This window comes from Humulus lupulus, chromosome 3, assembly GCF_963169125.1.
Source record: "Humulus lupulus chromosome 3, drHumLupu1.1, whole genome shotgun sequence".
NCBI lineage: Eukaryota > Viridiplantae > Streptophyta > Magnoliopsida > Rosales > Cannabaceae > Humulus > Humulus lupulus.
In genome coordinates this window covers 257,788,862-257,860,950 of record NC_084795.1, presented here as the reverse complement: position 1 = coordinate 257,860,950, position 72,089 = coordinate 257,788,862, and the positions used below count along the sequence as shown (strand labels likewise).

Here is a 72,089-nt window from a genome sequence, read left to right as displayed (position 1 = left end):
AGGAAAGCGCCTCAGGCAAAGAAGGCTCGCAATGCAGGCCCCCCGGAGGACGGGCCCTCAGTCAACACAACTCTGCCCTCTCCTCGCGAGCAGCAAACCCCCTCTGTTCTAGCCGGATCGACTCCAACTCCAGCGGCTCCAACCGACCAGACTCAGCAGGCCGGTCCTGCTTCGACTGGGGGCAACATAACTGGTTGCGCCTTTAAATTTGTCAAGGACAGGGTTGCAAAGATTGTAAAGCACGACCACTGCCGAGAGGCGATGGCCGCGACCGAAGCAATGGAGGTCGACCTGATCTTAAACCGTGCCCTGAACGAGTTTACCAGTGTAAGTCATCTTTTCCTGCGGAGATAACTCTTCTAGGCTTTACAGTTAACCTAACTTCTGCTCTATCCGCAGGCAATGCTGACCCTTACTGTCAGCCGCCTTCACTCGGGTGCTATTTCTGAGGAGGCCAAATCTTTGGAGCAAAGGCATGCTGATGAACTTAAAGCTGCCGAAGAAAAATATACCGACCAGCTTGCAGTGGTGCTTAAGGAGAAGAATAAGCTGGCGTAGGAGTTGAAGTAGAAGAAAAAGTCTCTGGACAAGGCCATTGCTCAAAAGGACCAGTATAAGGAGTCTAACTGCTTCAATTTTCGCGTGGCCCAACAGCTCGAGGGGGAACTGGTTGTGAGTAGACAGGAGAATGCTACCCAGGAGGGCCGGATCGAGGAACTCAAGAAAGCCAATGCCAGCAACTTGGAAAGGTATAAGAATGCCACTCTCTGATGCTTCTATGATTTCTGGAAGCACAACTAGGGTGCCGACTTCAATTACCTTCCTGAGAATGCAAGAACTGCTCAGCTTGCTCACTGTGCCGCTCGACTGGCAGAAGAAGAAAGGGCGAGGATTCCTGCTTCCCCTGAGATCTCACTGGCCGCTGGGATGGATGGGGCAGATAATGAGGCTGCAGACGTCGTCGATCAAGGCCCTCCTCAAGATCCTCCGGCTCCTCAAGATCCTCCGTCTCTTTAAGCTTTTTCTACTTATATTTTATCTTTTTAACTACACGACCTACGGGTCGTGATGCAAAGACAATATATATTTTTTATTGCTGCATGGGCAGCTTTTACTTTTATTTGAACAATTACATCCGAGCAGCGACTGCTCGCGATGTAAAAGGATACATTTTGATATTATAATATATTTGCATATTATTATAACATCTGTTTGCATGACCGAACTTAGCATATCACTTTGGTTTGATTTCACAAAATAACAAAATTTTGAAAAATACTCTAAGTGCCCTAGCATGCTTTCACTTATTTTGCTCATGTGTTTACATACCTTTTAATGATATGCTTTGCTTACTGGAACCTTATATACCCCCCCAAGTGATCGAGGAGCTTTAGGTCCTTGGTCACTTGCCTTGACCAGAACCTGTTCGAACATTACTGCTCGTAGCAATATGATTAGCATTATAATACAGTAAAACAACACACGTAATGAGTAAATACTTGTAATAAATACAATAGTTGGCAAGAAATGACTGGCTACGCACAGTCCCTTTTATTTCTCGTAATAACTGGACTAAACATGTCTGTACGAGTGATCAATAAGATCTTACACTTTTTCAAAACTTGTAAAAAGTAAAATTAATCCAAGCCAATTCTTTAAGAAGAATTGTTTATTGGTAATACTTGCGCAGGTGTTCTCCATTCCATTAGCGAGGAACGAGATCTCCATTTAAGCGTGCAAGTTTAAAAGTTCCTGGGTGAAGGACCTCATCAATCTGGTATGGCCCTTCACAATTAGGCCCGAGTAATCCAGCAGCTTGGTCGCGGGTGTTTAGAAAAACTCTTTGGAGTACAAGGTCTCCAACACTGAATTTTCTTTCTCGCACTTTAGAGTTGAAATACCAAGCGACCTTTTGCTGGTACGCAGCTACTCGGAGCTGAGCTTGTTCACGCTTCTCATCAATTGAGTCCAGGGATTCCATCAATAGCTGGCTGTTAGAGCCTTGGCCGTATGTTAATCTACGGTGCGAGGGTTGATCTAACTCGACAGGCAACATAGCTTCATACCCGTACACCAAGGAAAACGGGGTATGACCTATTGCTGTTCGGTGGGAAGTTCTGTACGACCAAAGAACTTCAGGCAATTGCTCTCGCCATGCTCCCTTAGCTTCTTCAAGTCTTTTCTTCAGGGTATCCTTCAGTGTTTTGTTAACTACTTCGACTTGCCCATTTGCTTGGGGATGAGCGACTGAAGAAAAGCTTTTGATGATATCATGTCGTTTGCAAAAGTCCGTGAATAGATCACTGTCAAACTGGGTGTCGTTATCCGAGACTATCTTCCTTGGTAATCCATAGCGACAAATGATGTTCTTGACTACAAAGTCAAGAACTTTCTTGGTCGTTATGGTCACGAGTGGCTCAGCCTTGGCCCACTTGGTGAAGTAGTCGACGGCAACCACTGCATGCTTTACACCACCTTTTCCTGTAGGCAAAGATCTGATTGGATCTATCCCCCAAACTGTGAAGGGCCATGGACTCTGTATCTGCTTTAACTCGTTGGGAGCTGCTTGTGGGATTTTAGAAAATCTCTGACACTTGTCACATCTCCGCACGAACTCCATTGAGTCTTCATTCATGCTTGGCTAGAAATAGCCCTGCCTTAGGATCTTTTTTGACAAACTTTGCCCCCCAGCGTGGTCCCCGCAAAAACCTTCGTGCACCTCTTTCATCAACTCTTTGGCTTTCTCCTTGGTAATACATCTAAGGAGTGGCAGTGAGTATCCCCTTCTGTACAGGATCCCATCGACCAGGATATACCTAGCAGCCTGCCGCTGAAGGGTCCTGGCTTTGTTTCTGTCCGTTGGTAGCACACCGCTTGACAGATACTCTACATACGATGCCATCCACGTATCCTCCATCTAGTTTACCAGAGTGGTTTCTCCTGCTTGGATGCATGGTACTGATAGTCGTTCGACTGGCAATATGTTCAGAGTATCAGCATCCTTCGCACTTGCCAACTTTGCCAAAGCATCCGCATTGGAATTCTGATTGCGAGGTACTGGCTGGAGACTGTATTTTTCGAACTGGGCTAACAAATCCTTTGCTTTATTCAGATAGGCGACCATATTCAAACCTCGCACCTGGTACTCTCCCAAGACTTGATTCACCACCAGCTGAGAATCACTATAGAACTTAAGAACTTTTATGTTCATATCCTTGGCTAACTGCAATCCAGCGAGTAATGCTTCATATTCAGCCTCGTTGTTAGAAGGAGTGAAGTCAAATCTAATTGCACAGTGAAATCAATGCCCTTCTGACGTTATCAATATCACTCCTGCTCCTGCGTGGGATTCGTTAGATGAACCGTCTGTAAACAATTTCCACGAGGGTACTTGGATTTGACACTCAGGCTCGCTGTGCTCTTCAGTCTGCTCGCCACCCGCAAGCTCTGTGAATTCGGTGATGAAGTCAGCCAAAGCTTGTCCTTTAATCACTGCTCGCGACAAGAAAGATATGTCGAACTGCCCGAGTTCGACTGCCCACTTTAGCAATCTACCTGCAGCCTATGGATTTTACAAGACTTGTCGAAGAGGCTGGTCGGTTAAGACCGTAATTGGATGAGCTTGGACGTAAGGTCATAGCTTCCTAGAGGCCAAAACTAAACAATATGCTAACCTTTCGATGGGGGGATACCTCAACTCTGCTCCGATCAGCCTTTTGCTTACATAATAGATAGCCTTCTGCACACCCTCTTCATCTCTTACTAGAACAACACTAGCAGCGTAATCCGTGATTGCTAGGTAGATGAACAAAGTCTCTTTATCGATCGGCTTTGACAGGATGGGTGGGTACGCCATATGTGTTTTTAGTGCTTGAAAGGCCTGTTTGCACTCTTCTGTCCATTCAAATTTCTTATTGCCTCTTAGTAGATTAAAAAATGGGACGCACTTGTCTGTCGATTTCGAAATGAATCTACTGAGAGCAGCAATCCTACCGGTCAGGCTTTGGACATCCTTAATCTTTACTGGTGACTTCATCTCGATCAGGGCTTTTATTTTCTTGGGATTAGCTTCAATTCTTCTCGATTTAACTATGAATCCCAAGAACATCCCTGATCCTACTCCAAAGGAGCATTTAAGGGGATTTAACTTCATTCGATATTTATTCAGGATGTTGAAGCATTCCTACAAATCCCTTACATGCCCTTCTTCTTTCTTCGACTTAACCAGCATGTCGTCGGCGTAAACCTTTATCTTTGGGCCGATCAGTTCCTTGAACATATGGTTGACGAGTCTCTAGTAAGTTGCACCTGCGTTTTTCAAACCGAAGGGCATCACCTTGTAACAGTAGAGCCCTGTATCAGTTCGAAAGCTAGTGTGATCCTCATCAGGGGGATGCATACTGATTTGATTATACCCAGAGTATGCATCCATAAATGAGAGGATCTCATGCCTTCCAGTGGCATCGACCAGCTGGTCGATCCTCGGGAGTGGGAAACAGTCTTTGGGGCAGGCTTTATTTAGGTCTGTAAAATACACGCACGTACGCCACTTGCCATTCGGCTTGGGCACTAGTACGAGATTAGAGACCCAAGATGGATAAAACGCCACCCTGATGAACCCATTCTCCCTCAGCTTCTTGACTTCTTCCTTCAAGGCCTTTGATCGGTTTTTGTCGAGCAGCCTTCTTTTTTGCTGCACTGCTGGAAAGCTTTTGTCGATGTTCAGAACATGTCTGATGACTGCAGGGTCTATCCCAACCATGTCTTTGTGTGACCAGGAAAAGACATCCTGGTTCTTCCCTATGAACTCCACCAGTGCTTTTTTTGTTGTCGTTCTAAGTTTTTATCGACTTTCACAACTCTGGTCGGATTTTCCTCATCAAGTTAGACCTCTTCAAGGTCCTCGATGGGTCCCACTTCTTCTTCAAAATCCCCAAAGCGAGGATCTAAGTCCCTATCGTCACTATGGGCAATGCCCTATTTGGTGAGATTATCACCTGAGCGGGCCTGAACATCAGTTGCCATTTGCAACTCCTTTCCGGTGGCATCTCTCGATACACCCTTCTTTGCCTTGGTGATCAAGGCGTTGTAGCACTCCCTCGCTTCCCTCTGGTTTCCCAACACACATCTTATCCCTGCGTCTGTCGGGAATTTCATAGCGAGGTGCCATATGGAGGTGATGGCTCGCAGATCGACCAAAATTGGCCTCCCTATCACAGCGTTGTACGCCGAAGGACAATCAACTACTATAAAAGTAGTGAGTAATGTCCTGTTAGCAGGTGCAGTGCCTGCTGTGACCGGGAGTCCAATCGTCCCTACTGGGGAGAGCCCTTCTCCGGAAAAACCATAAATGGTTTGGTTGCATGGCTCCAGGTCTTTCACAGACAACTTCATCCTTTCCAGCGAGGACTTATATAGGATGCTGACCAAACTTCCTATATCGACCAACACCCTTTTCACCATCATGTTCGCGATCTGTACGTCCACGACCAGCGGATCGCAGTGTGGGAATCGCACGTGCTGGGCGTCGTTGTCAGAGAAGGTGATGAGTTCCTCCTCTGTTCGAGCCTTTTTTGGTGCTCAATCATCAACACTCATCATCTCGATGTCCTGGTCGTGGCACAATGTTCGAGCATATCGTTCCGTCGCTTTCTCACTATCTCCTACAAGATGTGGGCCTCCGCAAATGGTGAGTAGGGTACCTGTCATGGGAGTTGGCTGTAAAGGTGGTGAGCGTTGGCGTGCAGGCACCGACTCATTGCCACCTTGAGCCTCTCGCTGAGAACCTCCTGTGACTCGCACATATCTTCTTAAATGTCCCTGTCTTATCAAGAACTCAATTTCGTCCTTCACCTGGTTACACTCATTAGTGTCGTGCCCGTAGTCGTTATGAAAATGACAAAACTTTGTTGATTCTCTCTTGGAGATATCTTTTCTTATGGGTGTGGGTCGTTTGTAGGGCACGCTTGAGATAGTCGCCTGGTAGTGCTCGGCTCGGCTTTCAACAAGGGAAGTGTAATTGGTGAATCTCGGTTCATACCAATTACCTTTGGGGTGCTTACTCTCGGAGGTCGAGGGTTCGTTGCTCACCCGTTTTCCACCATTCTTACCATTGCCATTCATGTTGCCTTTGTTGTTGCCATTGGGCTTCGACCCATTGGCAGCTTTGGTGGGATCTTCCTTGGGCCCTTTGTTTTTTGCTGGCGATTTCCCTTCATTGGCAATCGCGTCCTCGAGCTTGATGTACCGATCAGCTCAATCTAAAAACTCCTGTGTACTTTTAACCCCATGCTTTCTGAGGCTACTCCAGAGGGGAGAAGGGCACCTAACCCCAACAGTTAGGGCCATCATCTTGCCTTCATCGCCCACAGTCTTGGCTCCAGCTGTAGCTCGCATGAAGTGCTGAACGTATTCCTTCAAGGGCTCCCCCTCTTTCTGGCATATCTCGACCAGTTGGTTCGCCTCGGTGGGGTGCACACGACCCGCATAGAACTGTCCGTAAAAATCCTTCACGAACATCTCCCAGGATACTATACTCGCAGGAGGGAACTTAAAGAACAACTCCTGGGAGGCATCAGAAAGTGTCACTGGGAAGATCCTGCAAGGAGCATCTTCAGAGACTTTCTGAATGTCCATTTGTATCTCAAACTTGTTGACATGAGATACTGGGTCTCCATACCCGTCAAAATTTGGCAGTGTTGGCATCTTAAACTTACTGGGGGTTTCTGCCAGAGTAATCCTCTATACAAAAGGGGTGCCTTTCCTCCGATCATACTCAATGTGTGATATTCGCCCCCCAACCAGCTACTGTACAGCCTGGTTCAGGGCATCGATTTGAGCCTGAACAGCTTTTGGGATTGTTGGTGCCTCTGGTGCTGGGGGAATGTACTCATCGTGCCTTTCTCGGCGATCGTTGAGTACATCCCTCAAATCATTGTCTATTTTCCGCTCCTCACTGGCTCTGAGCCGACTAAAGACGTTATTCTGCATGGGCTGCCCCTAGCGTTATGACCTGCTGGTCGGTCTTCTCTAGGTGGGGGGCTCCTGCCTCCACCTCTCTCTTCGTTCCTCCGACCAGCATTTCCTCTACCTGAGTCAACTTCATTGTAGCCGTGGCCATCTCTGAACCATGGCTGGCTATGGTGCGACTAACTATTCCCTCTGTTGCCTCCTTGGGCTGGAATTTCCTAAGCGTTAGAGGGAGGCTTGCGCTGGTCGGTGGGTCCCTGTGCATTGTCATGCCGTGGGGGGCTCCTGACCGCAAACCCTAACTCTGAGTCCTCTTGTTGGCAGAAGGATGTTGCCCCCTGCTCGGTGGATGTGGCTTTTCACCCCCTGGGCATCTAGGGTTGTTGCCCGACCCTATTCTGCCTCGGGCGCGGGGGATTGCCTCGACCAGCCTTAGACGGAGGCTGCGTCTCAGGATCCCTAGGTGGGACATCATCCTGAGGCATAGGTGACTGCTCCGACCTTTAAGGGCTTATTGGCTGGAACGGAGGACTAGGATTGGGACCCCTTTGAGGTGGCCCGTTTGGTGGCTGAACTGGCTGGGAGGCTAGCGCAGCCTGATTCCTAGCCAGCTGGATGGCTGCTTCAAGGGCTACAATGGCATCCCTCTGTCGACGGTCCATCTCTGCCTGCCACTCGCTCAGCTCCTGGCACTGGCGTTCTATCTCCCTTTGCTGCGATGCCATTATCTCAGCAGCATTCTCTTGATTGGCCCTCAAATTGACCAACTCATCTTGTAACACCCCCAGTGTTGCCTTCAGGGACTCAGAATCCAACTCCTCCTCATCAAACTCCAGATGAGGTTCGTCTTCAGTCACATTTAGGGAGGCGGCTGGGATGGTGCAGCAGCAGCCTATCTAGTCTTCTTGGTAGTTTTTGCCATTAGACTCTTTGTCAAGCTCTCAATGAAAGCACTAGAATGTTGACCCTCATTTTGGTCAATGACATGGAGTCAAATAAACAATAGGAGATTAGTACGATGCTTGAGAAAATAATCTAATGGAAAGTAAAGGACACAAGGAATTATAGTGGTTCGGCCCCAGTGATTGGTAATGACCTACGTCCACTTGATACTATTATTAATATTGAGCTTCAACGGTGTGATCAAAGAACTAGGGTTCCTGAGTTTCACAGACCTTAGAAGGAGAAGACAACACAAACGATGGATAATAGTAATGTAATTCGGAAAAAGATCAAAAAGAGATCCCCCCCTTGAGCTATTTCTTGTATATTTATAGGCTCAAGGAGGGTTACAGGAGTCAATTAATTATATCTTTCCTTAATAAACGGATATTCAGGTTATAAGGAAGAGATATTCTTGGATATCATTACAACTGTACAGGTTTATTCATAAATATACAGAGTATACGACCAGGTTGGTCGTATATAAAACTTGAACTTCGCATATGGAAATATCTCTTGTCGATAGGCGAGCAGCAGCTCTGCCACGTGCCGAAGATTCTTGCCACGTCATCAACAGCTGTTTTTTGGATAAACAGTAATTTTGAAGGTTAGTTATTTTTTATTTTATTTTTTATTTATATTACTACAAGATTTATGTATAAAGATAAGGTTAATTAAAACATCCATATTGGATTTAGTGAAAGTTATGTTTGAAAATTAGTGAAGTAGGCTCTGGGAAATTTGCGTGTTGTGGTGATATAAGAATGGATTCATTTATGATTGATTATTGTGTTTGTTTGTATTGTTTTTATAGGAAATTATGAAATTGCGGTATGCTATAGAAACAGAGGATACTCTGCTGAATTTTTAAAAAAATTTATAAGACTAGAACCTAATAATGATGGATTCATCTATGCTTGATTATTGTGTTTGTTTGTATTGATTTTATAGGTAATTATGAAATTACGATATGCTATAGAAACAGAGGAAACTTTGCCAATTTTTTTTTAAAAAAAATTATAAGAGCAGAACCTAATAATGATGGATTCATCTATACTTGACTGTGTTTGTTTGTATTGGTTTTATAGGTAATTATGAAATTACGGTATGCTATAGAAACAGAGGAAACATTGCCGATTTTTTTTTTTTAATTTTATAAGACTAGAGCCTAATAACATGCCTAGATTTATCGTGCATAGAGTATAACTCTTTACATGATTGAATTATTTTTTAAACTTATATAAGTTTTTTTCTAATTTATTAGGAATTTAATATTGTTATTAGTATGGATAAATCATGGATGCTTGAGAGGAGAGAAACACCACAATTTCAAGATGGATTCAACAATTTTCTAGAGTTTTGCCCAAAGAATTGTAGTGATCCACAAAGAATTCGTTGTCCTTGTATCGATTATGTTAATGGAGTAAAGGGGAATATTACCATGATAAAGGATCATGTATTTTGTCAGGGATTTGATATAAATTATACTAGATGGTATTGGCATGGAGAATTATTAAATGACGACCCATATCCATTAGGTAGGCAAAGTGTAGATGATTTTGAGAGTAATGATTTTGATGATCATCCTATAGAATTGCTTGATGAAGCACAAGAAGAGTTTGTTCATAATCTAGAAAAATTATATAGTGTGGTTAGAGATGCAGATAGACAATTGTTCATTGGTTGCAATAAACTAAGATTACCAACATTGGTTAAATTATATAACATAAAAGCAGAAAATAGAGTTAGTGATAAGTGTTTTAGTCAATTTTTAGATGCTTTCAAGGAGATTTTGTCGCTAGAAAATTGTTTTCCAGAGTCTACATATGAAGTAAAGAAAACATTAAGTTTGATAGGGTTGAAGTATGAGAAGATTCATGCATGTCCGAATGATTGTGTTTTATATCATAAGGAGTATGCAAACATGGACACTTGCCCAGAATGTGGTTTACCACAGTACACTTGCTATGGTACTTACCTTTGATTTCGCGGCTGAAGCGATTATATCGAAGCGCAGAACACTCTAAGAACTTAAAATGGCACGAGACTGGACGAGTGAAAGATGGTAAACTCCGACATCCTGCTGATTCACAGGCTTGGAAGAAGGTAAATTATATCAATCTAGAATTCAAAAATGAACCAAGACATCTTTGTCTCGGTTTAGCTGCTGATGGAGTAAACCCGCATAGATCTCTGAGTAGTAGGCATAGTTCATGGCCTGTCTTCCTAGTTATGTACAATCTTCCTCCTTGGTTGGTCATGCAAAGGAAGTTTATGATGCTTTCATTAATGATTTCAGGCCCAAAACAACCAGGACACGATATCGATGTTTATTTGGCACCATTAATTTATGATTTGAAAGAGTTGTATGAAAATGGTGTTGAGACATATGATGGTTTTAAAAAAGAAGTATTTAATTTGAAAGCAGTGTTGTTATGGACTGTTAATTATTTTCCAGCATATGGTAACCTATCATGGTTGAGCACAAAAGGTTACCAAGCTTGTCCAATTTGTTGCACCAACACAAAGGCTCGTCGCTTGTCAAATGGACACAAAATGTGTTATATGATACATAGACAATATTTGCATTTAAGTCATCCTGACAGAAATAAAGAAAAAGCATTTGACGGTACTGTGGAACGAGACCTTGCTCCTTTGTCATTGTCAGGAGAGAAAATTCTTAAGGAAGTAGAAAAAGTTGACTTTAGGTATGGGAAGAAGAATAAAAACAAAAAACTCAATGGATGTTTTCAAAGAAAATCAATTTTCTTTCAACTTCCTTACTGGAAAGATTTACTCATTAGACATTGCTTGGATATCATGCACATAGAAAAAAATGTGTGTGAAAGTATAATCGGTACATTACTTGATATCCCAGGTAAAACCAAAGATGGTTTGTCTAGTCATTTAGATCTTGTTGAGATGGGTATAAGACAATGCTTGGACTTGAAGAAAAGGAAAACGCACATATTTGCCTCCTGCTTAATTTACATTGTCTAAAGAAGAGAAGCAAGCCATATGTAAATCATTGGCAGAGATGAAAGTGCCTGATGGTTATTCATCGAATGTTCGAAACTTGATGTCTATACAAGATTTGAAGTTAATTGGAATGAAATCACATGATTGTCATATATTAATGCAACAATTACTTCCAATTTCCATTCGGTCAGTTTTACCAAAAAGAGTTCAAGATAGTGTGACAAGTGTGTGCATCTTCTTCAATCAATTATGCAGAAAAGAATTGGAAATGAAGAAGTTGAATGCATTGCATGATGAAATAGTTGAAACTTTATGCAAGCTTGAAAAATATTTTCCACCATATTTTTTTGACATCATGATACATTTGATGGTCCATTTAGTAAGAGAAGCTAAGTTGTGTGGGCCAGTTTGGGCGAGATGGATGTATCCATTTGAAAGGAATATGAAGGTGTTGAAAGGATATGTACATAATCACCATAGCCCTGAAGCTTGTATGGTTGAGTGTTATTTAGCAGAAGAAATTGTGGAATTTTGTTCAGAGTACATGGTTGGAGTCAACACAATCAGAATTAGCAAACCACGAAATAACTCGGATGGAGTTGATAGAGGATTACGAGGGGAAATGAACAGTAGTGACCATATCTCGTGTAGAATTAGATCAAGCTCATTTAGTTGTGTTGGAAACAATCCTGAGGTTCAACCATATATAACGTAAGTTATAAATTTAATAAATATTATGCTCATTCTTATGTATAATTAAAATTTTATTGTTGTACTTTGTATTTGCAGTGAGCACATGGAGTTATTACAATCAATGATTCCAAACAAGGTTAAAAATAAACAGAAATGGATTATAGATGAGCATCATAAAACATTTAATCGATGGTTGAAAAATACTATTCTAGCAAGGTTGGGAGAAGAAAACCATGGAGTGTCGACAGAGTTAAATCGCATATCATTTGGAGCAGGTGTTCATGTAATAAAGCACCATGCTTACATTGTTGGAGGAAAAAGATTTCACACAAAGTCAAGAGATGATGCTCGAATGGTACAAAATAGTGGAGTAAGTATTATTGTAGAAGCAATGCATTTCGCTATTACAAAAGACAATAATCCAGTAGCTGATACTATGACATATTATGGGGTTGTTGAAGAAATATGGGAGCTTGATTATTCCTTATATCAAATTCTCCTTCTCAGGTGTTCTTGAGTGGATAATAATGTTGGGGTTAGAATTGATGAACTTGGTTTCACTTTGGTTGATTTAAGTAAGAAAGGTCACAACAATGATCCTATCATCATGGCTACCCAAGCAAAGCAAGTGTTTTACATAACTGATCCTGCTGATGATAAATGGTCAGTTGTTTTACGAACCCTGGAGAGGCAGTTTATAGAAGATGAAAATGACGAAGAAAATGAAGATTTGTTTTATGATAATTTTATTTTTTGACAACCAATACATGAGCAAGTTGAGCAAATCCATGATTTCAATGAAGATGATGATGATGGGGAAGACATTAGAAATAATTTTAGAGATGGAATATGGGTAGATTGTGAATCAACCAAGAAAAGAAAAAGGAAAAGAAAATGTGTCCAGTGAGTAATGTATTAATTTTTATGTTAAATATGTATTTATTTATGTCATAATTGTAGTGTTAATTCTTGTTTATGTGTAGATGACAAATTCTAAAGAGGAGAATACACTAATAGGCGAGGCCCGACAAAGAAGTACAATAAAAATAATCAAAAGGCTAAGGAAATAAGGAGAAATATTACGTTTAATGATAAGGGTCAACCTATAGGGAAAGCATATTGCGAGATGCAGTCGTACCTTAGAGTTAAAACTAGGAGAACAGACTCTCTCAATTATAAGGATTGGAGACAAGTCCCACAAGAATTCAAGAATAAAATATGGGAGGATGTATATGTAAGAAAATATTTTAATAATTTTAATATATTGATCATTTTCATGAATTACTTTGTATTTCATTGATCATTTTCTTTCTATTTCAGGGTGGCTTTAACATTCCAGAAAGTTGGAAACCATAATTAATTAAATGTGCGGGAAGAATGATGAGAGATTTTAAGACCAACATCACTAGTGACTACATCTACCCTTTGGCAAAAGCGGGTCTGATACATGAACTCCAATTCCTTCCTAAGAAATATCCAGAACTTGACCTAGAAGATTGGAGGACCTTTGTTAGCCACTGTTTATCTCTTGAGTTTATGGTACTATTACGTATATGATTTATTAGTTTTGAAGTATTAATAATTGCTTAAAAACTTACCTTTACTTATTTTATGTAGGCTTTGTGGGAAGGACAACGTGAAAGAGCTCTCAAATATATTTTGAGGCATCGCACATCTCGTAGAGGGCTTGCCAATGTTAGAGAGGACTTGGTAAGTAATTCACATCACTATTTTACAACTGTCAACCTGTTATGAAGAATATTGGACTCACCAACTTTAATTAACTAGGTGTATGTTGTAGAAAAATGAACTAGGTGTGGAAGATGTAGAACGGTACCAAGTTTGGATAAGAGCACGAGAAAAGAAGGAGGTTCTTGTCACAGATTTGGACAAACAAATTGAAGCGAGAATTGTAAGTGTTTTAAAGTAATGTAAGAATGGTAAAGTTCTTATAAGTTACTAATATAATTGATCACTAGTTTGTTTCACAGAATGAGCTGAAAGAAAAAGTTAGTAGTGGATAAATCATTGCAAAGGGTCAGAATAACATATTAACACAAGCTTTAGGGACACCTGAGCACCCAGGCCATGTTAGAGCAGTTGGGTATGATATTGTTCTTTATTTGTTGTATTTAACTTTATTCTTCAATATTTTAGTTTTTAAAGAATTGGGTTGATTATTATAGGTCATTTGCAAAGATTTCTTCCGTCTTTGCAAGAAAACCAAAAATAGCAAAAGAAATTACTGATGTTGTTAGTAAGAAAGATGCAGAAATTGCGAGGCTCGGAGCAGAAATTAAAGCATTGGAGAAGGAAAGAGCTAAACAAGCAGGTGGGATAGATGATATGGAAGAACACGACAATGATGATGAGCAGAATGACAAAGAATATCACACATCGTGCATGCAGGATGACGTGCCTCCATAATTTACAACTGATGTGTTACTTTGTTCAGATAATATTCATAATGTGGTGGCAAAGGGTGTTATCATTGATGGGATGGGTCCACTGACTATTCATGGTGTTCAACTAACAAACGAATACATGAGGGTGCGAGTCACCAAAATGTTACAAGAGGATGTTGAAATCCCATGTTCTGTTGGGGAGATACGCTATGTTCGGGATACCTATGATTGTTCATTCCTTGGCCAAAATAATTAATTATGACTGATCAGGTATAAAAGAATTCTTTAATTTGTTACCTATTAAAATAGTTGTTGGACCGTTATTTTAATATTCATTTTACTTGATGTTATGTAGGGTCCTTTAAAAAAGTGACCTCCTATGTCAACAAGCCCATCCAAGGATAAGACGAACTGTAATTCCACATCCAGCCCACATCGGTCATCAGTTGGATCTCACGTCAATCCAGAAAACACTCTGATAGAAGGCCAACCCTTTCCCAATCACTTCATGAATTGCATCCATGTTAGTCTTCAGTTTATGGTGAGAGAATTTTGTAGAGTTAAGGGAACAAACAAAGTAGTCTTAGTTCCAGTGGACCCATCATTCATGAATCATGAGTCAATCTTTATAACTTCATAGGATGTAGAACAAGTTGCTACTTTGCATATGATTGGAGGCTCAGCAATGATATTCAGACTAAGGTATCCCTTCAACTAATTCTTTGGAATGATATGAAATTTAGAATGGTTATGAGTATTGCTCTATGATCTGTTGCATATTTTCATAGTAAATTGAATGTTTACAGGTTTGGATAGTCATATTTATAGGGGAAACTCTGTCAAAAAATTTCAAAAATATTTAACACTTAAGAAAATTTTGCAAATGCATTTGGGAGTCCCTATTTCCAAATCAGCGTGTCTTTTACAAGTTTTTTGACACTGAGCGTCTTAGCATTAATAATGCTAAAGATGTAGAACGATCAACCATTGACTTGGAAAATTGGTTGATGACCATGAATAGAGTTGGTCAACCATACTTTATACCTTGGAACATACGGTAAGAAATACTATAAACTTTTCTTATTTGATTATTCATATTAAAAATTTAATTATTTTATTTAACATGCTTATTATTTTAGGGAACATTGGATGTTGGTGATTGCTACGACAAAAGGAAAAATCGTGTTCTTAGATCCACTAAAAGCACACAAACGTCCTGAAGAAATTGATTCAATGATAATGAGGTAATAAGTTTTAAAAATTTTAAAATATTTCTTAATATGCAACAACTATTGCATGTTACTACATTTTAATAACTTTTGTAATTTTTCTTTTTATATAGTGCATATTATAAGGCTTCTTCCAATGAATTACTCGACAATCCTACAAAGATATTCAATGTTGCATGTACAAAACCAACCACAAAGTCATGACACTACAACAAAATAGGCATTTAATGGCTATATGGGGGAGACATTGTAGACATTTAATGTCTCCCCCTAGGGGAGACGTTGTTGCAGGAGCCATCTAAAGTGGCACTATGACGTCTTCCATGGGGAGACGTTTGATGTCTACAAAGTCTCCCCATGGGAGACGTTGTAGGTACCTATGACGTCTCCCATAAGGAGACTTTGTAGACATTCAATGACTCATATAATGAGTCATCATTGGTTTTTGTATTTTTTTTTTAAATTAAATAATTATTTTCAGTATATTAATTAATAGAATTAAATATATTAATTTTTTTGAAATAGAATTAAATATATTAATTAAAAAATCTAAATTATATGCAAATTTAAATTTTGAATTTTCATTAATAAAACCGAAATGTGTATATCTAATATGTTTTTGCTAGCTAAATATACAAAATTGTAATATTTCTTGTTAAACATACAAAATTAACAAATATTACACTAGCTAGCTAGACATATAGTAAGAAAGAAAAAGAAAAAGTAAAAGTAAAAAAAAAAACCTAATATGTGGGACGATGACTTTGAATTATCGGTAGCATATGGTTCGCCCAGTGTTGTCGCATTTCATTAATCTGTGCTGGTGCATATGGCGTAGTGTTTAGCTATAAAAAATACAAAGTAAAATATATTAGTTAATCATTATTTGATTATATATACTTTAATAATAAATAAATTGTTAACTTTGTATAAATTTATATACATACCTCTTTCTTCAAGTAACGTCCAGGTCGTGAATGTTCAATGTAATCCTTGAACATTCTCATCACATAATATCCACATGCCACATTGTCTGGTTGGTGCGGACACTAATATTTAAATAAAATATCAAGCAATTAATATAAAAAATATTAGTAAAATTCAAGTATAAATTTTCAAAATAATTAAAGTCGTAGTTACTTACTTTCGGTTGCACAATTTCTATATTATTTGGAATCTCGGGAGGTTTTGGTAGACTGGTCAGAAAAAGGTTGAAAGCATTGACTATTACTGCCACAATTTCTTCATGGTTTTCCAGTTCTAAGTTCACCGGGTCACAACAACAAACGTAATATGCATATGGGGCCAATATAATCAACATCCAATGACCACTGCACAAGAAAAACAATACTTGGTATAAGTCTCCAACGCAAATGTTATAAGGACTAAGTACCTGGCAGTAAAAAAATTTTGAACTTACCCATGGTTCCAGGGGACAATCATAAGTTGCTCACTTGATCTTAATTGACGACAGCACTTGAACAGACCTTGAACACGCTCTTCAAATGAACTTCCTTTAGTGGCTACAACATTAGGATTGACAAATAAAAACTTATTTTGGCGCCCTTGTTCTACCAAAAAATTGTATAACAACCTATTAAAAAAAGAGTAGTACTCAAAAATATAATTTAGGAAATTTGTTGTTAAAATAAATCAAATAAGAAAGGTTAAGTAAAAAACTTGTGAGATACCTCATGTAGCAAACGACAACTCCTTGTCCAATATTTTCCATTCGAATAAATTGAAGTATGTCCTCTTTGCATATGTAAAGACTTGAAATATCCTGACCGAATACATCCTCATCTATGCCTGGATTGACACAGTCATCGTCATTCCAACGAGATATAATATTGTATATCTGTTCCAAAGGACTTGTGTCTTGTGTCAGAGGATCACTCAAACGTTGTATTCTTTCTCAGAGTCGTTGTGTTGAAGGAGCAATTGGTCGTTCTGATATGTTATTACTTCTAGAACAAGTCTGTAAAATAATATTAATAATTAGAAAATTTACAAACAAATTGAAATATATAATAACAAATATGATTATATAAACATGATACATCACCTATTCATGTATATCATCAGATACGATGACCAATTCCTTAGGCCATGATATAGGATGCCCAATAGCCTGAATGACTATGTACATATGCTGATCAGGTTTTGCATAAGGAAGAGGTGTCGCCGGCTTAATAGCGTCAGTAATCACCACTTGGTAGTTGTTACCCGACTCTTTGTCAATGAGCTTGCCTGATGCAACAATATTGGATAGCGAACCAATGGCTAACTGACAACTAGGTACCTGCACATTATAATAAGTAGCATTATGTATATATGTGTGTATGCATGTACATACATAGTCATTTTCAACTATCGAATTGAAATTACCTCAGTCACAAATGGTACTGGTGGTTCAGGCTGATAGTAAGATGGTGCTGGTGGGTCGGGCACATAGCAAGATGGCCCTGGAGGGTTGGACACATAGTAAGATGGTGCTTGTGGGTCGGGCAGATAGTAAGATGGTCCCGGTGGGGTTGGAACTACTGGTGGGACTCCAATATTGGATCCTGAACCACTCTGTTGGACCATGAAAGATCTCAACATTTCCTCTTGTTTACGAAAACGTTCTTCTAGACGCGCTTCTTGTTAACGATGTTGTTCTTCTTGTTGACGAAATATTTCCTCAAACTCATTTCTCATAGCACTAGCCGAACCAATATCTTTCGATTTCTCTTTCATTTTGGTAGGTTTCGGAATATCCCAAAACAATGCGAGGGACACACCGTGACCTTTAGCCCGAACACGCCCTCGTGGCTCAGGGGTGCTCAATGCCCTCGCCAACACATCATCAGGGCCTTGGGGTTCCCATTGACCCTCCTCAATGAGTTTTCGATAATGAGCCTGTAAAATAAAAGTAATTTATTTAAGTTAGTTATATTAAAATAAATAGATTATATAAGTTCAATATATATAAAAAAAACTTACAATGTTTTTTCGAACCTCAGCTGCCTCTCCAATAAGTTCTCCTTCTTTATTCTTCGATCGACCCATCGTCCATAAATCATCTCTATCAATATCAGATAATTGTTGCCCAGTCTGTTGTTGAAGAATCTCTTCCACACGCACGTAACCTCCTCTATATAGGTTGTGGTTGTATTTGTTCATTCTTCAATATTCTTGCATTTGTAATCTCTTATCTTTCCACTCTGGTGTTAATCTTGAGTTGAGAAATTCTAACCATTGCTCATCTGTAATGATCTCCTCAAATCCAAATGGTTTCCTAGGGGGAAACTCATCTGGTCTTTTCTCTAAAGCATTAAAGATGTGCTTCCTTGTCGTGTCAGTCTTCCATTGTCTGAACATCTTTGCTGCGTCTTTCATTGTCTGCTTTTTGGAGCTATATTCCAACTGAAAAGTTTTCTGCAAGTTTGAAATAATAATCATATTAAATCACATATTTTAAAATCTTTAAGTAAAATAGAAGTAATTAAATCATACCTTCATTAAATCACATATATGAGTTTTGGTCTCCGCTGGAACTTCGTTCCAAGAGTTACATGTAATGGGCACAATAGTTCTCACTATAGTTACCAACGCTGAAGATCCATTACTTCTTGCGGTACCTATTACTTGACCATACTCATTGAACTTTATAGGTATAATATTTCCTTCACTTCTATTCTTAATCAATTTATTCATCCATGTGCGTCCTCGCACATTTTTTTCATCTGTAATCTCTGGCTCAATATCAGGATTTTGTTGAGGATTTTCCTCATCATCACTATCACCAAAAGGATCTGACATCTGTGAAACATAAAAATCAATATGATAAGTTATATATGTAGAAAAAAAATGACAAACAAAAACATATCATAAACAAACCAAAATCATTTTTGCAAGTATGACAAACATAATTATATTATACCTCACATCAGGTTATCAATCCATAAACCTTCACCATTATCACGTAAACAAACACCATCATCATTAATTTCATCATTACATATTGGTGAAGTAAATATGATTGATTCTTCTTCAATAGGTATATCATGCAAATCACCATCTTTGGTATTCCATTCTTTTGTTGGCGTTGTAAGCACAATTGACCATTGGTTGTTTGAAGAATCATTCACATAAAACACTTGTTTTTCTTGTGCAGCCATTATAAATCTGTCAGATTTGTGCCCTAGTCAATTTAGGTTTACTAATGTGAAACCAAAATCTTCATATATTATGCCACAGTCACTCTTCACCCAATCACAAAAGAAAACAGGTATTCGAGTTGTGATATAATCTAACTCCCAAATTTCTTTAATTACTCCATAGAAAGTCATATCACTTTGAACAAGATTTTTTTCTTTCACACTGGATATTTGCGTAGTTCTAGCGACAAGACTAACACCACTATTTTGTGTGGTTCTATTGGTATCACGCTCCCTAGTATTGAATTGTGTACCATCGATTACATATGATGAAAACTTGATGACTCTATAAGAAGGGCCTCGAGAGATCCACTTAACAATTTCTGACACATTATTTGATGTATTTTTCAATTCATTGACAACCTATTAAAAATAAAACTAGTCAAACAACATACATTACTATATAATAAAAATAAAATCAAAAAATCAACATAATATACCTTATTTTCTATCCAACTATTAAATGTACGATAATGTTCGTCTTGAAACCATTTGGAGTTCCTTGACTTTGATGGAAATTTTGTCTTGATCCAGTTAAAATGTTCCCTTCAAAATTACATATGCTGTTAGTGAACTAATTGTGAAAGTTATCACATATTTACATTGCATATGCATTATATCTATGAAGATAAACTTACTCGATATAAGGCTGAATTTCATTAATATTTTGCAATACTAGACGATGTGCTTCATCTAGTTCATCCTGACTCACTGCTCAAACAACACTACCCCGACGACTCTGAATCTCAGCATTATTAACTTCATTTACCCCAATCCTCTGTACACTAGCCATGTATTCGGAACAAAATTCAACTGCCTCTTCAGCAATATAACATTCCACAATGCACCCTTCTGGGCGACTTCTATTTCTGACATACCCCTTAAGAATCTTCATATATCGTTCAAATGGATACATCCATCTTAAATAAACGGGACCACAAAATCTCAATTCTCTAACCAAGTGAACTGTAAGATGAATCATTATATCAAAAAAGGAAGGTGGGAAGTATTTCTCCAGCTCACACAAGACCTCAGCAATTTCATCATGTAACTTGGGTAACTTAATAGGATCAATCACCTTACAACACAATGACTTGAAAAATAAACATAACCTTGTGATAATCTCTCAAACTTTTTGAGGTAAGACCGAATGAATTGCCACTAGTAGCAAGTGTTGCATTAGAATATGACAATCATGAGATTTCATACCACTCAGAGTACAACTTTTCATGTTTATCAATGATCTTATATTTGATGAATAGCCATCTGGAACTGGAACTTTGACATTAAATAAACAGGAACAAACGTCCTTCCTTTCATCTTTAGTGAGGGTGTAAGCAGCAGGAGGCAAGTATGTTCGTTTCTTATCTATTTTCGGAGTTAATCCTTCACGTATACCCATTGCAGCCAAGTCTTGTCTAGCCTTAATTCCGTCCTTAGTTTTCCCAGGAATATTCAACAAAGTTCCAATCAAACTATCACATACATTTTTCTCCATGTGCATAACATCTAAATTATGGCGTACAAGTAAGAATTTTCAATATTCAAGCTCGAAAAAAATAGATTTCTTTTTATAACAACTTTTGGGCTCTTCCACAACCTTAGCCTTCCCACGACCCTTCCGCTTTGTAGGTGTACGAACTTTAGGCTTACCTAACTTAAACATGATTTTAGACATCTTCTCAAGTACTTCACTCCCATTTAAAGGTTGAGGAGCCTCCTCAAACTCTTGTTTGTCGTTGAATGCCTTTTTCCAAGTTTGATATTTATGCGTACTAATCAAGAACTTCCTATGACCCATATAACATACTTTTTAGGAGTGTTTTAAGTATTCAAAACATGTTTTTTCTTCACAAATGGGACAAGCCTTATATCCTTTCACACTAAACCGGATAAATTTCCATAAGCAGGAAAGTCATTGATAGTCCACAACAATACAGCTCTGAGATTAAATTCTTCTTGCCTATACGCATCATAAACCTTAACCCCTTCTTCCCACAAAGTTTTCAAATCATCAAGAGGCGACAAATATACGTCGATGTCATTACCAGGTTGTTTAGGTCCCGATATCAACAATGTCAACAAGGTATATTTTCTCTTCATGCACAACCATGGGGATAGATTGTAAATGACAAGCATAACAGGTCAACAACTATACTTACTACTAAGAGAAGTGTGTGGATTAATCCCGTTAGTCGAAAGACCTAGACAAATATTACGAGATTCATTTTCAAAACAAGGCCACTTCAAATCAACCCTCCTCCAAGCTAGGGTGTCAGCTGGATGCCTTAATTTACCATCATTTATTCTCTCATTAGCATGCCACGATAAATTTTTAGCATGTTCGGCATTTCTAAACAACCGGATGAAACGAGGAATAGGAGGAAGGTACCACAAGACCTTGGCGAGTACTCCTTCCTTGACATCCTCACCATTTCTTTTCTTTTGCCATCGTGACTCACCACAAGTAGGACACATTTTTTTCATCTGCAAAATCATTCCGATATAACATGCAATCATTAGGACATGCATGAATTTTTTCATATTGCATGCCCAATGAGCATAATGTTTTCTTTGCTTCATAAAATGAAGTTGGCATTTCATTACACTCCGGCAACAAATCATTCAAAAAAAAAAGTAGATCAGTCATCCCTATATCACTCCAACCGCGTTTAGCTTTCAAATTGTACAACCTAAGGAGTGCGGATAACTTTGTAAATTTTTTACAACCGGGGTAAATCGGTTTCTCAGCATCACTAAGTAGTGTCTCAAACTTATCTGGGTCTACTCCGAATCCATAATGTGCGTCATCAATCATATCATCTAATGCATCACAATTCTCCTCTACTATATTCCTCCTTACTTCATTGGGTCTATTGGTGGAGTTGGCGTGACATGCATTCTCTCCCCATGCATATACCAAACCGTGTAACTTTTGTCGATTCCATTGAAAAATAAGTGTTGTTTGATCTTACTAAGATCCATTTTCCTTACATTTCCACACTTAATACATGGGCAACAAGTAAATTTTAGGTCTTTCACATTTTCCGAACAAAATCTTAAGAATAAATCGACCCTGTTTTTATATTCCACGGATAACCTATTCGCTGACATCCATTTTCTATCCATATCTTCTCCTATGTCTATAAAAAATTAAACAATAAAAACTACATAAGCATACGGCCGAGCATATGAAAAATTGGGCAGCATTTCTTCTATATTAGTAACCTAGCCATCAGTCAATCTTATCAAATCCAATCAAATAAGCACAACATAATTCAAATATAATAATAGAATACATAATTCTAGACAAAATTGGACAGCATTTCCCCTATAATAGTGATCTAACCATCTGTTAACAACAAGTCAAACAATTCAAACATCACACAATAAGTTTCTTCCTTATAGCTCCATAGCACACAAACAAATTTTCCAGAACCTACTTCACTAAAACACACAGTTCTCAACCTTCCATTATCACCACAACACACAATTTTAATCTCAGAACCTACTTCACTATGGATGAATATTTAAGATATTCAAACTTCTCTAACAAAAATTTAATAATACTAAAACGAGAGATAAGATAATGTACGTACCTCTTGCAATTAATAGTCCTAGCTAGAAAATTTACTTCACTTTGCAATGCACTTTGCTATTAAATTCACAACCAACAAAATTGAATTAATTAATAAATAAGAAATTACTAAATAAATAAATAAAACATAATATATATAATCAACCTACTTCAATGTTAATAAAATAATTAAAATATAAATACAAATACAAATATACAATTTTTGAATAAGATAATAATATAAATAAAAAAAATCATAAACATATATACTTGAATTACTTATTTCTATACATGCTGTAACGCCCTGGCTACCCCAGAACAGTTACGGTGAACGGTGGACCGGAAATTTGACTCGTTACCCGAGTCCTTTGGTCAAAAACGTGCTCTAAGTGTAATTAACAGGTTAAGGTATAAAACCAATAAGAAGGAAATGGAGATTTTATTACAAACTGCTCTGCAGAGCTAAACAAAACATTTACAAGTGGTTCTCAGTTCAAAATGGTTATTATAGTTTTAAATTTACAATCCCGCCGACCTAAGCGGCAAAAATAGGGCAAACCCCCTAGTTCCTCTGAGAACACCATGACCGTGGCGGTCAAGCGGCCGCATATGTACACACCACCACATCAGCTCTCCACTCAAGGCTAGGTGAGCTTTTCTTTCCCTTTACCTGCATCACATAGCACCCATGAGCCAAGGCCCAGCAAGAAAACATAAAACTTTTCAATAACATTATCAAATGATTATCATTATAATCATACTGAACATAAAGCTTTCAACAAGCAAATGAACATCACATGATTTTAGCGGGAGAGTGGCTGTTAAGTAAGCCACTAGCCTCCAAGCTCTGTTTGTTCATCGACCCTCAGGGTCGGTCAGGCATTAATGCTCCTTGAGTCATTCAATGCTAATAATCGATTAGATCTAATCTCTATTGGCTTGCGTGAACCACGCTAAGTCCATCCTTGACTAATAAGTCAGCGCTGAGTGACCAGTGTCCAGTATCACCGCCGAACCTGACTAATAAGTCACAGCTGACACTAACACCTTTGCCAATTCTGACTGACAAGTCAGTGCAACGTGACCAGTGCCCAGTACCACTGCCGAACCTGACTAATCAGTCACAGCTTCACAGTTGATACTAGCACCTTTGCCAAACCTGACTAATTAGTCAGTGCTATGCACAAGCGAACAACATACGCTAAGCATCCATATTCAATCCGTGTCCATATTACACAATCAGCATGCCTTACAAATATCCATGCATGTCACACTTGGGGTGCAGTTTTCTTACCTCCGGTTCGAGCAAGAACAAATAAAAGAGTGACCCTGAGAACGATCAACTTTTTGGTCCTTTAGCGGTTACCTGGTCATAACCAAATTATGGGATTCCATCAATAAAATGAATAATACAAGGTTCCCAAACCAAAACCTAACCTCCGGGACCTCAAACACTACCCAAACGGGTAGTAGGTTCAACCCCGAGGCCTTAAACTTGAATCCCCATGCTAAAAACTCCTCTTTGGCCAAAAATGCCTTAAGGGCCGCGGCCCTCCTTGGCCATGCCGCGGCCCACCCCTCAGACAGAGGCGCCTAAACCCAGCAGCCCCCAAGGGCCGCGGCTCACCCCTGCCATGCCGCGGCGCAACACCCAGTTCAGCCAAAAACCCTGTTTTTCTTCCTCTACGATTTCTCTTGGAACCAACCCTTCAAACCCAACTTAAACACCACCCAATCCTCTTTCAAACACCCATTTAAACCCCTAAACAACACTCAAAACTCTCCCTCATCATAACCCAAGACAACCCCCTAAAACCTCCATCAATTCCAACAATCCTCCATAAAAACTCAAGCTGAAACTTATCATTAAAACAGGGCAAAACCAGAAAAACAATTGATAAAACTCACCTCAAACCTGGAATTGAACCCTCTCCAATGGCTGAACCAAGTCTATAGCTTAAGCCCCTTGATTTCCTAGCTTAATTCCACCCCTTGAGCTCAAAATCTCCAAAGGAGAAGCAAAGAAAATGAAGAGAAGGGAAGGTACGGGAAGGATGAAGCAAACTCTGTTTTGGGTTCTGTTTTACAGCCTTCCATACATCATATATATCCATATACCAAAAGACCATAATACCCCTAGGTCTTTAAAAGTCTCTAAAGTCAACTCAAGGGCAATTTTGACATTTTCCACCTACACCGTTAATGATAATTAACGCTTCCCAATTCCCGCTAATCTCAATATTCTCAAACACCAATATTTCACATCCCGTTACCTTTTAATACCCGGTAACACTCTAAACATTAAAAGCACCCCGAGACTCACGCCGAGCCCCGAGCTTAAGCCCGTTATGACCAAACCGATAATTAACATTCCTTGACCGTCTCATGCCAAATGGCTTGAACAAACCCACATCATAATGTGGTCTCAAATTATATCACCAACATGTGAACAAATAATCAATTTACCCTCAACGGGTCAAATTACCATCACACCCCTATATAAAGAAATATGGACACATATGCATGCATTTCACATCATATCATAATATAATTAACATATACATGCATTTAATCAATTAATAACATAATTAAGCAAGTACGGCCCTCCCGGCCTACTGTTCACGCCGTTAAATACATCGAAGAATTCGGGGCATTACACATGCAATTTAGTATGTAAATTAAAATTAAATTATTTTCCTTATTTTAGACACACATATATATATACTTAATCAACCTAAAAATTTAATTAAAAAATCTACAATTTTCGAATTAAATAGTAAAAAAAATAAAAAAAATAGTAAATAACGTGGTATAACTATTAAATCCCAATTGTGTATCTCAAATCTTCATTAAAATCATTTTTCAAACTTTAAAAAAATATTTATAATAAACTCACAAATCATAAAAAAAAATGCAGAAAAATAATTATTTCTATCATTCTAACTATAATGCATTGTTTTAATAATGAAATCATATCTCAAATCTTCTTCAAATCAAGCAAATATTACCCAAAACCGCAACCCACAATACCCTAAAATCTCAATATTAACCCATTATAATTCAAGAAAATAAATAAAAATATATTATCATAACTATTATACATTAATTAAAATGAACAAACATACCTAAAATTAGTTTTTGGAGGAGAAAATCGGCCAAAATCGGTATCAATTTCGCCCATAATCACCCACAATACCCAAAACCGCAACCCACAAAATACCATAAAATCCCAATATTAACCCATTATAGTTAAAGAAAATAAATAATAAAACATTATCCTAACTATTAAACATGAATTAAACTTAAAAACTTACCTGAAATTAATTTTCGGAGGAGGAAATCGGATGAAATATTGCCCAAAATCGCCAAGAAAATGCCCAGAAATCGCCTCTGGTTCGTCTGGTTCGTGAATGGCTTGGGGAAGAGAAGATATATAGGGGAGGCCTCTAACTTCTTTCCTGGGAAGACGTGTACACATCCAACGTCTCCCCTAGGAAGACGTGTACACTTCCAACGTCTCCCCTGGGAAGACGTCCGATGTGTACACGTCTTCCCAAGGGAGACATTGGATGTGTACACGTCTACCCAAGGGAGACGTTAGAGGGCTCCCATTGTCAGATTTAATTATTTTTTTTTCTACTTTTTAATTTATAACAAATAATGTCTCCCACTACTTTTAATGACTTACCCACTTAGTCATAAACAATAACTTTTAATGACTTGCCCCCTTAGACTTGAAATATCCCTAAATACTTTTAATGTCTTACACCATTGGTGTAAGTCATTATAGAGTGTCATTAAATGTCAATTTTGTTGTAGTGTGAATGTGGTTTTTATGTGTTGAAGTACATTAGAGATCTTGTACGGGCATCAAATGCAATAGAAACCCTAAAAGAAAAAGTAAGTTTATTTTTTATAACTTATTTTGTTATCGATAACCTATAAAATAATCAATATTGTTATTAATTAATTTATATTTATTAATTTTACAATTTGATGGGAAGAAGGAACATAGTGAGATTGCAGACCTCTTGTCAATCCAACACAAATAGTTAGGTCAATTGATGACATACATTTATTAGTAAGCCTATTTTGTTTATGAGTTCGTTTAGTTTTATGTAAATGTATTAATGTTAAGGCTAGCTATCTTACTTAAGTACTTGTGTTTTATTCTTATGTATGACATTTCAAATTAATGAAAGTTAGCATATTTTCATTAAAAAAAAATTCATAACTAATTCCAATTGTAAAAATATATATAACTACAAATTTATATAATTAGACCATTTAAAAAAATTAGGGTAAAATATATATATAAAAATAGAATTGGGCCATTTTAAAATAATTAGAAATAATTATTCCAAAAGAAGGGGGGGGGGGGGGGGGGGGGGGGCTTTCTACTTCAGCTATTATGTAAAAATCGAAGTAGCTAAGGAGGTTGTATGGCTTAGGAAGTTTTTGGGTGATCTGGAAATTGTTCCAAATATGGATAAACCAATCATACTCTACTTTGACAATAATGGAGCGGTTTCCAACTCAAAAGAACAAAGAAGCCATAAGAAAGTCAAGCATATAGAGCGTAAGTACCACCTCAGAAGAGAGATAGTACACAGAGGGGATGTAATCGTTCAGAAGATTGAATCAGCAAACAACCATGTTGATCCCTTTATGAAGACGTTGCCTGCTACGAGTTTTGATAGTAATTTCTTAGATTTAGGATTGCACGACATGTCTCATCTGCTTTAGGGCAAGTGGGAGACTTTTGGGATTTGTGCCCTTAAAGTGTATTTCTGTGTAAACGATTACTGTTAATTAAATAAAGTTAATATTTTGCACTCATATTTTTATTTAATTATACCCGCCATTTATCATGAAGAGCAAATATTATTGATGTAGTCTTGAGTTAAGTGTATGTATAATGATATATATACAAGAGGATTTAATTCAAGATAATAATATAAAAATTATCTGTAATCACTAAATAAAGTGGGAGCTTTATTTAATAAAGATTATTAGTACGGTCTATCTTCTGTTTAAGATGGAACAGTTTATCCAGACTATTAAGTTTAGCGACACAAAGAGATACATGTATCGTATACAATATAGATTGTATTGGACTGGGACACGATGAAAGAAAGAACTTTTGATAATCTCCATTAAAATATAGAAGTTCAACATTCATCGATTGATGGTTGTTTGAGACTAAACCTAAATCCTGAAGTGAGTAATGAACTCATATTTGTGCTTTTATGACTTTTGACTTATCGGGTAAGGTTCAATATTCCTACGACAGAATTTCTGAAATCTTGGAGTCATAGAACTACATGTGGATGGGAACATACTTCACATATATGGAATCTGCTCCTTACTTATATGAAAGAAGATTAGTTGTTCCTTTGAGTGTTGATTCAGGGCTTGAACCTAGAACGCTCAATTTCTGTTTGAGAACATAAATTTCATTCTATCATCAAATTTATAGAATAATGTTCATTAGAGGATCAATGGAACTAATTGATAAATACATAATTAAAGAGGTTAATGGACATCAAGACCTAGTTTTAATTATGAACAACTAGCAGAGGGTCGTAACTCATGCAATGACTAAATCAATGGATGAATTTATAGTTATAACTACTAATAATATAAGACTCTAGTTTTGAGAGTTTAACTATGAATTTCTAGTGGAATAATTCGTAGTTAATATATTGATTAATGGAACTAAGAGTTAGTGAAATTAATCAAACTATTGGAGCTTAGAACTACGAGTCCATACTGTCCCCATACTAGCTTGATAACATAGAGGTGGGATTTTGGTATTAAAAGGAAAAAATTAATAATAATAAAGTATTATTTTTAATCTCACAAATTAATATTATTTGTGAAATAATATTTAAAAGATAATTTTTATTGAAATTAATTTAATCATATTTAATTTTTAGGTATAATTGTATGCTACATAAAATAATATGATAAATGCCCAATAAATAGCTTTTTATACATATAAAATACCACAGGGCCCAAAGCCTTGTAGTTGGCGCCAACCACAATCCAAAATTATTGTGGTCCACGCAGAGGCATAATGTGATTAGAGCTAGGTCTTCTATTGATTGTTATATTAATATAACATAACATCATGAGAAAGAGATATCAGATGCAAATAACGTTATTTTCCAAGAGAGAAAAATAGAGAACTTTGTTCTCTCTGTAATGTAAGAAGAACCATCTCTCATGTGTTTGTTGGGGTTTTATGCCCTAATTAAAACTCAATTTCTTTGTAATCTCATTTGATTATCAATAAAAGAATAGAAATTATTTTTTGACTTAGTCAATCACTTTGCTCACATGTTTTATTTTCATGATTATTTGTTTAATATAAACTTCTATTAAATCCCGAGCATATAGCTAATCGTATTTATAGTGACTTAATCAAAGTGGAATATAAATATGATTATATGTTCAAAATAAGTTAGTCCTAAGATTAGTCAGTGCACAGGATTTACACTGACTTGCCAATTTACGATATGATCTACTTACACATCACAGTGTTATGTTCTTTCCAAAACATTAGCAAAGTAGATAAGATCGGATGTATTTGTTACATCAGACTGGACCGATATTGACAGTTGATAAGATAAGTAAACATACCGTTATTATCTATTCTAGTCATATCATATAGTTGACCATAGGTCAATTCAATCTCAATTCTGAGTGGTTAGCATTCTAACTGATTGTATTATTTGAGTTCTTTGACTTATTCGTTACCAGCTTACCCTACAGACTATCCCATACTTACATCTTGGGAACTCGGTAGTATAATTGAATGGGAGTGTTAATCATAGATATGAACATCTATAGCTTCTGATGAAGAAGTGAAACGATGGTTTCCTTTTAGTTTGGTTCAAGGTGCTAAATGATAGAGATCTCATTTCAGTAATTAATATTAGTTTACTGGTATATCATTTACAAGGAACTAAGTGTTTTAAGGATAAAATACAATGATGGGTAAAACGGTATTTTAGTCCTATCTCATTGTAGATCATCTATAGAGGATTGAGTGACAATTATGGTTGTAACAATGGATAATTAATAGCGTATCTATATTTGTTATAGAGCGTTCTATGAATTCAAGAGTGCAATTTCGAGTTTTTAGTAGAGTCACGAGGAATTAATGAGTTAGTAAATTTATTTGTTAGATTTATGATAACTTATTGGAGCTTGATTTCATAGGCCCATGGTCTCAATTGTACCTTGGATAAAATCATCTAGATAGCCTCAATTAATTGATTTAATTATTAATTAGAATTATCAAAGTTGACCAGGACAATTTTGGATAGTTTTACAGAGTTATGCAATTTTGAGAAAAAAAGAGAAATTATCGCAGATTTATTAATTAAAATAAATTGGTATCCAAATTAATAAATAAGTTTAAATCAATGTTCAAATTATAAATAATTAATTTCATAAATGATTTAAATAATTATTTAATTAATTAAATCAATAGAAAATAATACATGTCTTGATTTTAAGTCCAATGGGCTTATAATCAAATGGAAAATTTCATGGGCCTAAAGCCCATGATAATTTCGACCCAAGACTGTTAATTGGATATTATTGTATTGATTTTTTTAATTAAATTAAATGACCTAATTGAGTCTATAAAATGAGTGCTTAGAGAGAAGTCAAAAAGGTTATGATAAGTTCACAAGTCACAAGTTAGATTTTCTGATAGTTTTTAGATTTTCTCTAAACACAAGTTCTTTTCTAAGCCTCTTTATTCTTTTCTCTTCTTCTCTCTGTATCTATCTCATGTGTTGATAATTTCCCACTCTAGTCTAGGTAATTCTAAGGATACTTTGGAAGACTGAAGAAAACTGAAGATCGGTTGAATTTATTGATAATACTCTACAACAGAAATGATACAAGGGTTAGAGAAACTGAATGAATGACTCATTCATTCCGCTGCGTATATTGTAAGTATTCTTATCATTGTTTCTCTTTGAATTTAATTTTAGAAACATGTTCTAGGTTATTAAATCTAAATAAAAATAAATATAGATCCTATATAAAAGTTTCCTAACAGTGTTGAGATTCAAAAGTGTGTTCTTGTGTATCCTACTAAATAGCATAGACATCCACCTGTCTCCTTCTTTTTGTGTGAGCCATATTATGGAAGATGGTGGGTTAGGAGGCTAAGACGCTATTTGATCTATACGTGTTCTACATCTACAAAAGGTATTTGTAAGTTTCTATTTTATTCAGATTCATGCACATGAAAAGATCTCATTCTAGTTATGGTTCCTAGAGTGATTTGTTCTTATACTTTAATAATTGTTATTATTGCATTAAAATACAATCTCATACTTCCGTTGCACTGTCAATCACATGATCAAAAACCAACAAGGTGGACATAAGTACTTTATTACCTTTATTGATGGTTGTTGTAGATTCACATATGTGTACTTGCACTACTACAAAAACAGGTTTTCCCGACAGTTTTTAACTGTCGCTATTGAGCAATGACGATAGTCGACTAACTGTCGTATTTTCCTATGCCGGCGTAGAGGTAGCTATGTCGACAGTTAATAAGTGTTTTCGTTACTAGCTACGCCGACAGTTAATAAGTGTCGTCGTTGCTGGCAGCGCCGACAGTTAATAGGTATCGTCGTAACATTAAATTTATATATATAAATAATAATTTTTTTAATATATATTTTTTAAAACTTTTAATTATATTTTTAACAATTGAAGTTTAATATAAATTTAAATAAAAAAAATGCTCACATAATTAATTATTATTGCCATAACTTGTAAAAAAAAAATTATATTTATCATAATAAAAATTAATATACATACAAAATCTATTCATTCAATTGAAATGTAAATAATACATTAAATCCTCATGAGACTAAATAATTCTCAATAAAAAATCATTATTATCAATGTAAATAATACATCAAATCCTCACTGTACATAATTCTTACAAGCAAGAAAGAAAATAATACCCAACAACTTGAAGAATTTCTTGTTGCCTTGATTCTCTTATATAATTGTCTTGGTTCTCTTAAATATCCAAGTAGAGTTTTAGCCTACAATACAGAATAAACACCATTAAAGTCAAACCAAAACTAAAATAAATAGAGAACTTAAGGTTGCATTAGAAATAAAAAGGATGACTGGTTTTTAGTCACAAAAATGATTTATATAAAAGTTGTATTTTTCTTATCAAACAAGATAGCCTCATGGCTTAAGTAGTTAGTCTTAGTTCTTTAAGTAAGTAATATGCATCAGATTCTAAGTCCATAGTACTTAGCAAGAAAAGAAAAGAAAATATAGTTATAAATAAGAGCACCGAGAACATAAATATAATAGAACATTAATATGTAACACAAGGATACTAGATAACATTTGTTAAAGTTGTTAAAGTAACACAACGAGCATACCAGACAAAGTTGTTAAAGTAACACAACGAGTTGTGAATAAGCCTAATCCAAATTTATAAATCTAATTCACATTTGAAAGTCTACGCAAAATAGAAAATCATAATTCAGCTTGCAAAACAATTTTTTTTTTTTTGCATATGATATATAATTTAGTATACAATTAAATATGCTAAGTCGATTAGGAAAAGCATGCAACAGAGTTGCAAAGTAACTACACAAGAGTCCGTAAATTTCTAGAAAAATGAGTAGCACAACGACTGCAAATCAGAGATCTCCAGATTTTAAAAACTTACAAACAAGGCATATGACAGTCGCAGAGCAGTCTAATAAAATCACAGCTCAACTCATTATACTAATTAACTCTCGATATACTATGAACATACACAATTACATTTTAGTTTCTTAACTCGCAAATAATTTCAAAACTCAAAATAATTAAAATTTGAGATAGGAATTTATACCATAGCGCTCAGGATAGTGCAATGGGCTCGGGATAGGAATTTATACCATAGCGCTCGAGATAGTGCAACACAGCACATGCTGATGGAGACTGCTCTGGTGCACCTTGCATACCTGAAAAACCAAATTCAGGTCAAGAACAGGAGCAACAAAAATAGTTCACAATAGAATGTTGAAATTGGAGAACAAAAAATGAAAATGAATAGTATTTCCGTGTAGCAGAGATTGTTCGTGAGAACTTGCAAGGCATCAGCATTGAACTTGTTCTCATCAAACAAGACATGGTAATGTGTGGGGCGGCTGGTTCCCTATAAAGGTTTATAAGAAAGAACTTTCATTAATATTTCCTATTAATAAACAAAGACAAGTTTCCGACCGTTGGTTGAAACAAAAGATAAAGCAAAGCATAGACAGAGGCAAGCATGCCCATTATTTTGATTGAAACAAATAACAGTGCAACAAAAACATCTCAAGTCTTCAAACCAAGATAATAATGTTAATTCTGAAAGAAGAGACGAATCGCCGACCATTCATCAACACATCCTAAACCTATTCATCATTTACACACCAATCAGAAACAGTTTATAAAATCCAACATATCTAAGAATATCAATATAAGTTCTTAGTTCTTAACTACCCCATCAGTGGCGAGAACCATGAATTGGTCTTTGGGAGTGAGACGATGGTAGGTGACATCAGGGACAGCAATGATATATGTGCTCTCCCCTCATCAATGTGCGCCTTTATTTCTCCAACGATAACGATCTGATCTGACTACCTTGTTACTTTTTCTATACCATTTATTTTCTATATACAAGAACCAGATAGATTGATAGATACATCGTTCACCAAAAAGGAATATTACCCAATAAAAATTGGATACTTTAATTATGATGAGTGATCATACACCAGAATATACTAGCTTCCTACATACATATATTTAATATATATATATAGATGATACTTCTACCGTCCATAGTTAAAAGAAGTATCTGCTAATTTGTGCTGGTGTAGAGAAACAAAATCAAACCACGCCTAAAATATTTGTGATTGTGATGTAGTGCAATTCATTTTTGCAGTTAAGACTATAGACATTAAAAGAAGGTTTGGCAGGTTGGGCATTAGATTAGAGTAAACAAATTTGGCTTATTGAAATTTGTGTATAAAGCTTAATAATTATTTTTGAGAAGGTACATTAACTTACCTTAATGTCATCCATCAATCCAGCAAAATCTAACCCCTTAGATTCTGGGTGATAGTAATGGAAAGTCCTCTGAGGAACCTGGACATCTCTCCAAATGTTATGATGGCTGTAAAATATTGGAATCATATAATCAGAAATAAATCCAAAGATACAAATGTTATTTAAAGTTTTGAGCATCAGTAGTGATTTTTAAATACAACTCACTTTGACCATGTTGGAATTGGTATATAGATTTGGGAATCAGGATGAAAACGTTTCTGGAAGTCTGCAAAAATCCTACTTGCACACACATACACACACATATATATATACATACACACATCCAGTTCTTAGTTCACAAAACAACCATTGAATCCCCCAAATTCGCTATGATGCGATCTTCCCCTTGTTTCTATTTCATCGTCAATACACACACACATATATATATATATATACATACACACATCTAGTTTGAAATTTGAAGCTTTGTTTACCTGTCTAATGATGACAACGGCGGTGGTTCCACTACAAGCTTCGGACCTCCATGGATTCCGACTAATACCCTTTATTTTTCCGACCACTAGTAAGGCCGATCCTTGGGTGGGTTTTGAAGCTTAGACCATGAGGAGTATGGTGGTGATGCTGGTTAAACTTGGGGAGGCTCGGGGTAGTCAAAATCTTGCCGGAAAGTGCAGGAGGCGGACGGCTTCGGACTGTTGGTTGACAGCCCTGGGTGGCGCGTACTGTGGTGAGCTCGCGGGGGTCAACGTTTCGAGGGCTAGTGGTTCGAATTGGTTGGCGCGTGTACGGCTCTGGCGATGGGACGACGACCGTTTGGGCCTGGCTGAAGCAACATAGTAGTGAGAGAGAGAGAGATTCGGGGAAGAGAGGGAAAAGAGGGAAAGATTTTTCTTTTTATTTAAACTTTTCTTATTTATTTAATTACAAAAAAATCAGATTTTAATATGTAAATTCATTTTTAATTAATACAATTTTTTTTATTCAAATTAAAAGCATCTTGATATTTATTTCCAATAATAATATACTAATAGGTGATCAAAATTTCTTTTATTTTGATTCTCATTATTTAAAATATAAATCTTTAATTCTTGATAAATCTCATCATTTATAAAATTTAAAGATTTCCTATTAATTATTTCTCAATAAATAATAATACAATTTAACAAAAGTAAAACTTTTTAAATTCAATCTATTCTCCATTTCTAAATTTTGATGTCATTTATTAATTATTCCAAGAAATAATACATAATTTGAGACATAAATAAATCTATTATCTCATTATATACTTAAATTTAAATTTTAATGTAAAAATTATTATAAATACAAAAGTAAAAAATATGAAAAATTTAGGAAAAAAATTAGTTTAAAAAGTTTTTAATAAATATATATAATTTTCATAAATATATATTTAAAAAAATTTAGTTTATTTTTAAAATTAAATTATTTATTAATTATATTTTTAGATTTTTTCTATTTGAATTTCGACGACATTTTATAACTGTCGTTATTGGAATTCTATTAACTATCGGCGTTGAAGTCAATAACGACAATTTTTAACTGTCGGCATTCGTATTGAATAAACTGTCGGCGTTGGGGTCAATAGCGACACATTTTAACTGTCGGCATTGGCCTCGAATTAACTATCAGCGTTGGGGTCAATAGCGACATATTTTAACTGTCCGCACATTTATCTCGAATTAACTGTCGGCGTTGGGGTCAATAGCGATAGTCAAAAGCAACAGTGACAGTTATTAGCTATCGTCGTTGGTCTCTATGCCTACATTTTTTAACTGTCGGCGTAGAGTCCCGCTAAGTAATTACGACAGTCAACAGAGTTGAATATCGTGGTTGGGTGTCGGGAAAGCCCATTTTCTAGTAGTGTTGCTTAAGAATAAGGATGAGGCCTTTAGCATGTTTAAAATCTATAAAGTCGAAGTTGAAAATCAATTGGAAAAGAAAATTAAAGTGATTAGAAGTAATAGGGGCGGTGAATACTTTTCCAATGAATTCACTTTATTTTTGTGAAATGCATGGTATAATACATGAATGTACAACGTTGTACATATGTTGAAATGATACAGCGGAATGAAAGAATAGAACATATGTTGAAATGATAAATGTTGTGCTATTACATGCAAATTTGAGTTTTGCATTATAGGGAGAAGCCTTGTTATTTGCTTGTCATATTCTAAACCGGATTCCTCTAAAGAAAAATTAAATTTCACCATATAAGATATGGAAAGGAAAGAGACCTAACCCAGGGTTTCTCAAAGTGTGGGGATGCCTTGCCTATTACAAGGGCACGAAGCCTAAAAGGACCAAGTTGGGTCCAAGGGCAATTAAATCTGTATTTGTAGGCTATGTCTCAAATCACAAGGCCTTAGGATATTAGACTTGGCGTTTAATGTGATAAATGAATCAAGAGAAGTTGAGTTCTTTGAAAATTTATTGTATAGTGACAATAAGCCTCAAGAACAGATCTCAATAGAAGGAACTCAAGAGGAGTTACCTTCAAGGGTTTTAGAGCAAACAAAATTGCCTAGAAGACGTCAAAGGCTTAAAGAGATCGGATCAAAAGACAAAATCTCTCAAGTGGAGACCCTTCACCTAGTACAGGGAAATCACAAGGGAGAGACTTGGAAGTTATCCAATGATGCTTCAAGTAAAGGATGATCCTAAAAAATTCCAAGAAGCCATGTCCTCAAGGGACTCTACTTTTTGGAATGAGGCAACAAATGATGGGATGAATTCAATTATTCTAACCACACTTGTGAGATTGTTGATTTACGACAAGGATCAAAGCCAATAGATTGGAAGTTAGTATTTAGAAGAAAATACAACACTAATGGGACTATTCAAGCTTATAAGGCAAGGTTGGTAGCCAAAGGGTTTAGACAAAAGGAAGGCATAGACTATTTTGATAGCTATGCATCGGTAGCAAAGAAAACTTCAATAAGATTGTTGTTTGCCTTATCATCAATACACAATCTATATATGTTCATCAAATGGATGTCAAAACGGCAATCCTAAATGGTAATCTTGAAGATGAGGTTTACATGAAACAACTGGAAGGGTTTGTTCTAAAGGGAAATAAACATAAGGAGTGTAGACTTGTTAAATAATTATATGGTTTAAAACAAGCATCTAAATATTGCCACGAGAAGTTTGATGAAGCCAATGTTTCGGAAGGGTTTAATGACAATAGTGCAAACAAGTGCTTGTATTGTAAGAATTGTGATGACTATGTCATCTTAAATAATATTAAGTGGTAAATTTAACTATAGTAAATAATATTACTTATACATTCATTATTTAATATATATTTTAATTATAGTTAATCAATATATTATGCTTTTTTAATATACTTTATATTTAATTGTATTTATGTTGATGTTAGGTACATGACAAAATAACTTTACCAATGAACGAAATAACTAGACCCAAAAAAAAAAATTATTGACTTCACTCTTTTATATATGTTATAGATATCAAGCCCACTTTGTACATACATGTATAAGCAAACAACAATAATCGATTATATAATAATGTGTAACTAAAGGTACTAAAACAAATATAAAAGTTCTATTAAGCCATGGTCCGATTTACAAGAAATAGAAAGTAATACAACATAAGTACCATAACCCAACAACCAAATGAACATACATAACCCTAGTTAGACAGTTGTACATATTTGTATTAATTACCACATATACACATGCTTATTTAATGGATACGATTAAAAGCCTTCATGAAAGTAGGATTAACAACACTAAACCCACCATCGACCACAAGATTAAGTCCGCTGACGTAATGTGCCTCGTCACTAGCCAAGTAAAGGGCAGCCTTGGCCACGTCATCAGCCTTAAGCACATGCCCCTTGAGGTTGCCCATTTGACTCAACTGCTCTTCGAATTTCTCCTTATAACAAACATATTCACTACGTTCATAGTCAATGCTTGTCATCTGAGTCACTACTCCATAGGGTGAGATGCAATTCACCCTAATACCAAACTCACAAACTTCGGCTGCCAAGTTCTTGGCGAACCCCCCAAAACGGCATACTTTGACGCCGTATAAGGGTGAGTTCCCAACCCCGCGATTGACGTGCAAGCACTTGTAGTGAAGAGTATGCATCCTCTCTTTTGTGGTATCATAACCCTAGCTGCATGCTTGGCTCCCAAGAATCCCCCCACCCAGTTAACTCCGATGACTTTGTCAAAGTCTGACTTGGTAGCGTCCAAAATGCTGTCGAAGGGCTTGTCGCCGGCGTTGTTATACATCACGTCGAGCTTCCCATGCTCGGCCACCACGGTGTCGATTAGGTTAACGATGCCATCTTCGATTTGAACGTCGCAATGGATGAAGGAGACGTTTTCTCCGAGGGTGTCAGCTATAGCTTGGCCTTCGTCGTCTTGGAAATCGGCGATGATGACTTTTGCTCCGTTTTCGCGGAATATTTTGACTGCACTTTCTCCTATACCTCTTGCTCCCCCAGTTATGATTGCCACTTTGCCTTGTAACCTAAATCGTTTTTGTGTGTTATGGAATCAGCAAAATATTTCACAATATTTATATTTTGAGTCATGTAAAGAATATAATTTAATATATATATAGATAGATATAAGAATATATTTCACTTATGAACTTTAATCTAGTTAATGGATAAACAAATTGACTATATTGTAACTTCTCTATTTTTATACTATCCAATCTAAGAGACTAATATATAATACTATTATAATATATATATATAATTATACAACCATTTATATATATAGATAGATTAATTCGAAGTTATAAATAAATTAATGATCACATAATAAGAAGGCTTGTTCTGGAAAAGAAAAATACTATTATTTTTAGGACATTACATATAAATATAGAAAGAGAGAATATGAGAATTTGAATCTAAAATTGTTCACATTAAAATTTATATACAGTAATAGAACTCGCTTTTAAGTTTACTCTACAACGTAAATATATTTGATTATACCAGCTTTATACATATTACAAATAAAGTTCTGTATTCAAACTTTTAAATTCTCTTCCAGCTATATCATTACAAAAGATAGTGATTGTATCGAGGGCACCCTATGATGACTCCCAGGGGAAGACGTTGAATGTCTACAAAGTCTCCCCCTGGAATCATCGTAGGATACCTTTAGATGGCTCCTCCAACAACGTCTCTCCTGGGGGGAGACATTAAATGTCTACAATGTCTTTCCTGTATAGCATTTAAATGTTTATTTTCTTGTAATGGCTACAAAAAAGATAGTTAATTAATTACTTTTAAGTTTTCATTTCTTATTTACGTTTAAATAATCTTTTTTTTTAAAAAAAAATATGTACGTGACAATGCAATTTAAAGACTGGACAACTATTGAGCCGATCCCGGATAGCTGGATGGATACTCACCATAAAGCAGGCACATGGTGAGTGACAAAAACAGCCAAACAAACATGGGTATGTTAAGTTTTTTTTTTTAACATTTATCAAATTTTTTATTTTTTATTTGCAGTACATAATTACATTATATATTGTAATGCCCCAAAATCCCTAATGAGGTTTAATGGTCGGATTAGTAGGCCGGGAGGGCCATAATTGATTTATTATGCCATTAAATGATTATATTCATGCTTATGTGAATTATATTATTATATCATGATAAATGCATGCATATGGGGTCCACATTTCTTGATAGGGGCATTTTGGTAATTTGGCCCGTTGAAGGCATAATTGTGTATTTACATGCATGTTGGTGAACTATTGACGAGACCACATTATAATGTGGATTTGTTCGAGTTTTTCAGCATGAGAAGATCTTTTAATGTAGGTTAGCGGTGAGTCTTGGGGTAATTTGAGGATTAGAACATTACCGGGAATAAAAAGGTAATGGGATATGACTTATTAGTATTTGAGAATATTGGAAATAATGGAATTGGAGAGCGTTATTTATAATTAACGAAATAGGCAGGAAAGGACGGTTTTGCCCTTGATGGTTGTTAAGGGTTTTATTTAAAGTTAGGGGCAATATGGTCTTTTTACCTTAAGATATATATCAGCCATTTGAAGGCTGTAAAACTTGCAAAAATAGAGTATCTAGTTCTTCTTCTCTAGATAGTTTTTTCGCCTTCTTTTTCCTTTGGATTTTTTGAGCTTTATTTGAGGAACAAAGCTAGGGAAATGAGTCTTGAGGGCATAGGGTTGTGTTCCATCATTGAAGAGGGTTCTATACTGAGGTTGAGGTAAGTTTTTAACCATTAAAACTCTAGCCTTTTGCCCTGTTTTCCTTTTGGTTTTTAGCTGAATTTTTAAGGTTGATAGATGAGAATTGATGGGAGTTTTGGCAAGGGTTGCTTAGGTTATGATGCCTAGGACATGTAGAGTAGATATTTCGGTTCATTTGGGGATTTGGATGGAGTTTGGGAGCATGTTGTTTAAGGTTGGAAATGGAAGAATCGAAGGAGGGAAAAACCAGGGCAGTTTTGCCTAGTCCTAGCGCTACAACACCCAAAGGAGGGCGCTACAGCGCTAGCCAGAGCAAAACTTCCTTGCTTGTAGCGCTGGGGCGCTAAGGGGGCAGCGCTGTAATGCTACCCTGCCTTTCCAGATTCCTATTTTGAGCACTTTTGAGGGATTTTGGCTCGGGGTTTCAATTCCTAAGGCTCGGGATCAAATCTACTCACTGTTTGGGTACTATTCGAGGTCCCGAGAGTGAGGTTTAGGTCATGAACCTTTCATTGCTCATTTTCATTGATGGAGGTTATATTTGGTTATGACTAGGTGACCGCTAAGGAATCAAAGGAATTGATCGTTCTTGTATTATTTCTCGTTCGAACCAGAGGTTAGAAAAATGCACCCCATATGTGACATGCATGGTTATTATTGAGGCGTGTTGAGTGATGTATATGTGGACATTGATTGCATATCAAATGCTTAGCAAAACTTTCTTACTTGTGAATGGCACTAACTCCTTAGTCAGAATCAGCAATGGTGTCGGTATTAACTGTGAAGCTGTGACTCATTAGTCAAGTTTGGCAATAGTATTCTGCACCGGTCGTATGGTATTGGCTTATGAGTCAAGAATGGTATTAGAGTGTAACGCCCTGGATAGCCAAGACCGTTACACTGTGTGTTTATAAAGTGCCAGACTTGCTAACCAAGTCATTTAAATAAAATCGTGTTATTGAAACTATTAAGGAACTAGGGTTGAAAGCGTTTTGGTTTCAAAGGCCACATTTTCATTAAAAAAAAACTTTGTTTATTTACACGGGACCCCAAAAATATCAGTTTAAAGGCCGTTTACAAAAGTTACAAGGTTCAAATACATTAACCAGCCATACTAAGGCAAAACGAGCAGTTAGGTAGATCCCTGTCCTGACTCACTCCTCGACCATGGTGATCGAACAGCTGGCTATGTACATTTCACCTCGGAGCTCTCCACCTCAGGCTTGGTCCAGCTTGCCCTTGCCTTTACTTGCACCACGTAGCACCCGTGAGCCAAGGCCCAGCAAGAAAACACATCAATAACAGAGCATGAACAATTAACAGACAAGTCAACATCTCACATTGCATCACATATACTCAGATATATCATCAGTCAGTATAATCGAGTATTCCACATACTAGGCATTTCAGTTCATAATGTTCACAATTCACAAACGATAACCAGGGCTAGCGCCCTCAGGCCGCTCCCTCCGTTATCCCGTTGTTCTTGGCTCCCAGTGGCCAATTCGCGCCCTGTGCGCTAAAATCATGTACGGCACTCTTAGACCGCTTTTACATGTCCCATGGCGTAATACCAACGTTGACACGATATATCTTTCGGGAGCACTTAGTCCCATCACAATCATACAACTGGGTGCAGTTTTCTTACCTTTCAATACACTAATTTCTGATGCCACGAAGCCGCGAGCACGGTCCACTATCCCGAGCCTCTCCAAAGACCTAATCACAACATAAATGAAACATCCTTTGTCATTAACCAATCCAAAACTACTTTCCGGAACCAATCCCACACTCTCGGAACCCCCAAAGCCCTAAAACAATGCACCGAAGGCATCCCCCGAACCCCCGGAGCAAAGGCTCAAAATTGCAAAATCCCATGTCCTGAAATTGGCCTAGTGCCGCGGCGCAGCCCTATAGGGCCACGGCGCCCAGCAAGTCAGAGAACACACTCTGCCCAGAAACAGCCTTGTGCCGCGGCGCGCAAGAACAGCGCTGCGGCGCTCCTTCGCGAGCCCAGAATTCTGGGGTTTCTCTTAAGTTTTTCCCGAACCCAAACCATTCCAAATCATTCCAAACTCATACCTAAGCCCCAAAACCAACTCAACACCCCTAATAGACCACACAACAACCTAGAAACGCCATCCCCTAGCTCAATTACACAATCATTCCCAAAATTCACTCTTGAGTTCCATGCCTTAGTAACTTAAACCAAAAAATTGAAAGCTTAAACCTAAACCCAAACCACACTTCAAATTCCCTAATTCACAACAGAAATAAGCTTTAAAATTACACAGAATCCTTACCTTGAATGGAGAGTCCAACCTCTAGCTTAAAACCACCTTCTCTTTTGATTATTCCAATTCTGAATTTATGCAAAACCAGCCACCAACTTGTTTCAATTCATGCTTATCTTCTAAAAACCAGACTTGAAACTTAAAAAAATCATAGCTAAGTCCTTACCTCTGAGTATTCTTAGCCTAGGCTTGATTGATAACTTCAAACCCCCTTGATTCTCCTTCCAAGAGCCAAATTCAGCTTCCCTCTTCTATCTTTCTTTTGCTCTATTTCTAGGTCTCCAAAATTCAGCATAAACCAATTTCCCAAACTGTTATACGTATTGTATTTTCCTTTAGCAGAAATTCACCTATTCACTGCCAAAAGACCACTCTACCCCTCCATAAATATCCCTTTCTAACTAAACCTCAAGGGCACGCTTGTCTTTTACTTACTTTACAGTTCTACCACTTTTCCAGCAAAACCTATTACTCTCTATGGTTACTAACAGTTACACAAGTTACCAAATCACCAGTTACCATTATTTAGCTTTCTAGGACCGTCTCGGCACGTTCATCACATTGATATCACCACACCCACGTGGTACAAATCACATAGCACAATTATCACATAACATAATACACATAGTCATATAACATGCTTAAAATCATAATCATACATCTTAATCATTAAAACCACACATAATTCCCATTATGCCCTCCAGGCACACTAATCAAGGCCCTTAAGCCTTATTAGTGAATTTGGGTTGTTACAACTATCCCCTCCTAATGAGAATTTCGTCCTCGAAATTTACCTGAACAACTCCGGATACTAATCCTGCATAGCTGTCTCAAGCTCCCAGGTCGCCTCCTCGACCTTACTATTCCTCCATAACACTTTAACCAGAGGAATTGTCTTATTCCGCAACACCTTATCTTTTCGATCCAAGATCTGAACTGGTTGCTCTTCATAAGCCAAATCTGCCTGTAACTCCAGATCTTGATGCCTCAATACATGAGTCACATCTGAGACATACTTCCGAAGCATGGAGACATGGAACACATCATGAACTCCAGACAACGATGGCGACAATGCTAACCTGTAAGCCACCTGACCAATCCTTTCCAGGATCTCAAATGGTCCAATGAATCTAGGGCTTAGCTTGCCCTTCTTACCAAACCTCCTCACCCCTCGCAGAGGTGAAACTCGAAGGAAGACGTGGTCCCCAACCTGGAACTCCACGTCCCTACGCTTAGGATCAGCGTAGCTCTTCTGCCTACTCTGAGATGCGAGCATCCTAGCCCGGATCTTCTCTATGGCATCACTTGTCTTCTGTACCATATCTGGCCCCAAATATCTCCTCTCACCCATCTCATCCCAATGAATGGGTGATCTACACTTCCTCCCATATAACATCTCATAGGGAGCCACTCCAATCGTTGACTGATAACTATTGTTGTATGAGAATTCAATCAACGGAAGGAACTTACTCCATGAACCCTCAAAATCAATCACACATGCTCTGAGCATATCCTCCAACACCTGGATCGTCCTCTCAGACTGTCCATCAGTCTGAGGATGAAAGGTTGTACTGAACTTCAACTGAGTTCCCAAAGCTTTCTGTAAACTACCCCAAAACTTGGAAGTGAAGATAGGATCCCGGTCTGACACTATAGACTTAGGAACCCCATGGAGACGTACGATCTCCCTCACATACAGCTCAGCATACTAATCCACAGTATATGTCGACCTCGCTAGAAGGAAATGGGCTGACTTGGTGTATCTATCAACTATCACCCACACGGAATCATGAAGTCCTACTGTCCTGGGCAAACCTCCCACAAAGTCCATGGTAATGTCCTCCCATTTCCATTCAGGAATACCCAAAGGCTGAAGCAACCCTGCTGGTCGCTGATGCTCAGCTTTCACCTGCTGACAGGTCAAACATCTGGCAACGTACTCAACCACATCCCTCTTCATCCCGGGCCACCAATACAAAGTCCGTAGATCCTGATACATCTTCGTGGTACCCGGATGAAGTGAGTACGGCGTCGTATGAGACTCATCTAGTATCTCTCGTCTGATCCCCTCATCAGCTGGAACACAAATTCGTCCCTGATACCGAAGTAAACCAACCTCAGAGATAGAATAGTCCTTAGCTATTCCCGCTAAGGCATCCTCTCTAACCCTCTGCAACTGAGCATCTGTCCACTGCCCCTCTTTGATCCGCTCTAGCAGGGTCGACTGTAGAGTAATATTAGCCAACCAGCCCACCACCAACTCTATCCTCGCTCTAACCATCTCATCAGCTAACTTCCTTGAAATCTGAACAGAACTATACAACTGTCCTGGACCTCTGTGGCTCAAAGCATCAACCACTACATTGGCTTTTCCTGGATGATAAAGAATATCACAATCATAATCCTTTACCAGCTCCAGCCAACGCCTCTGTCTCATATTCAGGTCCTTCTATGTAAAGAAATACTTCAGGCTCTTATGATCAGTGTACACCTCACACTTCTCCCCATAGAGATAATGTCGCCAAATCTTCAAGGCAAAAACCACTGCTGCCAACTCCAAGTCATGAGTAGGATACCGTTGCTCATACTCTTTCAGCTGTCGTGATGCATAAGCTATAACCTTCTCATTCTGCATCAACACACAGCCTAAGCCCAACCTCGATGCATCGCAATAAACAACAAACTTCCCTTCCCCCGAAGGCAGACTCAACACTGGCGCTGTAATAAGTCGTCGCTTCAATTCCTAAAAACTGTCTTCACACTTGTCTGACCAGATAAACTTCAGGTTCTTTCTTGTCAATTCTGTCATGGGTGCTGCTATCTTCGAGAAGCCCTCTACAAACCGCCTGTAGTACCCTGCTAATCCCAGAAAACTCTGCACCTCCGAGGCATTCCTTGGCCTCGGCCAATCCCTAACTGCCTCTATCTTAGACGGATCAACCTTAATCCCATCTGCACCTACAATGTGTCCAAGGAATGTCACTTCAGGTAACCAAAACTCACACTTCTTAAACTTAGCATACAACTGATGTTCTCTCAACCTCTGGAGAACCTGTCAAAGATGGAACTCGTGCTCCGCATCTGAGCTGGAATACACCAGGATGTCATCGATGAAAACTATAACAAACTGGTCTAGGAAATCCTTGAACACCCTGTTCATTAAGTCCATAAAGGCTGCTAGGGCATTGGTCAAACCAAAAGACATGACCAAGAACTCATAATGCCCATACCGTGTCCGGAAGGCCGTCTTAGGTATGTCCTCATCCTTGATCCTCAGCTGGTGATAACCAGATCGAAGATCAATCTTTGAGAACACCGTCTTACCCTGCAGCTGATCGAACAAGTCATCAATTCTTGGTAGGGGATACTTATTCTTAATTGTTAACTTGTTCAATTCTCGATAGTGAATACACATCCTCAGAGTCCCGTCCTTCTTCTTAACAAACAGAACTGGAGCACCCCACGGCGAGTAACTAGGTCTGATGAACCCCAAATCCAGAAGCTCCTGCAGCTGTATCTTTAACTCTTTCAATTCCGCCGGTGCCATCCTATATGGTGCCCTCGACACTGGCTCTGTCCATGGTGCCAACTCAATAACAAACTCAATCTCTCTACGCGGCGCTAACCCAAGAAAATCCTCAGGAAACACATCCAAGAACTCGCCATGGAAAGGGGTGAGAAGATTTGGGAAAAAGGGCAAGTTGAGTCCTAGATTTGTAGGTCCATTTGAAATCCTGGAGAGGATTGGTCAGGTGGCTTATAGGTTGGCCTTACCACCAACATTGTCAGTCGTGCATAACGTATTTCTTGTTTAAACTCTTCGAAGATATGTATTTGATGTGACTCATGTCTTGAGTTATGAAGATCTAGAGCTTGAGGCAAATCTCTCCTATGAGGAATAGCCAGTCCAGATACTTGACAGAAAGGACAAGGTCCTCAAGAATAAGACGATACCTTTGGTTAAGGTGTTATGGAGGAATAGTAAGGTCGAGGAAGTGACCTGGGAGCTGGAGTTAGATATGTAGAATGAGAATCTCGAGCTGTTCAGGTAAATTTCGAGGACGAAATTTATGTAAGGAGGGGATAGTTGTAATGCCTCAAAATCCCTAATGAGGTTTAATGGTCGGATTAGTAGGCCGGGAGGGCCATAATTGATTTATTATGCCATTAAATGATTATATGCATGTTTATGTGAATTATATTATTATATGATGTTAAATGCATGCATGTGGGTCTACATTTCTTGATAGGGGAATTTTTGTAATTTGGCCGGTGAGGGCATAATTGTGTATTTACATGCATGTTGGTGAACTATTGGTCAGGCCACATTATAATGTGGATTTGTTTGAGATTTTTGGCATGAGACGATCTTTTAATGCAGGTTAGCGGTTCGGTCAGGGTTGATTTCGGGGCTCGGGGTGAGTCTCGGGGTAATTTGAGGATTAGAACATTATTGAGAATTAAAGGGTAATGGGATATGATTTATTGGTATTTGAGAATATTGGAAATAACAGGAATTGGAGAGCATTATTTATAATTAATGAAATAGGCGAGAAAGGACAGTTTTGCCCTTAATGGTTGTTAAGGGTTTTATTTAAACTTAGGGGCAATATGGTATTTTGACCTTAAGAGATATATTAGCCATTTGAAGGCTGTAGAACTTGCAAAAACATAGTATCTAGTTCTTCTTCTCCCAATAGTTTTTTTTCCTTCTTTTTCCTTTGGATTTTGAGCTTCATTTGAGGAACCAAGCTAGGGAAGTGAGTCTTGAGGGCATAGGGTTGTGTTCCATCATTGAAGCGGGTTCTATATTGAGCTTGAGGTAAATTTTTAACCATTAAAACTCTAGTTTTTTGCCCTATTTTCCTTTTGGTTTTCAGCTGGATTTTTAAGGTTGATAGATGAGAATTGATGGGAGTTTCGGCAAGGGTTGCTTGGGTTATGACGCCTAGGACATGTAGAGTAGATATTTGGGTTCATTTGGGGGTTTGGATGGCGTTTGGGAGCATGTTTTGTAAGGTTGGGAAATGGAAGAATTGAAGGTGGGAAAAACCAAGGCAGTTCTGCCTGGTCCTAGCGCTACAGCGCTAGCCAAGGCAAAACTTCCCTGCTTGTAGGACTGGGGCGCTAGGGAGGCAGTGCTGTAGCGCTACCCTGCTTTTCCAGATTCCTATTTTGAGCACTTTTGAGGATTTTTGGCTTGGGGTTTCCATTCCTAAGGCTCGAGATCGAATCTACTCACCATTTGGGTACTATTCTAGGTTATGGGAGTGAGGTTTAGGTCATGAACCTTTCATTTCTCATTTTCATTGATGGAGGTTATATTTGGTTATGACTAGGTGACCACTAACGAATCAAAGGAATCAATCATTTTTGTATTATTTTTCGCTCGAACCAGAGGTAAGAAAAATGCTCCCCATATGTGACATGCATGATTATTATTGAGGCATGTTGAGTGATGTATATGTGGAAATTGATTGCATATCAAATGCTTAGCAAAACTTGCATACTTGTGAATGGCACTGACTCGTTAGTCAGAATCAGCAATGGTGTCGGTATTAACTGTGAAGCTATGACTCATTAGTCAAGTTCGACAGTAGTATTGAGCATTGGTCGTATGGTATTGGCTTATGAATCAAGAACGGTATTAGTGTGTGTAACGCAAGCTGAAAAGATTAGATCTAATCGACATAAGCATTATCGTCCTGAGCATGAAATGCTTGACCGACCTTAAGTTCGATGAAAAATAAAAGTGCTTGTCTAGCCTAATGGCTAGTTACTTAGAGCCAGGGCCAGAAGGCCTAGTTGACTGCATCATCACATGGCTAAAGATGTAAAGCCCAAACTAGTGACTCACTCATCAGTCACTCATCCGATTAAAGTTTGTGACTCCATAGTCACTCATCTGGTTCAAACTAGTGACTTACTCATCAGTCACTCATCTGATTTCAAGTTAGTGACTTATTCATCAGTCACTTATCTGATTAGGGCTACATGCCCCAGTATGATTATCAGAATCTCAATATTATTTGATTAGGGCTACAGACCCCAGCATGGTTACCAGAACCTTGAAGTGATATTCACTCATCTGTTTAGGGCTATAAGCTCTGTATGATTATCTTGATCATCATTTGATATTATATGCATGTAGTAATGCGTTTTATTACTAAGCATTGGCTCACGAGTGCTATGTGGTGCAGGTAAAGGGAAAGAAAAGCTCACCCAACCTTGAGTGGAGAGCTTAGGTAGCGATGTGTACATATGCAGCCGCTTGACCACCACGGCTAAGGTGTTTCTCAGAGGAACTAGGCGTTTTTTGTTGCTTAGGTCGGCAGGTTGTAATTTTTACACTGTAATGGCCGTTTTGGATTGTAAATAACTTGTAAATGCTTTTATGGGCCCATGTACAGTTTTATGTTTTAAATAAAATATATCATTTCCTCTTGATCGAAATTTTCACCTTAGCCTTTTATAACACCTAGATTCATGTTTATAACCAAATGACTCAACTAGTGAGTTAAGCACAGTAACGATCTTGGAGTAACCACGACGTTACATATATTGTATCATAAGATCTCATATCGCAACACATAGCAGACATAGTCTACTGAAACTGAGAGTTCCATACTAGTTTCGAGTGCGCCTGAAGATGATGATTTGTCTTTGGTACAAAATGTCTTCAGAAGATGACGTGGTCTCCAGAAAGGATATGGGTGTATCCTTAACATAAGGGACCAAGCTCCATTTACTATTAATCCTCCACAAACTAGAGATGAAGAGATGGCTAAGATGAGAGAGCGTGTTCGATAATTAGAGGAGCACATCCGAACTCATTGTATCACCTAGGGGTCTCAATGTGCCCCACCGCCACCTGATGATCCTGATGTTGGAGCAACCGAGTGAGTAGGACTTATGTATGAGTTTTATTATTTTGGACTATTACATTTTCATGTTTAGGACAACTCTTTTTTTTATTAAGCAAATGTACTCTTAGGATTTTATTTATGTGTTTAATATAAGTATTGTAATTTTAATATATTGTTTTATATTTAATTCAAATTAAATTAATTAATAAATATATAAATAAATATTGCAGAAAAATTCTTGATTCAGTCTATACTGAGGACAATGTCCTCGATATAGCCCTACCACATGACAAAATTGGACAGATTTCACTGACGATATTGTCAACTCTCTACCAAGAACATTTGTCCTCAGTACCAGCTATACTGAGAACATACTTAATGTTCTCGGTAAAAGTTTCCCTCTACCAACGAGGATGTAACGAGAACTTTCCTATCGAGGTCATGTTCTCGACACAGCTTTTACCGATGACATACGGGCTTCTACCGATGACGTTTGTTGTAACACCCTGGTTACCCCAGAACAGTTACGGTGATCGGTGAACTAGAAATTTGACTCGCTACCCGAGTCCTTTTGTTAAAAACGTGCATATAAGTGTTATTAACATGCTAAGGTGGAAAACCAATAAAAAGGAAAGGATATATTTTATCAAATACATAAAACTGTTCATGGGCCCATCAAAACATTTACAGGTTATCTACAACTCAAAATGGTCATTACTGTTTCAAATTTACAAACCCGCCGACCTAAGCAGCAAAAATAGGGTAAACCCCCTAGGTCCTCTGAGAACTCCTTCGCCGTGGTGGTCAAGCGGCCGCATATGTACACATCACCACCTAAGCTCTCCACTCAAGGCTGGGTGAGCTTTTCTTTTCCTTTACCTGCACCACAGAGCACCCATGAGCCAAAGCTCAGCAAGAAAATACAGTATTGCATATAAACTTTATCAAATGATTATTATTATAATCACACAGAGTGTATAGCTCTTAAACAGATGAGTGAATATCACTTGAGGTTCTAGTAAACCATAATGAGTGACTGACAAGCAAGTCACTAATTTAAACAGATGAGTGACTGCTGGGTAAGTCACTAGCTTGAACAAATGAGTCACTGCTAGGTAAGTCACTAGCTTAAACAGATGAGAGATTGATGGGTAAGTCTCTAACTTAACAATTGAGTGACTGATGGGTAAGTCACACATGCGCTTTTAGTTTTCATCGAACTTGAGGTCGGTCCGGCATTAACGCTCTTCTGAGTTATTTAATGCAGATGTCGATTAGATCTAATCTTTATTGGCTTGCATTGAACACGCTAAGGCCGTCCTGACTTATGAGTCAGCACTGTGTGACCAGTGCCTAGTGCCACTGCCAAACTTGACTAATAAGTCCCAGCTTCACAGTTGATACTAGCACATTTGCCAATTCTGACTAATTAGTCAATACCATGCACAAGTGAGCAAGATTTGCTAAGCATCCAATAATCAATCCATGTCCACATTTACACATTCAACTTGCCTCATGAATAACCATGCATGTCACATATGGCGTGCAGTTTTCTTACCTCTGATTCGAGCTAGAATGAATAAAAGAACGACCATTGAGAACGATCTGACTTATAGTCCTTTAGCGGTCACCTAATCATAACCAAATAATGGACACCATCAATAAAATGAGCAACAAGGGTTTTCGAATCAAGATCTAGCCTCCGGGACATCAATCCACACTAATCCGGGTAGTAGGAACAATCCTGAGGCCTAATACCATGTTCCCGGGGTCAAAACACACAGACAGGATCAAAACTGCCCAAGAGCTGTGGCCCTGGCACCTTGTGCCGCGGCCCCCAGTCACAACTGAAGCAAGGGCTGCGGCGCCCAGCAAAGGCAAAATTGCCCACCTGCTTCTTCGAGCTAGGGCCGCGACGCCCAAGAACAGAGTCGAGGCCCCCAACCCAGAGCCATCCCCAAACACGATTTCCATTATCCCAAAGCCTCCAAAATCATTCCTAAACACTTCCAAATCATCAAATCAAAGTTCGCAAGCTTCCCAATGGTCCAAAACCAACAAAACCCAAGGCTCAAATGAACCAAAACTCAACGATTCACAAAAGCCAATTCTAAGCTTAGAAACTCTAAAGACTCAAAACTTAAAACTTAGATTACCTTCGATTGGGTTGTTTCTCGTCAAATCCTTCGGTCAAGCAGCTTCTAATCTTTCCTAGGATTGCTATGCCTCGATCCTCGCTTGATTCCGACTCCTAGAACTCGAGATTTCCTTGAAAATACTTCGAACTATAAAATGAGCTAACGGGAAAGAGCGAGAGGTTTTCTAACGTATGTTCTATCTGACAAGCTACATCAAGCTTAAGTAACCTCAAGTAAAGCCTAGTGCTCGGGGTCCCAAAAACACCCCCGGGGACATTATAGTCAAAACTTCCATAATTTCCTCCTGATCACAATAACTCCTAATTTATCATCAAATAACATTCTCATCCAATATCCCAATAAAAGACCCCCGTTATGACAAAACCGCTAATTCATAATATAAGACCGTCTCATGCCGAATAGCTCGAATATATCTCCATAATAATGGGATCTCATTCAAAAATCACAATATGCACCCAAATACACAAATATGCCCTTAACTGGCCAAATTATCAAAACACCCTAATATTCAAATGTGGACCCACATGCATGCATATAACATCATATTATAATATAATTCACATAAACATGCATATTATCATTTATGGCATAATTAAACAGTTATGGCCCTCCCGACCTATTAATCCAACCACTACACTGCGTTAGGGATTTCAGGGCATTACAACTATGCCCTCCTTATAGAAATTTCGTCATCGAAATTTTCCTGAACAGCTCAGGATACTGATCCTACATATCTGACTCCAGCTCCCAGGTCGCTTCCTCGACCTTGTTGTTCCTCCACAATACCTTAACCAAAGGTATCGTCTTATTCCTGAGGACCTTATCCTTTCTGTCAAGAATCTTTACTGACTGCTCCTCAAAGGAGAGAGCTGGTTCAAGCTCCAGATCTTCATAACTCAAAATATGATTCACATCAGATACATACCTCCGAAGAGCTGAAACATGAAATACATTATGCACGGCTGATAACGCTGGAGGCAAAGCCAATCTGTAAGCCACCTGACCAATCCTTTCCAGGATCTCAAATGGACCTACAAATTTAGGGCTCAGCTTGCCCTTCTTCCCAAACCTTCTCACCCCTTTCCATGGCGAGACTCTAAGGAAGACATAGTCTCCCACTTGGAATTCCACGTTCCTGCACTTGGGATCTGCATAGCTCTTCTGCCTACTCTGAGAAGCGAGAATCCGAGCTCTAATCTTCTCAATGGCCTCACTGGTCCTCTGAACTGCCACAGGACCTAAGTATCTCCTTTTACCTGTCTCATCCCAATGAATGGGAGATCTGCACTTCCTACCATACATCATCTCATAAGGTGCAACTCCAATGGTAGACTGATAACTGTTGTTGTAAGAAAATTCTATTAAAGGTAGATACTTACTCCAAGATCCACCAAAGTCCAGCACACATGCCCGCAACATGTCTTCCAATATCTGGATCGTCCTCTCAGATTGCCCATCTGTCTGAGGATGATAAGCAGTTTTGAACTTCAACTGTGTCCCCATGGCCTTCTGCAAACTTCCCCAGAACTTGGAAGTAAAAGTAGGGTCCCGATCCGACACGATCGACCTCGGCGTTCCATGAAGGTGCACGATCTCTCTCACATAGAGATCTACATACTGATCAACTGTAAAAGTAGTCCTCACTGGCAAGAAGTGAGCTGACTTGGTGTAGCGATCCACTATCACCCAAATAGAATCATGCTGACCAACAGTCCTGGGTAAGCCCACCACGAAATCCATCGTGATGTCCTCCCACTTCCACTCTGGGATATCCAGAGGCTGCAATAACCCTGCTGGCCTCTGATGCTCAACCTTGACCTATTGACATGTCAAGCACTTAGCCACATACTCTACTACATCTCTCTTCATCCCCGGCCACCAATACAACGATCTCACATCCTGATACATCTTCGTGGTGCCTGGATGCAAAGAGTAAGGTGTAGTATGAGATTCATCCAGAATCTCTCGTCTCAAAGCAGTGTCTAACGGAACACATATCCGCCCCTTGTATCTCAACAAGCCCAACTCAGACACTGTATAATCTCTGGATGCTCCAGCCAGAACATCCTCTCTGATCTTGATCAGCTGTGGGTCACTCAACTGACCCTCCTTGATTCTCTCTAACAGCGTAGACTGTAGCGTAATATTTGCCAATTGGCCCACCAGCAACTCTATACCAGCTCTAGTCATATCATCTGCTAACTCCCTGGCTATCAGCCTCATACCATAAATCTATCCCGGACCCTTCTGGCTTAAAGCATCAGCCACCACGTTGGCTTTTCCTGGATGATACAAAATCTCACAATCATAATCCTTTACTAACTCCATCCAACGCCTTTGTCTCATATTCAGATCTTTCTGGGTGAAGAAGTATTTCAGGCTCTTGTGGTCTGTATAGATCTCACACTTCTCTCCATAGAGATAACGCCTCCATATCTTTAAAGCAAAGACCACATATGCTAACTCTAAACCATGAGTAGGATATCTCTTTTCATACTCCTTCAGCTGACGAGAAGCATAAGCAATTACCTTCTCTAACTGCATCAAAACACAGCCCAAACCCTGATGAGAAGCATCGCAATAAATCATAAACTTCTCCTGATCTGTCGGAAGACTCAGAATCGGAGCTGTAATCAACCTCTGCTTCAGTTCCTGGAAGCTGTTCTCACACTTATCTGACTACACAAATTTATGACTCTTGCGTGTCAGCTCAGTCAATGCAGTAGAAATCTTTGAGAACCCTTCCACGAAATGCCTATAATAACCTGCCAATCCAAGGAAACTTCTAACCTGAGAAGCATTCTTTGGCCTTGGCCAATCTTTGACCGCTTCGATCTTTGCTGTCACAACCTTAATCCCTTCCTTACTGATAATATGTCCAAGAAAGGATACCTGAGATAAACAGAACTCACATTTCTTGAATTTAGCAAATAGTCTGTGTTCCCTCGGTCTCTGTAGAACCAACCTCAGATGTTGCTCATGCTCTGACTCAGACTGAGAATATACCAGAATATCATCGATGAAGACGATCACAAACTGGTCCAAATAATCCTTGAACACTCTGTTCATCAGATCCATAAAAGCAGCGGGGCATTAATCAATCCAAAAGACATGAATAAGAACTCATAATGCCCATACCTGGTGCGAAAAGCTGTCTTCGGTATGTCTCCTTCCTTGACCCTCAACTGATGATAACTAGAACGAAGGTCAATCTTTGAGAATACATTCTTACCTTGCAACTGATCGAACAGATCATCTATCCTTGGCAAAGGATACTTATTCTTGATTGTCAATTTATTCAGTTCTCTGTAATCAATACACATCCTCAGCGAACCATCTTTCTTCTTTACAAACAGAACAGGCGCACCCCAAGGTGAGAAACTAGGTTTGATAAAATCTAAATCCAACCATTCTTGCAACTGTACCTTTAATTCTTTCAACTCAGCTGGGGCCATTCTGTAAGGCACTCTAGACACTGGCTCTGTCCCTGGTGCCAGTTCTATAACAAACTCAATTTCTCTATGCGGTGGCAACCCTGGAAAATCTTATGGAAATACATCCAGGAATTCACAAACAAGTCTGGTCTCTTTTGGTCTCACAAGCACGACCTGAGTGGTATCAACCACACTAGCCAAGAATCCAATGCAACCTCCTTGCAATAGATCCCTAGCCCTCAATACAGAAATCAATGGAATGCGAGGTCCATGCATAGTACCAACAAACACAAAAGGATCCTCACCTTCAGGCTCAAAGGTGACCATCTTCCTTCTGCAATCAATGGTTGCCCCATACTTTTCCAACCAATCCATACCCAATATCATATCGAAGTCAGTCATAACTAACTCTATCAAATCCACTGATAACTCTCTGCCCTCCACTGTCACTGGCAAGGATCTGACCCATCTCCCAAAAACCACTAACTCTCCAGTGGGTAACAAAGTTCCAAACCCCACAGCATAAAAATCACAGGGTCTACACAATCTATCAATAACACTACTAGCAACAAAAGAATGTGTAGCACCAGAATCAATCAATACATTATAAGGGGTTCTAGCACTAAGAAGCTGACCTATAACAACTGAGGGAGAAGCCTCAGCTTCTGCTTGAGTCAATGCGAACACTCGATCTGGGGCCGAGCTTTCCGCTTTCCTGGGTTCTTCTTTTCTTACCTGAGGGCAATCCTTCTTAAAATGACCTACCGCTCCACACAAGTAGCAGGCATTTGCCCTACACTCTCCCAAATGACGCCTCTTGCATCTAGGACATTCAGGACGAGTCTTCCAGGCTTCACTACCCCCTGGACGACCCATTGCAATACCACGAGGCTGCCTATCAGGACCTGGAACTAGGAAGGTGTCAGGAACCTTCCTCTTTTGCTCACTGGGGCCTACACCCCTACCAGAACCCATAAATGGAGGACCTGTCCTCGTGAAATCCTTTCAGGCTGCACTGTCACGCCAGATCTTGTTCTCTGCACTCTCAGCTATGAGTGCCTTCTCAACCACCTATGCATAGGTAGTAACCCTAGCCACAATGGTGATACGTACATCACAAGCTAATCTGGGCTGTAGCCCCTGAAGAAATCTCTCTCTCCTGGTCCCATCAGTGGGCACCAGCTCCATGGCAAACTTTGCCAAACGATCAAACTTTAAGGCATACTCAATGACTGATAAATTTCCCTGAAGTAGCCTAATGAACTCCTGGGCCTTCGCTGACCTGATAGCATCATTATAATATTTTTCATTAAACAAAGTCTGAAACTCCTCGCAACTCAAGGCATTAACATTTCTGGTCTGGGTAATCACCTCCCACCAGATCCGGGCATCCTCCCGAAACATATAAGTGGCACAAGCCATCCTCTCGTTACCAGTTACCCTCATAAAGTCAAGGATAGTGGTAATCATACTCATCCACTGCTCTGCCTTGGCAGAATCTACACTGCCCTCAAATACAAGAGGTTGCTGCTTTCTGAACCTTTCATAGAGAGGCGCCCATTTATTTCCAACCTCAGGCAGCTGCTCAACTGCTGGCACCGACATAGGAGGTGCCTCTGATATACTGGCCACTGCAGGCGCTTGCTATTGTCTCAGGAGACGAAGCTCTTCCCCCTGTCTCAACACTGTTGCCTGCAGATCACTAATCATTTGCTGCCAGTTTACAGGAGTTGGCTGTGGAATTTGTGACTGGTCATTTTCCTGACCCTAACTGTTATTATTCTGGCCTAGATCACTTTGGCCAGCTGAAGTATCTGTTTTCCCTGGATTCATTCTTATCTGTTATACCTTGCTGAAACATTGATCAACACGGCCAGTCAGGTAGTAATAACTAAACCTCTTGCCGCCTTACGGTCCAAGAACAAGCAGACAATTATCACATTCCACAGTCATACAATTATATAGGCAGATACATGTTTATAGCATTTAGCACTTAGCATGTATCACATAATAATTCATAATCAATAATACTAATAAGTATGTTCCAGCAATCTCAGTACTAATTAGCACACATTTGCTGAGGATATAATATTTCAGGGCACAGGTTTAACATGGTGTCTTATGCATACAGGTAAAGCATATATACTATATTTAAGTAGTTATACATATAACTACATAAATAGCTACCAAACCCTGAGTCGAACTTGACTTCAGTGATGTGTGTACATGCCCAGCCAGTCTACAGGAACCCTAAACTTGGCACGCTCTGATACCAATTTGTAACGCTCTGGTTACCCCAGAACAGTTATGGTGATCGGTGAACCGGAAATTTGACTCGCTACCCGAGTCCTTTGGTTAAAAACGTTCATCTAAGTGTTATTAACAGGCTAAGGTGGAAAACCAATAAAAAGGAAAGGATATATTTTATTAAATACATAAAACTATTTATGGGCCCATCAAAACATTTACAGGTTATCTACAACTCAAAATGGTCATTACTGTTTCAAATTTACAAACCCGCCGACCTAAGCGGCAAAAATAGGGTAAACCCCCTAGTTCCTCTGAGAACTCCTTGGCCGTGGTGGTCAAGCAACTGCATATGTACACATCACCACCTAAGCTCTCCACTCAAGGCTGGGTGAGCTTTTCTTTTCCTTTACCTGCACCACATAGCACCCATGAGCCAAAGCCCAGCATGAAAACATAGTATTGCATATAAACTTTATCAAATGATTATTATTATAATCAAACAGAGCTTATAGCTTTTAAACAGATGAGTGAATATCACTTGAGGTTCTGGTAAACCATAATGAGTGACTGATGGGTAAGTCACACAAGCGCTTTTAGCTTTCATCGAACTTGAGGTCGGTCCAGCATTAACGCTCTTCTGAGTCATTTAATGCAGATGTCGATTAGATCTAATCTTTATTGGCTTACGTTGAACACGCTAAGGCCGTCCTGACTTATGAGTCAGCACTGTGTGACCAGTGCCCAGTACCACTGCCGAACTTGACTAATAAGTTCCAGCTTCACAGTTGATACTAGCACATTTGCCAATTCTGACTAATTAGTCAGTACCATGCACAAGTGAGCAATATTTGCTAAGCATTCAATAATCAATCCATGTCAACATTTACACATTCAACATGCCTCATGAATAACCATGCATGTCAGATATGGCGTGCAGTTTTCTTACCATTGATTCGAGCTAGAATGAATAAAACAACGACCCTTGAGAATGATCTGACTTATAGTCCTTTAGCGGTCACCTAATCATAACCAAATAAGGGACACCATCAATAAAATGAGCAACAAGGGTTTCCGAATCAAGATCTAGCCTCTGAGACATCAATCCACACTAATCTGGGTAGTAGGAACAATCTCGAGGCCTAATACCATGTTCCCGGGGTCAAAACACACAAATAGCCTCAAAACTGCCCAAGAGCTGCGGCCCTGGCACCTTGTGTCGCGGCCCCAAGCCACAACTGAAGCAAGGGCTGTGGGACCCTATACGTAGGGCCGCGGCGCCCAGCAAAGGCAAAATCGCCTACCTGTTTCTTCGAGCTAGGGTCGTGGCCCCCAACCCAGAGCCATCCCCAAACACGATTTCCTTCATCCCAAAGCCTCCAAAATCATGCCTAAACACTTCCAAATCATCAAATCAAAGTTCCCAAGCTTCCCAATGGTCCTAGACCACCAAAACCCAAGGCTCAAATGAACCAAAAATTCAACGATTCACAAAAGCCAATTCTAAGCTTAGAAACTCTAAAGACTCAAAACTTAAAACTTAGATTACCTTCGATTGGGTTGTTTCTCGTCAAATCCTTCGGTCAAGCAGCTTCTAATCTTTCCTAGGACCGCTATGCCTCGATCCTCGCTTGATTCCGACTCCTAGAACTCGAGATTTCCTTGAAAATACTTCGAACGGGAAAGAGCGAGAGGTTTTCTAACGTACGTTCTATCTGACAAGCTACTTCAAGCTTAAGTAACCTCAAGTAAAACCTAGTGCTCGGGGTCCCAAAAACACCCCCAGGGACATTATAGTCAAAACTTCCAGAATTTCCTCCTGATCACAATAATTCCCAATTTATCATCAAATAACATTCTCATAATCCAATATCCCAATAAAAGACCCCCGTTATGACAAAACCGCTAATTCATAATATAAGACTGTCTCATGCTGAATAGCTCGAATAGATCTCCATAATAATGGGATCTCATTCACAAATCACAATATGCACCCAAATACACAAATATGCCCTTACCGGGCCAAATTATCAAAACACCCTAATATTCAAATGTGGACCCACATGCATGCATATAACATCATATTATAATATAATTCACAAAAACATGCATATTATCATTTAATGGCATAATTAAACAGTTATGGCCCTCCCAGCCTACTAATCCAACCACTAAACCGCATTAGGGATTTCGGGGCATTACATTTGTTCTCGGTATAGCCCCTGTTTTTTGTAGTGTATGGATACGTACATGCTCGTCTACGAAAAGATGAAATAAATATATAAATTTACTTTGGAAATGTAATTCTCACACAACTGATGTGTTGGTTCAATTTTATTACTGAACCTTTTATTATGTTGCAATTATTTGAAAGATGATAACTTTTTGTTATAACAGAAAATATGTATGTTGCATCTTCAAACTTCAACATCTTGGCTATATATTTATGAACTTGGCTAGACAACTTGGTTGTATCTTCCTTCTTTATTCCATATACTGCCTTTGAATCAGATAGACAAGTTAATAAATAATCAGACAACTTGTCATGAACTTGTCTAGCCAAGTTCATAAATAGTCATGAACTATCATTACGATTAGCAATAGTCATGAACTTCTCTGATAATGTTTTAAGACAAGTGATTGGAAAAAAAACAACAGGTGATCTATGGGAAAATCTTGAGCAGCTTTACATGGAAAAGACAACAACAACGAATATATTCTTGAAAGGGAAAATTGTATGTATTTAAAATGAATGCATCATGTCTTTGGAGCGGAATTTTGATGAGATGAATAAGATTGTGCTTGACCTTAGTAACATGGGAGAGGATATTAAATAAGAGGATTAGGTAGTAATTCTTTTGAATAGTCTTCCTGACCAATTCAAAGAATTAAGAATTGTGATAATATACAACTGAGAAACACTTACCCTTGATGATGACTACATTAAGGTCTAGAGATGCAGAACTTACATGGGATAGGGCTGGAAGGTCACAAAAATCTTATGAGGGTCTCTTAGTTCGTGGTAGAAATCCAAAGAGGCATACATCTTAGAGGTAATTCAAGGAGTTATTCAAGATCTAAATTAAGGACAAGAGAGACTAGAAAATGTCATCATTGTAGTATGGTGGGAAATTTAATCAAGCATTGTTGGGAATTAAAGAAAAAGAAAAAGGAAGAAAACAATCCCAATAAGTTGCAAGCTTCTACATATTTGGTTGATGACCCTTATAGCTCAGATGGAGATGTCTGTTGTGTAGCTGATATAAGAGATTCACAAAGCTAGATTCTTAACACGGGTTGTAAATACCATATGTGTCCAAGGTAGGAATGGTTCATGGACTATAAAGAAATCGATGGAGGCAAAGTTTTTTTTGGTAATGATAAAAAATGCAAGGTGAAGACACTGAACAAAGTCAAACACATACCTGATCTTAAGAGGAACTTGATTTCCTTGGGAACACTTAATGATGAAGGTCATGATTATAAAATTAGCTAAGGCGTCATGAGGAATATTAAGAGCTCATTAGTTGTGATGAAAGGAGTAAAGAGACTAGGTCTTTACCATCTAGAAGGTGAGACAGTACCTCCAGCTCACGCAACAGTAGTAAAGAAAGGAAGTTCACACACTATACTTTGGCACACAAGAATGGGGCATATTAGCGAGGAAGAGCTCATTGAACTCTCAAAACAAGGTATAATTACTAACTATAATCATGTTAGCTTACCATTTTGTGAAGTGTGTGTACATGGAAAGCAACATAGAATAAAGTTTTCAACCAGTACCTATAGAGACAAACAACCACTGGAATACATTCATTTAGACCTTTGGGGAGCAAGTAAAATCACTACAATGGGAGGTAACAAGTATTTCTTGTCTATTTTTGATGATTTTACTAGGAAGGTTTGGATTTTTCTATTAAAACACAAAGATGAATGTTTAGACATATTTAAAAGATGGAAAAATCTGGTTGAAACTCAGACCAATTTTAAAATTAAAATTTTGAGGACTAACAATGGTTTGGAATTTGTAAATGAGGAGTTTAACGATTTTTGCAAGAAACATAGAATTCAAATGCATAAATCAATTGTTAAGACTCCTTAGCGAAATTGTATAGCTGACAGAATGAATAGAACTTTATTAAATAAAGTTAGATGATCGCTTATTGAATCTGGTTTGAAAAAATTATATTGGGTGAAGCTTTATATACTGCTTGTTATTTGATAAATAGAAGTCCCAGCAGAGCTATTGATTTTAAAACTCCTAAAGAATTATGGAGAGGTAAGCCACCATTAAAACATCTAAAGAATTTTGTTTGTGTTGCCTATGCTCATAATGTTGATGATAAGCTTGGAAAAAGGTCAATAAAATGTGTTTTTCTTGGTTATCCTAAGGGTGTCAAAGGGCATAGGTTACTGTCTTTAGAAAATTGCAAGATTATAACAAGTTGAGATTTTATTTTTAATGAGCTTGTTTTTCCTTTTAAAGAAAATTAGAAATGTATGTCTTGTAATCATGCAGGTCAGCAGACACAGAGCAACAATACTCATATTGAAGTTCAATCTACCAATAGTGAAGACTCAACTGCGCAACCTGAAACTGAAGAACGTGATTTTTCTGAAGGCTATCAAGAAGAGGATTTAGCAAGCTATCAATTAAAGATGCATATCCGATATGTTGAAGCATAAGTAGATATTATAGCCTATGTACTAGCTATTATGAACAACTCTCAACATGAAGAGCCACATAGTTATAAAGAGACAATAGAGTGCAAGGAAGCTCAGCTATGGAAAAAATTATGGTGGAGGAGATCAACGCATTAAAGCAGAATGAACATGGAGTTTAGTTCCAAAACTAAAAAGACAAAAGGTTATAGGCTGCAAGTGGATCTTCAAAGTTAAAGATGGAATAAATTCAACTGATCCTAAGAGGTATAGAGCAAGATTGGTGGCCAAGGGCTTTACACATGTAGAATGGGTTGATTATTCAGAGATATTCTCTCATGTGGTGAAGATGAAAACAGTTAGAATGATGTTAACTTTGGTCGTTCAATATGATTCAGAAATAGAGCAGATGGATGTGAAGACAACCTTCCTTAATGGAAAGCTAGAAGAAAATGAACCAACGAGATGGATTCAAGTTGTAATACAAAGGAGAAGAATTGGTTTGCTTGCTGAATAGATCAATTATGGCCTGAAACAGTCTCCGAGGCAATGGTATAAGACCTTTGATGTAGTTGTCACCAAAGTAGGGTACATAAGATCAAATTATGACACTTGCTTTTACTATCTAGATACAAATACCTCTGCTCCTATTTGGTACTGGCTTATGTTAATGATTTAGTGATTATGGGAAATGATATGAGTAAAAATGATAAATTGAAGAGAGTACTCAATAAGGAATTTGAGATGAAAAATATGGGAGCTGCAAGGAGGATACTTGGTATTGATATTCTCAGAGACAGAAAGAAGCAATAGTTCATACATTCTCAAAGTCAATATCTAAAGTCTGTAATCAAGAAATTCAACATGACAGAGGATAAAGATGTAGTTGTTCCATTGGGAGGTCATTTTGATTTATCTTCAGATCAATCACCAAAGACAGAAGATGAAGCTAGATTTATGGAGAAAATTCCATATGCAGAATATATTGGGAGTGTTATGTACTCCATTATAAGTACCAGGCCTGGCATCGCTTATGTTGTGAGTGTGCTAAGCCAATTTATGGCAAAACCAGGTGAAGATCACTAGAAAGAACTAAAGTGGCTACTGAGGTACTTGAAGGCAACATCACAATATGGTTTAGTGTTCAGAAAAATAAGAATGAAGGGCCACCTTGAAGGTTATGTAGATGCATATTATGCATCTAATAAAGACCCAAGGAAGTCTCTAACATCTTATTGCTTTCTTTTAAACATTTGTTGCATTTCATAGAAGTCTTAGTTGCAACCAATTGTTGCCTTAACTACAACTGAAGCAGAATTCATGGCCACTACAAAAGCATTTAATGAAGTAATATGGCTGAAAGGATTTCTTGAGGAAATCATAATTTTAAAGGAGAAAGAGTAGTGATATTTGTTGACAGTCAGTCATCCATACACCTTTGTAAAAGCCTTATATATCATGAGAGATATAAACATATAGATTTTAGACTATTTTGGATCAGAAATAAGATAGAGGAAGAGGTTTTTGAATTGGAAAAGGTTCCAAGTGATGAAAACCTTGCTGATGCAAGAACAAAGGTATTAACTAAGAATAAGTTATTGTTTGAAACTGATGAATATTGGAAATGGATGAAATTTATGGCTATCCTCCAATGAGTTCCATATCAGTTTATGGGAATTAAGGTGGAAAATTGTGGAAATGTAATTCCCACAAAATTGATGTGTTGGTTCAATTTTATTACTGAACCTTTTATTATGTTGCAATTATTTTGAAAGACAATAACTTTCTGTTATAACAAAACATATATCTGTTGCATCTTCAAACTTTAGCAACTTAGCTACATATATTGATTGTTCAATGTTAAAGTGATAAGAAATACGAGAAATTATCAGACTTGAAAAATTAGAGAGAAGCTCTAGGTTTGGAGAGAGAAGCCCTGGCAACCACTTTTGAGTGAATTGTATGGGAAGTGAGAGAGAGTTTTAGTTCTTGAATATGAGTTTATTCATGGGCTTTATGTAAAAAGGTCTCTTATCTTGCTTAAAAGTTGATTCACCTTTAGTAAAGTTGTGCAAGAAGATCAAGGTGTAACAGAACAATTTCTATAGTGGAACCCCATCGGAGGAAACTGGAGTAGGCTAATTTCTTTATGGCCGAGCCAATATAACTTGTGTCTTCTCTTCCCTCGTATTTCTTTTTCTGATTATTTGTGTTTGTTTGTTTTATCTTCTTCTTTTACTGCCATTTAATTTTAGTTTTAATAATTGAACACTAAGTGTTTGATCAATTGTCTATTAACAAGTTTTGTTGAGTTTGTGTTGTGAGATTACAACTATGTAAAATATTCTCATAAATGGAAGCTACAAAGGACTTAATGAAAAAGAAAAAAAAACACAAATTCAAAAAAATATATTATAGACAACTTCTTAGGTAGGGTATCACTTTTGCCCCTACCAACAAAAACGTTTTTAATTTTCGGCATTTTGAGAAATTATAACTAAATTTTTTTTATATGATGGCGTACATGATAGTAACAAGCATTCATTAATTTTTAGAAAATTCTAAATAATTTACGGTGTCGAAATTAGAGTTCAAACTGTCTATTTTACATGAGTAAAAAAAAAATCAAGCATGCATAGTGTAACTAATTATTTGAACCCTCACTACTATAAAAATAGACTTTAACTTTAGTTTTTCGCTTGTTATTCTTCGGATCTCAAAGAAATATTAACCGAATTTATTCCGGGGGAAATTAAAAGTATTTAAAAATGTACCCTTTATCTTTAGTTATTACATAATAACTGAAGTTGAAGGTATTTTTTCCTAAAAATTATATTTATTTTATTTGTATTATTATTTTGGTTTTTATAAAATATATTAATAATTATTTTTTTAATTCTAATTTGTAATTATTTTAATATTAATAAATATATTTGAACATTCCAATAAACTTAAAATGAAATAAAATTCATAAATTATATATACTTAATGTACATATATGTACACATTCATAGATAAATAAAAGTTAAGTACAGCATAAACATGTAAAATGTTCATACAACTAAACATGTGAAGTCCACCTAAGTAATTATTTAAAATATTGAAATTTCTTAAGTATTAAATATATAGGTGGTTCACTAACAATGTGTTAGCTATGTCCACAAGCAAAGGAGAGGAAGTTTTATTAGCTTTGACGGTTTTCCGAATTATAGAGTTAGAGCTAAGTTATAGATTCAATACATATTTTAACAACTTGTCTTGAATTTTGATGATATCCATAAGTCCCGTAGTTCAAAGTAACATTATCTGGTTAAGATGCATGATAAGGTTACTTCAAACTAGTGGCTTATGTTTATCACTACAGTATACAAATTCTCGATATCATATTCATAACCTACTGCCAAACTTAAAAAGTTTAAATTATAACTCTATATAATATATATTGCATATTAAAAAACTTGTTTAATTAATAAATCCTAAAAAAAATATTGGGCTGAGTTTCATTTGTTTCTATAACATGTGCCAATTTCATAACTATATATTAATTAATTACAAACAAACACAATAATCAACATGCATAATTTTGTTCTTATCACTTACTAAATTCTAAAAAAAAAATTGGGCAGAGTTTTCTCTGTTTTTATAACATATCCAAATTTCATAAGTACCTATTAATTCAATACAAACAAACACAACAATCAACATGCATAATTTCATCCTTATACCACCGCAACACACAAATTTTCCAGAACCTATTTCACTAATTTTCAAACATAATTTCCATTAAACTCAATATGATTTAACTATAAATCTATAAATATGTGCAATAGTAATAAATAAAAATAAAATTCTCACTCACGTTAAAATTAATCTTCAAGCTTGTAACCACCAATGAAAAACCAAATTACCTCCAAAACAATAATCGTCCTAAAATATAATTTAAACAAAATTAAATATTGTAATTATTGAGTTTATAATAACTAGTACCAAACATTAAAGCATATTATACAGTTTGTTGACATGGTTCTTCGCCGACAGATAATTATACGAATAAATAGGATGAATTAGTGCTAATTGTTGAACCGTAATATGAAAATAGCTTAATTCTAGACTTGAGAAATTAATACTATGGGAAGGTGATCACTCCTTTCTTTTTAGGTGGTTCGAAGGTTAAAAATCTCTCTAGTCCACCATTTGATATTATTGATATCTCTTGGTTAATCCTTACAGAGTACTTCTTTACAAAAAATATGCCAACCCTTTGCAATGCCCAGGGCCTTGGTATTTATAGGAAGAGGATACCTGGGTTGGCAAAGGGGGTCATCCCGTGATCTCTTTACCCTTCACGTCATCTCTGTGACACTGATGATTAATTCCTAAAACCTGACAGTGAAGTGTGATCTAATTAATAGGTAAGGAAGGATAATAGGTCGCATGGCCCAAACCAGTCGTGGGATGTCTGAATATGCATGTATACTGCGTGTCCGAGAATTCAGGAATGGTATAGACACGTGATGTCTGATATATGCACGTTTATATTGCGTGGTTGTCTTTACAAGGATTCGGGTGTCAGATCTCTACCGCATCACAAGCTTGATGCAGCGCTAACTCGTGATATCTATACCGCTGACCCGCTACCTTCGAGTAAACTGCTAACTCTCTAATCAGCTCAGGCTAGACAGACGGAAGCCCGTAACAACGGCTCCGGGTGGACAATTTACACGTGGCGGATCGAATTAGGCCCTTTTCCAGCTCGCCAATAGTGTGCAGATATTTAGGGCGTACACAATTATACCATTTTTTTTACTAAATATTAACTCACAACAAAAACATATCTAAACATTAAAGCATATTATACAAATGAAAAAAAAAATCAACTAGATAATAACTTGATTTGTTTTTATAACAAAAACATATTAACTTTTTTTAAACAAAAAAAAACATTAACTTGATTAGTTTTCTAAATAATAACATATTATAAAATAACAAAATAAATCAAATAAATTAGAAATTTAGTAATACATTAATATTAATAAAAAAAAAAAATTATCACAAACACATTTTGAAGATTCATACCTTCTTAAATAATCAAATACAACTCTAAAAAAATATTATCAACCATAAACACCTACACATTATCAATATATTATCACAAAATTTTTAAAAATCTGAAAATAATATATCTATAAAAAAATCATAGAAACATCTATTTAATGATCCATACCTAGTATTAAGCTCAAAACATTGTATAGAAGGTTAAAATCCGTTGAAAACCCAAAAACATTGGTATTCTTGATTACCGCATGTACCCATTGTCAAGACACCATTTTTTCACTCAAAACTGAAAATAATTAATATTCTATGATATATTCGAGTTTTCTAGCAAGATTGGTGGAAGAAAATAAAGAAAAATGGTGGTAAATGGCGAAACCCTCATTTTTCTTATGGTGAAAATGGTGGTTTTTCTCTCGAATTTGGAGTTTTAGCGTTTCGGAAATGAAGGAGAAGGTTAGGGGCATCAGATATAAGAACATTTAACTTTAGTTTTTTGCTAAAGACCGAAGTTAAAGGGTTCCGCAATATTTTTTTGCAAAATTGCCCATTCGTTAATTTCATTCTTCTGATGTAATCGAAGTAATAGCTTAATTGCTATGAGCGACAAACCAAAAAGCGAAGTTAAAAGTCCTTTATAAGCTTTAACTTCACTTTTTACGTATTTCATAATATTTTTATGTGTAAAAACTGAAGTGAAAACCTATTTTTGTAGTAGTGTCCAATTTTGGCACCATAAATTATCTAGAATTTCTTAAAAACTAGTAGAATGCATGCTATAATTACAATATACACTGTCATATAAAAATATTTTAGTTATAATTTCTTTATTTACATAAAATAAAAATGTCCCCACCGTTAAAGACAAAAGTGATACACTTATCTAAGAATTTCCCTATATAAGAAAATAAACACTTTTTTTCTTTTCTTTTCCTACCCTTTAATTTTAGATAAACACCATTTAAAAAAAAATTACACTCCTAAAATGTTGTTGGTACAAAAATTTATATCGATATATCTATTGTTAAATATTTTTTTATTTCACATATGTTATAGTGTGCAACGAATCTCTACATTGTTGAAGATAGATCTTTTATTATTAATTTATATATGGCTATTTAGGATTTTTTTTCACCTGAATTATGACCTATACATTATCGTGCTCCCTGATTTTTTTAGGTCGTTAAAATTTCCACCGAACTATTCACAGTGTTGTAAAATGGGACTTTCGTCCACTTTTGTCCAATGTTGCTAACGGCATGCTCACGTGGCTCTTTGTTTGCTGATGTGTCTTGGCCAAATAAGCGTCATGTGCGTATTTTAAGAAATTTAATTTTAAAATATTTTTATTTAATAAATTTAAAATAAATCATAGTTTATAAAAAATGTGATTTTGTCTGATTTGATTTAATTTAATTTAAATTATTTTTAGTGTAGTAATTTATTTTAAATTTAATAATTAAAAAAAAAAAGTTTTTTAATATTTAAAATACACACGTGGCGCTGATGTGATCAAGATACATCAGAAAAGCAAAAAATCATATCAACATATCGTTAGATACATTGGTCGAAAGTTTTACTTTACAACAATGTGAATAATTCGGGAAAATTTTTAAGAGGCCAAGAAAAATTAGAAGCGCAAGGTAATAATTCAGATGGAAAAAATTCTAAATAGCCATAAATACACCCATTATATAAAACCACCATATGTAATAAGTAGACAAATATATAATACAATACACGCAGTATATATAGGATTTGGATTTTATCCAAATAAAGAGGATAGCTACTGTAGGCTTGGTTCACTGTTGTGTGGTGAATGGGATGCCAATTATAAAAATGACAAAGTCCAAAACGTAAAATATATGTGTATATATATAAATATATATTTTTTGAATTTACATTGTTGCTGGTACAAACTAAATGCAAGTGCCACACATAATAAGAGTTGATCAGCTTAATTAGTAAACATAATATAAGTAAAGAATATAAAATGTATGCTTACCTCTTCTCGGGTGTTGCAGAAGTAGTCATGGTTTAGTATAACTCAGAAGGTGAATAAGCTAATTATTCCACAAATGATAATAAGGTATATATGTGATGTTCTTCCTTCCTCTATATATATATATGTGATGAAGTACTTGAACGTCATCAATTTGAAAAAGCCAATATAAGAAGTAACAATATTCAAATAGATTTTAAGCTAGCTGTATTTTAAAAAGCAACTAAATTGTCACTAACGAATAATTGATCATGTAAACGCATAGGAAAATTATAGACATATTTTTTATATGATATGTAGAAGTACACGTGTTATTTTTTCTGATTCAAATTCCGATGTATATTTTGATTTCTATATGTTTATGTATATTCTTATACTACATGATATACATCTCATCATGAGATATACAATGAAGTTTTCTTAAAATAGTTTTGAATTTATCAAAGTACGTTGTTGACTTTGTGTCTTAGTATAAGTATATATTGTATAGTACGTAGCTTCATAGAGAAATTAACTTGGTTTGATTTTCTTATCTTGATACGGAGATTTTTTTTTTATGGGAAATAATATAAACTGATTTCAATGCAGATATTAAATGAAGAACTACAGCTCATTCATAAATAACTGGATTCAAAGTAAGTAAACGCAATTTAAAAATAGTAATGATAATAAAATAGAAAACAAATTAACTAAGTCAGCAAATATTTAAATAACATTATATAAGTTAAGGGATTTTAAATAACAATTTACATGTTAGAAATTTTCTTCACCATTAATTTTACCAATCGAATCATATTTATCTTTAATTTAAAATACAATTGAAAATTTCTCCAGATAAAAAAAAAATACAATTTATATATGTATATAGATTGACTGCTTCCTATGGCCTCATTTCTTTGTCATTTCCTTCTTTGTCGCAATGTTGGTGGTTCTCATGACAACAAAATCTCCATTTTAAAAGATTGTATAGTAAATGATAATATTTAACAAGAAGTAGATTTACATATAAAAAAAAAATTAAAAAAGGAACACCAAAACAAAAGGCAAAATAGCAACTAATGTAGTGAACAATGGGGGCATATATTCACTTATTGTATATGTTGGTATTCGTGTAAACCTCAGTACGTCACTGTATGGCTTCCACATGATCATTTTTACAATATAGAACTTGTTAGAATATTATTAAATTAATTAGAGTTACCAAAAATCATAATTAGAATTAATTCTTATTAAAGTTAATATTGAGATTAATTAACAAATATTCTCAATATGGTTAATATCAATACAGTTACTCAATATTGAGTTACCTAATATTTTATATCCTATTGATTGTCAAATATTCTGATATCAATTGTGGCGGGAGACGAAGACCTTACCTATATAAATAGAGGATTCTGGTCAGTGAGAGCTTGAAAGTCATTTAACCTCACTAATACTCTTTTACTTTCTATTTGCAAATCTAAAGTTATTAGATCAAGATTATCAAAATCAATGTTTATAGGTATACTCTAACGATCATCTTAATTTTGTGACAATCATATTCAGTCTATTATGCATATTACTGTAAATCCTAAAATTGGCAAATTTTATAGAAATATCGTTTTATTTAAAAGATAATTTTACTTTCCCATTATTGTAATTTTCGGAATATTACTTTTCTATTATTGTGATTTTCGTTTCATATTATTCTTTATTTAGCTTGATTTTATCACAATATGATTATAAAGGGAAGTTGTATCTTAGTTATATAAAGGAAATATTCAGTACTTACTCAAAATCATTTATGGAATATTTGTCTTTTATTTTTCATGCAGCTCAAGGTAATAAACTTCAGGAAACTAAATCTTTGAAGTAATTAATTGTTATTTCTATCTTGAGAAATTTAACCCGACACAGGTTTTATCTGTCCCCACCAAAATCGAATTTGTCAGATCTGAATCTTCTAAAAATGACAATTCTTCATCAATCAAGAATATCTTCAAATATTCTTGCATTTATTAGGAGATTCTTTCTCAACCTTTCTGAGCACGAAATGGACTCTATAAATAGGCTTCTAAGGCATTGAGAAAAAGTGAACTCATTGGTGTATAGTTTGTGAGTAAATTGTAATATTTGTGAGAGTTCCGTATTTATATTCAAGAACATAATATTCACGCGATCTTGTAGTAAAATGAGTTTTTAGTTTTGTGGTGAGTTTATACCACTTTTGTGAGTGAATACATGTTGTAATTTGAACACAATTTTTATAATCTTTGGGAGAGGATTTTTACAAGCCTTGTGTCAGGAGGATGCAAGCACTCTCTGGCCATTGAAGGGAGTTCAAGTGGTTGAGCGTTTCAATCAAGATTAGATTAGTAAAGAGAAGTACAATAAAGTTGCGGCAAATCTCAAGAGGGAGTCTTGTTTTGTTTAAGACAATACTTTGTACTTATGATTCTTTATTAATTGATTTTATTCTCTGGACGTGGCCTCAAGGAGTAGGTTATCCGAAAGGGTTTCTGAACCTTGTAAAAATTCGTTGTGTTCTTTATTGTTTTTGCATTATCTTTTTATTGTGTTCAGTTTCTGTTGTGAGAAGTTCGAATTCTGTCCCAACATATCTAAAATTTGTTTCAACATTTAATTACCATTCCGCACCTTAATTAATTCACATGGTTTAATTAATTTAGTAATTAATAAAAGCATAATTTCAATTACGATTGTTAATGCATCTAGATAATTTTTCTTACATTTGGTATCTCTGCCTTAATATTATTGCATGCATATATATATATATATTTATATGATTTATATATGCTTTGTATTCATATAAACACATAGCCATTATTGGATGTGATTTGTATATTTGTGCTTTTTTTATTGCATTTTGTTGTTAGGGATGCTTCATTTATTAATTTTTTTTATATAAAACTATAGAATATGTTTCATTATATATGTGATGGACCCAAAGTTGGCATACTTTAATATGTGTATTGCAAGTGTACGAATCATATATATAGTATAGGGTTCGTGTATAAACAAGGATGTGGAACCCAAAAGAGTTGTC

The 72,089-nt window shown here is 36.9% G+C and overlaps 1 long non-coding RNA gene and 1 pseudogene across 5 annotated transcripts; both read right to left on the bottom strand.

Annotated features, from left to right (window-relative positions):
* Positions 1-31,842: 31,842 nt before the first annotated feature.
* LOC133823793 (uncharacterized) lies at positions 31,843-34,988 on the bottom strand. Of its 5 annotated transcripts, none has more exons than XR_009888454.1 (4): positions 34,304-34,988; positions 33,533-34,205; positions 32,898-33,444; positions 31,843-32,082 (listed from the first exon to the last, which is right to left on the bottom strand). It is a non-coding gene; the product is annotated as an uncharacterized LOC133823793 (long non-coding RNA). The 5 variants fall into 5 exon arrangements; XR_009888453.1 differs by having other exon boundaries at positions 32,898-33,660; positions 34,100-34,205; XR_009888452.1 differs by having other exon boundaries at positions 32,898-34,205; positions 34,304-34,375; positions 34,573-34,988.
* A 2,834-nt stretch (positions 34,989-37,822) lies between these two features.
* LOC133825596 ((+)-borneol dehydrogenase 1-like) lies at positions 37,823-60,805 on the bottom strand (annotated as a pseudogene).
* Positions 60,806-72,089: the final 11,284 nt, after the last annotated feature.